The 72,089-nt window shown below is 34.5% G+C and overlaps 4 protein-coding genes across 4 annotated transcripts; 3 read left to right on the top strand and 1 right to left on the bottom strand.

The window, feature by feature from the left end:
* Window positions 1-10,139: 10,139 nt before the first annotated feature.
* Window positions 10,140-11,090, bottom strand: LOC141562511 (olfactory receptor 56A4). Its single transcript, XM_074302532.1, has one exon. The coding sequence runs from the start codon at window positions 11,088-11,090 to the stop codon at window positions 10,140-10,142; it is 951 nt and encodes a 316-aa protein (XP_074158633.1).
* A 12,292-nt stretch (window positions 11,091-23,382) lies between these two features.
* LOC141562510 (olfactory receptor 52P1-like) lies at window positions 23,383-24,357 on the top strand. The gene has a single exon (XM_074302531.1). It carries the CDS (start codon window positions 23,383-23,385, stop codon window positions 24,355-24,357), a length of 975 nt encoding a protein of 324 aa, XP_074158632.1.
* A 16,251-nt stretch (window positions 24,358-40,608) lies between these two features.
* LOC141562508 (olfactory receptor 56A1) lies at window positions 40,609-41,553 on the top strand. Its single transcript, XM_074302530.1, has one exon. It carries the CDS (start codon window positions 40,609-40,611, stop codon window positions 41,551-41,553), a length of 945 nt encoding a protein of 314 aa, XP_074158631.1.
* A 9,809-nt stretch (window positions 41,554-51,362) lies between these two features.
* LOC141559953 (olfactory receptor 56A4-like) lies at window positions 51,363-52,304 on the top strand. The gene has a single exon (XM_074297608.1). It carries the CDS (start codon window positions 51,363-51,365, stop codon window positions 52,302-52,304), a length of 942 nt encoding a protein of 313 aa, XP_074153709.1.
* Window positions 52,305-72,089: the final 19,785 nt, after the last annotated feature.

Here is a 72,089-nt window from a genome sequence, read left to right as displayed (position 1 = left end):
AAACAATGACACCTAGTGTTATAGAAAATAAAAACAAGGCTATCTATGCATATATCTAATTTTAGGATTAGGGAGACATAACTATGTTTATAGATAGGAAGGAGTCATTAGAGAAAGAGAGATTACACATTTTTACATATCTAATGTAAGAGAAGGAATGACCTCTGAAATTAGATTCTAGACAGATTAAGAGGATATGAAATGAAAACTTTAGCCGAGGTATTAGTCTTTGCAAGATGAAGCTATGTATTTTTTGTGACAAAAGGTGAGAAAGAAAAAGTAGGTGATAATTTGAAAATGTGGAAATGTTTTGAGTAATGGGGTAGGGAGTTGAGGTAGCTCTTGGATAAACTAAGTCCTATCAGTAAAAAAAAAATCTAGATTGTTTTTAGATTTGGATAGATTTAGATCTCTTATTCTCTCAGTGGTGTGTGTGTGTGTGTGTGTGTGTGTGTGTGTGTGTGTGTGTGTAAAGAACGTTAATAAGGGAAGAAGTGTAACAATAACAAGGGAGGGAATAAACAAATATTTGGAATAGATTTGGTGGGGAATGATATAAGGAATCTATGCGGGGAAAATAGAAGGATTGTTTTACAGAATTAAAGAAAAATATCATAAACATATTGAATCAATATTCAGTTTGTGCTAAAGAAAATATCATAAACATATTGAATCAAAATTCAGTTTGATTTTGTAAATTGTTTTTCATGATTCTCAGCAGTCTTAGACTAGGGACATGGAAATTGAATAGAGGGAGTACCTTGGGATACCTCTCTTTGATAAAGTGATAACAATGAAAAGTCTTTTTTAGTTTTGATAATGAAATGATCTTGGGCTATACTAGGAATTAAAAAAGAGAAATTATTAATAAAAATCATTACTCTCAGTTCAATACACACAGATTGTTTGTCCTAGTAATCAAACACTAATGTTTTAGATAGAGATTTGAATCTGATATTGTTAATTATGATTACTTTCAGATAATTCCTAAAAATATCTGACTATCTCAAAGGCTCAGCTTCTCAAAGAAGGATATGCCCAGAATGCATCAGTTTATCTTCAAATAGGTGTATTCCTGCAAACTCCTTTTTTTTTTTTGGGGGGGGGTGTCTTTGGTCCTTGATCCTAATACTATTTTATAAGGACTGGGAAGCATTATTCACTACTCTTCTCCCCTCCATCCTACCACTTTTCTTCCTAGACACCATGTCCCCCTAATTATACACCTGCTGCCTTTCATATTTAGATATTTTCCCTAACTTCTATTTCTCCACTTGTTCTCTCTCCTACTCAGAAGTAACATACATATTGAAACAATCATTGTGTCTGACTAAGAGAATGTAAGACCCAATTTATTAGCAAAACCTGGATTTAAACTAAAAAAAAGGGTGAGAGAAAAGAATAAAAATCACATAAATATTCAGTTAAATTAAGATTTTAATCTTGAAAAATGAGAAAAATAAGGAAATCCATAGAATCATCCAATTTGACAGTTGGAAGGGAGCTCAGTGACTGTTTTATCCAATCCACATTTGAAAGGGAATTATCACTAAAACAAATCTAATAAATAGTTAACCAATCTTAACCTGGAAACCTCTCAGATTGTAGAACCCACCTTGAGGCTGCCTTTTCAATTTTTGGACAGCTCTAATTATTGGGAAGTATATTGAGCTTTTTATTTTGCACCAATTATCAAACAACTCATAAATGAAGAAGGTAAGACTTGAACATCACTTCTTAATAATTTTTTGGTAAGTTTAGCTAAATTATGTGTCATGAAATAATCATTTCTTTATAGTATAATAGTATAGTATAGTATATGTTTAGTATATAGTATAATGTTTCTCTTGACATCTGGATAGATATTTAAATCTGTAAAAAAAAAACAAAAACAAAAAACCTTTGGCTGCCCAGATGACTGGGGATCAGCTTGCAAATAACAGCATTTTGGGAACAGCAAGAAGCATATAGAGTTGACAGTTAAGAGGAACATGATGTCAAAGTTAAATGGACCCAAATGGTATTAGCCTTGACCAGTTTGCAAATGGGACAAAGCTAATGCCTATAGAAAGAAGCTCAGTGACAGAACTTGATGGGAGGTGGTAGAAGGAACCTTTGAATCTTTCCTTTATTCAAAATAACTACACTGGGAAAAAATAAGAGAGTCCTGATCTTCTAGTGTCACCTCATGAAGATAAATTTGAATTTTGCCACATTACTACAAATGGGTCATTTTTCATGATGAAATATGTGACTTTAATCCATAGCAAAGGAGGCAAAGTCATGATGAAGTAATTTTTTATGCCTCCCAAAGTAATATTTTAAGTTTACAAGCCTGATTTTCAGTTTCTGCCCAAAACACCTATTGTAGAATCATGTTTGGACTATATTTAGAAATGAATGTTCATTGTATTTCACTGGAAACTCTTGCAATTTTAAGTCAAGTTGATAGTAAAAACATATAAAAATCTTAGGAAAATATGAGTCCTCTATTTATCTGGAGGGAAGGAGAGACTTTAATTTTCCTAATGGAAGGAGAAGATTTAAATTCAAGGCATCTTCTTGTATTATCAGTATTGGGATGTAAGTCTTCATGTCATGCACTTATGGTGTGTTGTTTGCTTTACTGAAAAACAGTAATTTTCTTTCAAAACAACAGTCCTGGTCTTTGAATGATTTGGAATATGATGAGTGATTTCTAATTTTAAGCACCAACTTGTGAAGAAAATTTCTCACTTTTAAACAACAATGAACTTATTTAAAAATATTTCAAATATTGTCTGAAATCAATATTTTTTTCCCTGAGGCAATTGGGGTTAAGTGACCTGCCCAGGGTCACACAGCTGGGAAGAGTTAAATGTCTGAATTCAGGGCTGGTGCTCTATCCACTGTGCCACTTAGCTGCCCCAATAAATGTTTTTTGTTGAGATGTTATAGCACAAAAGGTCAGAATTTTAGATAATTGTTAGCAAGAAAAATATTTTGCATGTTAATAATTTTATTTTGTGCACTGAATTTTATGGCTCATATCATGGCTACTTTGTTACTAAGAATGCACATTAATGTTTTATAAAGAATTTTGTATAGAAAAGTGTATTTTCAGCAATCTCTACTGAAAGGTTAGTTTTTGGTGGTTGTGAGATTCTAACTCTCTGTTTTCTATAATGAATTTCTACTAAAATGGATTTTCCTCCCATAAAAAAATGAATGAATTATAAAATAGAAAGAAAAATTCTTCACTTTATTAAAATTGCAGATGAGATATTTTTTCTATTCAGGAAAATAAAAGAATAATTAGGGGAAATATAAGGCATAATTGATTATATTAAAACAAAAACATACAAAATCCAAAGTTTTATATATATATGTATATATATGTATATACATATATATATAACATCTAAGGAAAAGTAGGCTCAAACGTAGATGGCCCCATTTAGGTTTTTCTCAGAGGAAAAACAGGGCAGACTTGACATTTCCTTCTCTAGCTTATTTTTACAGATGAAGAAACAGGGTTAAGTGACACTTTTAGGGTTACAAAAGTAGTAAGTATCTGAGGTTGGATTTGAACTCTGAAAGAGGAATCTTCCTGACTCTCTATTCTATGCATTCACTTGCAATAGGGTATAATTTTTCTGCTAGGCTTATTATAGACTTAGATATGCCTTTGCTCATTTCAGCCAGTTTGCTTGTATTTGTCACAGAAGTGATGCAAAAATTCTGATGTAGTTGTCAGTGTCCCAAACACTCTTAAATTAAATTATATATTAAATAATTAATCATTCTTCAGTTTTATATTTATAGGCTCAATATATGTGAACACAAATAAGAGTTATCTCATATCTCTCCAAGTTTGCTGATTTATTTTTCCTTCTTCCTGCCTCCAAGAGCAGTTAGTTTTGATATTAACTTCTTTTTATAATATTTAGAAAATTTAGAATTTTAGAAATTTTGAAAATGGACATTTATAAATTTCTTTTTCATCTGATATACCTTTGGATTTTTAACTCATGTTGAAGCTCTGTGTTAATTTTTAATTGACTATATTAATCAAATCCAACCATAGTCATGGTCCTTCAATAATTTATCTATTCCTTTATTTTATTCATTGTTGTTTTAACAATCTAATTTTATAAATTGGTGTGAGTTGGTTTCTGAACATCCCTGTAACACTTTATATATATATATATATGTATATATGTATATATCTATATATATACATATATATGTGTGTGTGTGTGTGTGTGTGTGTAAAATATCTATCTATCTCTAGTTTGTAAATATATCTATATCGAGACCTGATTTAAACATAGGTATATATATATCCATATTTGTATATATCTATTAAAGATATAATTTTTTTCTTCTGCTTACTTCATGTTGTACCAGCATGTGTCTTACTGAAATTCTCTATATTTATCATATTTATGCTTTCTTAAAGCAGAGTAATATAGTTATACCTTCCATATTGTAACTTTTCCCCTTGTAGTTTGGCTAAATTGCAGGTTGGCATAAGAAATTAAATGGGAATTTTTTGGGAGTTTTGTGGAAGCTGCACATCACACGGGAAGGTCAGCAGAAGACATGGAGTCTATGACCAAATACGTAACCCAAATTTTATAATAAAATGCTGTAAATACCTCATAAAAGAAAAAGAGGAAAAATTAGACTTTTTTCTCTGATATGCAGGGAGGCCCAAACATATAAAAGAGGATTTTCCAGATCAAGGAGTTGAAAGGAGAGGGGGCACCATGCCCCTAAGCCCCTGATGTGGAAGGGATAGTTACATTCTATTATAATCATGTACCACAAATTCTTGGATCTTTCCCCAATCAATGGATATCTACTACATTTTTTGTTATAAATATAAAAATGTTTTTATAAATATTCTAACATATATGAGGCTTTTATTTTTTTATTGGCCTCTTCATTGGCCTCTTACACTAAGGTTTTTGGCAAAGGGACTAAGATTATTTTAGAATAATTCAAGATTATTTTCTAGAATGGTTGAATCAGTGAATGGCTCCACCAATAGGGTATCAAAGTGCTGCTCTTTCCATATTTCCCTCCAGTATTAACTATTGTCATTTTTATACTCTGTCAATTTTATTATGCCTTCATAGCACAGACATCTCAGTCATACTCTTTACCATGGAAACTGGGCAAGCCAGGCATCACCCTATGAATCGGGCAGATGACCCAGAGTTCTCTAGAATCTTGTGAGCTTGATCATGTCCTTGAATAGATGGCAGGGACAAACTTAGAGGAACTATGAGAGACTGATAGGATGAAATGCCCCTCGGACTCTTTTCCAGGTCATTTAGGTATGAATAAGAGCATTGGCCAGAAGCAGAGAATGGTGGACACATAGATCAGTTGGTCATAGGTTGAGACCAAATCAGATTATAGGATCATTGATTCAGTAATAGAAGCAAAAAAAAGACATCAAAGAGTACTGGTATTTAATGAATTATAATAGCAATTTCAAGATAACAACTTTATAATAAAGCAAAAATATACATTTTCAAATATTCCTTGATTGTTCTGATGAGATTTTTTTCTTTTTAAAAAGATTTCTGTCTTTTTTTTTATTAAATATGGTAGAAATATGTTAAATCTAACATATGTGTAAATATTTATATAATTATCAAACCACGTAATAAAAATCAAATCAAACCAGTAAAAAAAAAAAAAAAAGAGTGAGAAAAACAAAATAAAATGTAAGCAAACAACAAAAAGAGTGAAAATGCTGGGAATAACAAAAGGCAATCTGGGGAACCTTGTTTCTTATGCTCTTATACCAAGTGAGCTAGATAGGAAAGGATTCTGGAAAGATGATGTAATGGGTCAGAAAATTTCAAGTTCGCCAAATTTCCCCCACAGACAATATTTTGTTTCAGGGTGAATGTAGAGTGGTAAAACATAAATAAGCATTGGGACAGAATAGTGGTTTTCTTGGGACAATAGTAGAAGATCCAAAGAAGTGCAGAAAGTGCATGTGAAGTGCAAATATCTGCAAGCTAGCTCCACAAGTAAACTCAGTGAGCAGCAAGCCCTGGGATTAACTGGTTTGGGAGGTAGCCTCAACCCCAGCCATTGGCATTTTCACCTCCCAGACAGTGTGGGAGTCAGGAGTCTGAGTTGGGAAGTTTGAAAGAATCTCTGCTGATAAGGAATATCAGGCCCATCTGTGCTGCTGAGACCTTGCCCTGGAAGGAATTAGTACATGTAGAAATAGAGACACTGCTGACTGTGAGTAGTAATAGGAAAGTATAATTCTTGGTTGCAGGTTCCAGGCCAAAGGGGAGAACTGAAGGAGAACTTGAGACTAGAAGCTCTCCGAGACAAGAGATGATTACAATAACAAGCTGCTATAAAAAACGAGCAAGCAAAGGAAAAAGAAGCCAACCATAGAAAATTACTATGAAAATGGAGATCTGGATTCATTTTTACAGGAAGATACTGAAGCAAAAAAAGTCTTTCTTTACCCCAAAGAATTATGTCAAATGATCACCTGATCAAAAAGAATTCATAGAACTGAAAAAAAAAACTTTAGAAATGAAATGTGGGATTGAAAAAAAATTAAGCAAAAAGAAATAATCCAGGAAAACAAGAAGATTGTGAAAAAAAGTTAACTAACTGGAAAAGGAGAGCCTGTATCTTGAGGCAAGGGGAAGCCAGAAAAATAATAAAACCAAATATAAAAGAATAAAAAAATTAGGGCAGCTAGGTGGTGCAGTGAATAGAGTACCAGCCCTGAATTCAAAAGGACCTGCCTTCAAATCTGACTTCAGACACTTAACATTTCCTAGTTGTGTGACCTTGGGCAAATTACTTAACAACAATTGCTTCAGCCAAAACAAACAAAAAAACAAAACAAAAAACAAAAAACAAAAAAACAAAACAAACAAACAAAAAAAAGACGGTGAAACATCTCATAAGTAAGCAACTGATTTGGAGAGATGATTGAGAAGAAAAAACATAAGAATAATCAGACTACTTGAAAGCTATGCTCAGAAAAAAAAGTCTTGATACAATAATATAAGAAATAATTAAAGACAATTGCTCTGAAGTGTTAGAATAAAAGGAATAAAGTAAAAATAGAAAAAAAATGCCAATCACTACTTGAAAAATATCCTACAAAGAAAATCTACAGGAATATCACAGTCAAATTCCAAAACTTCCAAGTCAAGGAGAAAATATTATGGGCAACAAGAAAAAAATTTAAATATTTCAAATAGCCATAATTAGATTTATACGAGACCTCGCAGTGGCTACACTAAAAGATCAGAGGTCTTGGAATATTATGTATTGAAGAGTAAAAGAATTGGAATTACATAGCAAAATTAAATATAATCCTGAACTAAAAGAAAATGAATATTCAATGAGTTGCTAGACTTTCAGGATTTTTTTTTTTTTTTTTGGCAAAAAGATCTGAATTTAATAGAAAATTTAACATTAAAATCCAAGAGAAATATAAAGTAAACATCAAAGACTGATTTCAAGGGACTCAATAAAGACAAATTATTTTTTATATGTGGAAATCTAAATCCTATGTCTAAAATTGTCATTAGTAATTAGGGAGTTCAAAAGAAAGATTGGCATAGAGCTGATTATGATGTGATTCTAAAAAATAAAACTGTGTAGGAAAAGGTAAAAAGAGTAATTTTCTTATACAAATGAGAGGTGAGAGGTAAAACTGCTATCAAGGAATTAGATGAGATAGGAGGACTGATAATTATGGAACCCTATTCTTTTTTTTTTTCCTTGCTGAGGCAATTGGGGTTTAAGTGACTTACCCAAGCTAAGAAGTATTAAGTGTCTGAGGCCAGATTTGAACTCAGGTCTTCCTGACTCAGGGCTAGTGCTTTATTTACTGCACCACCTACTTGCCCCTGAAACTCTATTCTTATTGGGAATGGGTTAAAGAAGAAACCCTGCATATATATGCATAAAAATAAATTCAGAAAGAAATAAGAATATAAAGGAATAGGAAGGGGGAGAGGAAAAGGGAGGCATTTTTTAGAGGGAACTCTACTTTATTAGATATGGGTTAAAGAGAGAACAACATATATATTTAGAAGATTATTGTTTTCTAAATTTATAAAGAAGGTGAGGGAATAAGATAAGAGCATGGGTAGGGTATGTAGATTCCTGTGAATGGGGATAAAGTAGGAACAGCATATATATTTGAAAGACCATAAAAGTCTTTTATATTCAGATAGAAACAAGAGGACAAGGGCAAAAGGGAAGGTAAAATAGGGATCCTGGGGGTCATGTAGGTTAAGTAATAAAAGAGCAAGGTGACAGGTAGAATAAAAGCAAAATAATCAGCAAGATTATGAAATATAGACAAACATAAAATAAAGATCAGGAATAGTATTTATTATATAAGAAAAGCAGGGGTAGTTACCATGATCTCAAAAAAGTTAAAAGTATAATAAATGTAATTGAAAGAGAAAAATAGGGAAAGTATACTATATGTCAGCCATATTTATCAATATTATTTTAGACTAAGGTTGAAATATTGCTGTGATGAAGGAAATGATGAGTTGGTGGTGGCAGAAAAATATGGAAAGACTTTGATTTATGAAGAAAAATGTTATTCACTTTTAGAGAAATAGGACAAACAGAATAGTCTTAATAAATGCACATGAATGCATATGTGCAGTGCATAATTATAGATATCTATATGTATCTTTACGTATATGTAAGTACATATGTGTGTGTATATGTATATATGTGTATACATACACACATATCTGTTTAATTGTAGCCTTCTTGAAGAATAGGGTGAGGAAGGGGGAAAAAAAGAATAATGTAAAAAGTGTATAGTAAGGAACAAAAGAAAACCTACAAGGAAACAAAAAAAGGACAACTCTGAATACAATGTGTAGTATTTATAATATAGGTTTTGGAAATGACAAATTATTGCTTTATATTTTGAATCCTCTCTTATGTTTCTGCTGTGCACATGACAATATATCCCCCTTTTGTTTTCAAATTTAAAACAAAAAACAAATAAAATAAATAAAAACAAAGTGAGTTGGATAGAAGTTGGATAGAAGTTGAAAAGTCATAGAGAACCATATTTTTCTTAAGCAGCATAAACATTTTCTCTGTTATTTATTCAATGACACCTATTATTTAACCATTGACCATTTAGTTTAAATTTCCAGGGGATGTCTAAATTAATTATCACAAATTCCAATTAGTGGAATTAAAATAATTCAATTCAATTCAATTTGACAAACATTTGTTAAACTTACTATGTGCCAGGAACTGTGCTAGGCTCAGGGAAGTGAAAGACAAAAAACAGTAGACCATGGGCACAAAGAAACATCATATAAGGAAAACTGAGTTGGGAGAGAAGATTAAAACCAAATGATGACCCCCTCCCCCAAAAAAAATCTTCCTGAAGAAGGTGCTAATTGACTTCAACCTTAAGTGAAGGATTATATGAGATAGGAATAAGAAAGGGAATGTTTTCACCTGGCGGGAGGGATGTACAAATGCAAGGATGTAGTTTTAGATGTGGCTAATAGTCCAATGTGACTAGAATGTCATGATTTATTAAAAGCTGGCATTTATACAGTGCTTTAAAGTTTGCAAAGTTCTTCATAATTATTATCTCATTTAATCCTAGTTGGTAGGTGCTATTATCATCCCCATTTTATAGAAGAAATTGAGGTAGACAAAAATTAAGTGCCCAGAGTCACAAAGTTAATAAGTGCCTAAGGCAGGATTTGAAGTTAAATATTCTTGTCTAGTATTTCATTGTATGATTTAATTTTTGTCTCATCGTCCCACAGAGGGGAGTCTCCCAAACTGACCACTAATTAAATCATGCTGCCTGTCTCAAGTAGGAAGAAACTTCTTCACCCACAATATCTTGGTCAGTGGATCTCACCCTAATGGTCAGAAGGCATTTCAGTCACAGTAATCCTGGCACTCACCCTCCATGAGCACCCACTGGAAATGGGAACTAAAGTCTAAGAAAGAAAAGACTATTTACATGTTCTTATAGGCTCTAAAGAAAAATAAGAATTAAAAGAACAATAATAAAAAAAATTCCAACCCAGAAAATTCGAAGTTGCTTCTCACTTGAAAGTCTGTATGATAAGACAGAAATTAGCACCTTATGCACCTAGCAGCCTCCTCAGTAACTTTTGGATCCCCTGCTTGATTTCCTTGGTTCTCACACCATAGACGATGGGGTTCATGGCTGGGGGGATAAGGTGATGCAAGATATTGAGCAGAATGGGGACATCAGGAGGGATCCTCTTTCTAGCCACATTGGTAATAATCAGGACCAGTAAGATGGTGCTGAAGAAGAGGATGAGGATGAAGTGGGAGCCACATGTACTTAGGGCTTTGGCTGCAGCCCCCTCAGCCTTGATCCTCAGCACAGCCCGAAGGATAAAGGTATAGGAGAAGATGATTAGAATGAGGTCAGAGCCCAGCAGGGTCCAACCAGCTACTAACTGATAGAGCCGGTTGAAAGTGATGTCATCACAAGAAAGAGTGGAAACAGAGAGATTGGTACAAATGCAATTCTTAATGATGTTTCTTGCACAGTATTGTAATCTGGCAGATAGGACTGGGACTGGGAGAGAAAAGAGAACATTACGACCTATGACAAAAACAGCTGCCTTGGCCACAAAGTGGTCAGTGATGATGGATGGATATCTCAGGGGGTGACAGATAGCCACATAACGGTCATAAGCCATGACCATGAAGGTGCAGGATTCCATGGTCAGAAAACTGTTCATTACAAACATCTGGAGGAAACAGGCAGAGAAACTGATAGCCTTGAGATCAAACCAGAAGATGGCCAGGACCTTGGGGATGACAGTGAGGCAGAGCACAATATCCAGGAGGGAGAGAAGACTGAGCAGGTAGTACATGGGCTCATGCAGAGAGGCCTCCAGCCTGATGGTAATTAGGAGGGTGGCATTGGCCCCCATGGCCAGGAGGAAGAGCAGGCTCAGGGGCAGGGAAAGCCAATGTTGCCAGCTCTGGTAGCCAGGAAAGCAGATGAGGAGGAACTCAGAGAATGTGGCAGAAGAGCTATTATATACAGATGCCATGGAATAGATTGTGAGCCGAGCAGCCTTCTGCTGGAGGGCCAGTATAGGAGTCAGTACATCAGAAACTGTGTCTATTGTAGGATTCACCAAGATGAGATAACATTTCTCCTGAACAACCCTGGGGGTCACACCTGACTTTGGTTATAATGACCCATTTCTGGAAGGAGCATCTTGAAAAGGAGGAGAAACATAGGTCCTTTCCATTAATATCATCTGATGATCTCATACATTTCTCCCCATCTGTAAAAGGAAGTTCAATCTAATCATTTTACCACTTTTTAGCTCTATAGCTGTAATATTCTATAAGTTCTAGAAGTGTTAAATACAGTTATATGGGCAAATGTTGTTGGGGATAGATTTAGTTAGTGGCCACATAAATTTTGGTTGAGAATTGTGCTTCTTTGCATATTAACTCATTAAATTGGACACCAAGGTTTATGTAGGATGAGAGTGGATGGTTATTAAAAATATCACTTAGTAGGACTCAGTGTCTTTTACATCTAGGACTCAGACTGGGAATTGAGGAGGGGAGATGGTTTATTCTTTGAAATTTTCCTAGCTTCCTATGTTTTCTTTGGGGATCCCTCGCTCAGCAACAAAATCTGAGTCTTAGTCTCTTACACCAGTACCAAGCATATTTCCAATCTTTCTTATGGAGTCCTAATTCCTAATGTCCCCCTTCTGCTACACAATTAGCTGCTTACATTTTCATCTCAATACAACTATTTTTCTTCTATGATTCTTTTCTCTCTCTACCCTGTCTCTTTATTTCTTTTTCCCCACTGGATAGCATAGTGGATAGGATGCCAGGTCTTCCTGACCTGAATTCACATCCAACCTCAGACACTAACTAGCTGTGTGACCCTAAATAAGTCATTTAACTTCTGTTTGCCTCAGTTTCCTTATCTGTAAAATGGGGATTTATGATAGTACTTAATTTTTAGCGCTTTTGTGAGTATCAGAGGGGTTAGTAACAATACTCCTAACACAGTGCCTGGGATAGTACTATATAAATTGTAGTTATTATTATTATCATCATTTGCTCTGGATTTCTTCCTAGTGCATATTCCCTTTTCTCTTTTCCTTCCACCTAAACTGCATCTATTTATCTTTTCAATCACATTTTTTATTTTAGACTTCCACAAAATTTTTCAGACTCTAGATGGTGGCATGGATCACTGGGTATCATGGAAGAGAATTCAGGTATCAAAAAGCAGTGACTTTTCCTTTGATGACATTGGAGAGTAATAGAGGTCAGTGGAGGTATTAAATACCTATCATGGTAAGTGAATTATTGAAAAAAAAGAGGGCAGAGCAAGGCAGAAACTGGAAATCCATGGAAGGGTTGCTCTGTTTGAATTCTTTTTAATTTCTTATCATTCCATATGCTAGACACCATTGGCTTCCATGTTCACTTAGAGAAGTCTTAGAGTCGCTGTGCAGTCCTATGCTTTCCTTCTTTCTCCACTCAATCAGAGATTAGCTGGAGAAACCAGTAATAGGAAACTTCTAAGCATAACCAGCTAGAGAAATAATTCTAGATTTTTATGAAGGGCATTTCCCCCAATTTCACCTTGATCTTACCCCTGATCACTGAACCAAGATTTATTCTTAATTCTTAAATCCCAACTCTGTGCACTACAATTCCCCAAGACTCACCAGGAACACATCAGCAAGAGATGGGTCAGCAATATCACTAGCATGGAGGTTTTTATGGACTCTAGCTTCTCTTTCTTAGGGTTTATAGGAATATGAGGTAGACTGGGAGGCTAATAGCTTGATTCCCATGCATCCCTATGCTCAGAATGGCTCTGGGGATGGAAGAGAGGTAAGAAAACTCTTGAGATTAAGCTAAAACCTGGGCAAAGGAGAGATGGAGAATGGGGAATTAGGAATAGAGCATTCTATAATCAGAACTGAAGTCCTCAGGGCATGAAAAAGGGATAATTATCTTGGAAAAATGGACAATTACATTCATGGTGTATTTTTCCAATGAGTTTATTGAAGAATTACTCTCCATACATATATGTGTCTACACATTCATAACTCAAATACGAATACAATATGTATAGTTTTTCTCTATCTCTCCAAATCTAGAATTTCATCAAGCTACCATATTGAGTCACTCATTAGTCTATTTAGCACAACTCGGAAAAAAATGTCTCTTAATCCTTTACTTCTTGGTATCATCCAGTTCCAGATCTCTTTTGCTGGTTAACATGATTCTTGAACATGGGTGATTTTCAAATTTTTTCCCTGGTCTTTTCTCTTATCCCTCTATACTCTGGTGATGCTGAGCTTCCATGAATTTAACTATGCTTTCTATGGAGTTGATTGCATATCCTCTTTCCTGACCTTCAATCTCACAGAACTAACTGGTTACCATGAATTGTATGTCCCATACACATCTTATATTAAGCATGTTTAAAACTGACCTCATTATCTTCTTAAATTTTCCTTCTTTTCAAATTTCTTCATTTCTGTTTAAAGCATCACCATACTTTTAATGTCCTGGGCTGGTAATAATGACATTATATTTGATTCCTCTCCTTCATCCCTTATATCCAGTCAGTTGCCAAATCTTACCATTTCTATTTTCACAGTTTCTTTCACACCCAGCTATTCTTTATACACCCAGAGTTAATTCAGCTTCTAATCACCTCTACTTAAACTTAAACTTCTCTGTTTAGCTTTTAAAATTCTTTCTTACGTATCCCAGCCTACCTTTCCTTCTTCATCGAATATTTTCTCACTTCCTGTATTCTTTTTTTATAAGTGTTTTTTTTATAATAATGATTTTTTATTTTTCAAAATACATGCAAAGATAGTCTTCAAAAAACTTGCATTCCAAATTTTCTCCCTTCTCTCCCTCCCCTAGACAGCAAGTAATCCATTGTAAGTTAAATATATACAATTTTTCTAAACATATTTCCACGTATGTGCAAGACAAATCAGAACAAAAGGGAAAAAATAGAAAGAAAAAATCCAAGCAAACTAACAACAAAAAAGGTAAAAATATTATGCTGTGGTATTCACAATGTGATTCACATTTGATCTCCTTAGTACTCTCTCCAGATGCAGATAATGCTTTTCATTACAAATCCATTGAAATTATTAGCCTGAACCACTTCATTGTTGAAAAGAGCTAAGTCCATCACATTTGATCATCACAGTCACATTATTGGTGTATACAATGTTCTCTTGGTTCTACTCACTTAGCATCAGTTCAGGTAATTTTTTTCAGGTTTTTCTGAAATCAGCCTGCTCATCTACTTGCTGTATTTGTTGATCTATCCCAACTATTCTTTTCTATTCTTTACTCCCATATCATCTTTCATCTCTAACCCTATGCACCACTTGTCTCACAAATGTAGAATAAACTCTTTTCTTATTTTTACCTCCCAAAGTTTTTCTCTTCCTTTAAGATGCAATTCAGATGCCAAAACTATAGGGAGTGACCAGGAGAGACTAGCACCTCTTCTGTGAGGGTCTTTTCAGGACTCCTTCCTACCCTTGATATCCCACTGATTTACCAATTCTCCTCTATGACTCCAAGAAGCAAGCATTTACAGCAGCCACACTATGGTAACCATTTTAGCATATGGGCTAAATCAGGGTGAGAGTGACTGAAGGGTCTCATACTCTCTGGTGAGTTAGAGAGGTATTTGCTCCAAATAAGTGAATGGGTGGATGAAAATGATTTGTTTCAATGGTCATGCATGTAGCTGAATCAGGAACTTAGAGCTTAGATATCAAAGAAGCCAATGTTATCCCTTCCAAGACACTGACCAGTCATCTTTACTTTGTTTTGTACTAGACTTTGATGACTCTGGAAGAGAGAATGAAGCAGATGCCTTTGTTTAAAAGACTCCAAAGAAAAGTGTGCCCGAAAAGAGACTTTAGACTCCCAAGCAAACTGAATGTTTAGAGAGCTGCTGTGCTGACTTCATTGTATATTATGAAAACTAGACAGCCTACCAAAGCCGTGCCAGAAAATGGAATCGCTTCCATTCAGCTTGTCCTAACACAGTGCCTGGGATAGTACTATATAAATTGTTATTATTATTATTATTATCATCATTTGCTCTGCATTTCTTCCTAGTGCATATTCCCTTTTCTTCTTTCTTTCCACCTAAACTGCATCTATTCATCTTTTCAATCAGATTCTTTATTTTAGACATCCATAACATTTTTCAGACTCTGGATAGTGGCATGGATCACTGGGTATCATGGAAGAAAATTCAGACAATAAGGTCCTTTCTAGAACTAAACTGTTAAGCACTCAAACTCTACTGCAGAGAGTGCAACTCTGTTGGGCAAAGTCACATTTGAATGCCAAAAGTACATTTGTCTAAAAGACTATTTTACAGGTAATTTACGCAAGGCAAATACTCCTAAGAGATCAGAGGAAGCAATACAAGGACAGTTCTCTCTGAGAAATTTTGGAATGGATTTCATGACATAAGAGAAATTAATATAGGACCATCCAGCATAGCATCAAACAAAGTGCTGTGTTATATGAGCAAAACAGAACTACAATGCTCAAAAGAAATGTGAGATGCTCAAATTAGGGATGTCTCCATTTCAAATGTTCATGAGGACTCTTTTTGTCTGACCTGTGGTAACGCCTTCTAAGCTTGCATTGCTCTGATCAGTCACCTTAAGAGGATTAGATCTTTTTACAGGTGAGCACCTGAGACTTTGCCCAAGGTCACACAGTTAATAAGGACCACAGGCCAGATCTGAACTTAGAAAGGTGAATCTTTCTGACTCCATACCCAATATTCTATTTATTATGCCAACTAGCCAATATACTTGAGGGTACAACTTGCTAAAAAATAGACACTTTTTCTCCTTCCCATCCCTCATGGTTTCTTTAATCAGGACAGCAATTTGTGATTCTGCCTAAACTTAGTCACAAAAATAACAATGATAATAGCTGGCTTTATATAGTACTTTAATATATGCAAAACACCTAACATATGTTAACTCATTTGATTTTCTTAATGAGACTGAGATGGATATTATCATTATACTCATTTTATAATTGAGGAAATTGAGGCACTGAGAAGTTAAGTGATTTGCCAAATATCAAACAGCTAGTAGTTTTCTGAGGCAAATAAGAATTCATTATTTTTCCTGACTTCCAAGCCCAGTGTTCTAGCCACAGCACTATCAAGCTGCCTATTACTAATTTACAGAGACTGGGCCTTTTATGTCTCAGATGAAAAGAAAGCCATAATATCCACTTAAGCTCCAGAACTCTAGATCTACCAAATTCTAAGGACTAACTTACTTCTTTTGCTCTTAAACAAAAACCAGCCCACTCTACATTAAATATTATTCCTCTCATATTGTTCCTGAATATTTGTGATCTAATCAAGAATAGATTTGCAGGGTGTTGTAAGTCCTAGAATGAGAGAGCATATAAAATCATTGTGATTTAGTGTGAACTAGTAAGGATATTTCTGGACTTGAACTCTATTGGTGTGAATTAAAAGCCCCACATTTTGTGAATGACTATTCCTTTGTTAGAGAAAGAAAGGATTGGGTCCTAAGGGAGTAAGATTTCATCTGTAGATGGTAGAAAACCTAAGATTGTTTGTGGTTCTGATTCTCGGTCTGTCCCTTTCTCCTACAGCATCACAGTATCTATGGGACAATGAAGAATGTTAGATTGTTGTATACTTGAATATTCAGAATGTAAACCTGGAGCTTAGAGAGTGGTTAAATTCAATTAGTGCATGTGAATAGAACTATATCATATAAACATTTTTAAATATTTGATTTGTGTCAAGCATTATGCTAAGACAACGATATGGTCCCTTCTCTCAAGAAGGGACATTCTAATGGAAGAGAAAACATGAAAATAACCATACATATTCAGCATATATAAATGAATATGGAGCTATTCTCAGAAGGAAGGGACTACCAACAGTAGGTGAATGAGAAAGACTTTTGACAGAAGATTGAATTTAAGTTGAGCATGGAAAGAATCTTTGGATTCCAGGAGGCAGATATGAAGTAGGAAAACATTATAGGTATGGGAGACAGCCAGTAGAAAGACAGTATGAAAAATATGGAAAAGGTCAAAGCCACTGTATTATAGATGACAAAGTGCAGAATAGAATGGAAGAAGTCTGAAAAAGTAGGAAAGGTCCATATGAAAAGAATTTTAAAAGCCAAAGAAATGATTTGAAATTTGATCCTAGAGGTAATACAGAACCACTGAAGTTTGCAGAATGAGAGTAGGAATGCATGACATGTTAGATCTGTATGTTAGGAGGATCAATTTGACAGCTGAATGTCAGATGGATTGGAGTAGAAAAATACACAAAGCAAGAGAGCTTGATTAGAAATCTACTGTAACAGTCCAGAAATTAGGTGATAAGAGTCTGTGCTAGAATAGTGGATATATGAGTAAAGTGAAGGGGATATCTATAAATGTAGATGTAGAAATGATAAGACTTGAAAACAGAATTGAATTGGATGACTGCAATATCATTGTTCTGAGTCTGTGTGACTGGGGAAATGATGGTAGCCTTGAAGTAACAAGGAAGTAACAAAGAAGAGATGGGGGGTGATGAATGAAGAAAGATAATGAATTGTTTTGGACATATTGAATTAGAGATATTTATGGAAACATCAACTGAAGATATTCACTTGATACTGGGTAATATGTAACTAGAATGTCAGGAGAGAAGTTAGAGATGGATAAATAGATTTGAAGATTATAAGCACAGGGATTATAATTGAACCCATGGGAGTTGATGATATTACTAAGCAAAATAGTATAGAGGGATAAGAGAAAGAGGCCCAGGACAGAGCCTTAGGGAACAAGTGATTATGAGCTGCATAAAAGTCAAGCAAAGGAGACTGGAAAAGACTGATTGAGTTCAAAATCTCTGTCTCTATTCCAACCTCTGTCTCTTCTTTTCTTCACCTTAAGGAGGTGATATTCTATAATATGCCTAAAATTCTGGGATTTTCCTCTGATGAATTCAACTCATTTTAACATTTATTATTTAATATGTTTGAGGCACTGTGTTAAGCGTGGAGCATGTAGAATCAAGCAAAGATCTCTATCCAGAGACATGGGTTCCTGAAGACTTTTCAGAATGGAAAGGGATGGCTCCATTTGCATGAGTCAGAAGAACAGAAGAGTCATCCTTAGTTGAAGGACCAGAATAGGGGAGGGACTTTTCCTGCCAGAAATCTGGGTAGTGAAGAAAGAGGAAGCCCCTCTAGAAAGTCTAGTCCTGGAATACCTGCCTACCACTCTCCATTATTTTGCTTTTTACTGAAATTGTACATGCCAATGGAAGTCCTTGGATGGGGAGGAAACCAATGCCCCGAGATTTCAGAACTTTCCTGCTACTCTGGAAACTATATCTTGAAGGAATAGACCTTATTATAAAGAAAACATCTCAGCCAACTCAAGTGGAAAGTCCCTTTTGTTTGTTCAAGAATTAGTTCTTATTATATTTGGTGAGTAACTTAAGAAGTGAACATCAAAGTTATTTGGATCTACATATTCCTACATGAGAATATAGTGAAAGCAACAGCAGAAAAAAGCACAGATTATGTGTCCAGTGATTGGTCTGGAGAAATAATCTAATGCCTGAGTTAAGGATTAGAATGGGACAGATTAGATAGGATTTTAAATCTAGAAAGGAACATTAGAAATTACCTTATTCAACCATTTCTTTTTGTAATTGATTAAGCTGAGATCCAGGAGAGAGTCATGTCTTGCCTGGTCTTACATAGTAAAAAAATAGGGAAGCATTGCAATAGAACTCATGTTTCTGGACTCTAGTTCAGAGCTCTTTCTCTTGTATTTACATTATTTTCCTCAAGTGAGGCTGAGGAATGCTCTGAGTGTAGGGATTTAGGTAGGGCCAGAGCAAAAGCTGGGTCAAAGGTTTGTCTTCATGAATTCAGCATTTATTTAGAGATGTGTTTATGGTGTACCATTGATCATCCTGTAGGAAGATCCAGCAGATGGGTTTTTGAGCTGGAGAGACAGTTAAGCACAATGAAACTTGTGTCTGGCTTCTGTACTTCAGCAGAGACTCTGAGAGAAGGTGTTCATAGGAAATCAACCATCAGAGACAGACACAGCTCATTATTTATATTATAATATAAATCATTATTATTACTGTTGTTGATATTATTATTAATAAATAGCATTTATATAGTACCATAAGATTTGCAAAGTGCAAATCTCATTTTATCCTCACAATAACCTTGTGGGATAAGTGCTATAACTATTCCCATTTTTTATATTGGAAACTGATGTAGACAGAGATTAAATGATTTGCCAGGTATACATTGCTTGTAAACACAAGAGGCTAGATTTGATGTGTGGTTTTCCTTTCTCTGAGTCCTGCACTGTACCCCTAGCTGCACAAAATACATTTTCTCTAAAAGATAGTATATAGAGATAGTATAATATTTCTGTCCTGTCTAATATGTATATACATATGTGTGCCTGTGTGTCTGTGTTTTGGGAAAAGAATATAAGTAGGAACCACAGATAAATGATATTTAAGAGGACAGTTATAGGGAAGGATTGTAGCCAATTTCATGCGCTAATTAGAAAACGTCTGGGATAGCCATCATATCTTATTCTGCTAACAAACATTTATTGAGCATCACTGCTGCAAAAGGCAGAGTATTGGGTACTCTATGATCTCCTGAGATGAATGCATTATGAATGAATTACCCTTAAGGAGTAAAATTCTGGTAGGGGAAATAAAACATAAAAATGCAATCAGCTATATAATCCATTATTTTTATAGAATCCCAAACAAGAGGAGAGATGTTCCTTGGTAACATGAGAATGCTTGTCAAGTAAATTGTCCAGATTATATAAAATGCATGAGAATTTCAAAACAAGGAGAGAGTTCACTTATGGATATAGGAGTGGTCAAGGAAGGCTTTATAGACTAGGTAGAAATTTAGCTTGACTTTGAAGTATGAGGGGATAAGAGAGGAAAAATGCTTATTTTCCTATTTTGAGACTGGCATGTGCAAAAACACAGAGGAAATTACATGATAGAGAAGTTCAGAATTTGAAGAACTCTGCGATATCAAAAATCTAACAATTTGCTTTGATAATTTATTTGAAAACAATAATTGCAAATATAAATGCAGTTTTAAATGTAAAAGAGACCAAGTAGAGTATAGCCATATTTCAAAGATATTGCAGGTTAGGTTCAAGACCATCACAATAAAGCAAGTCATATGAACTTTTTGTTTCCCAGTTTATGTGTATCTATTTGGATATGCTATACTATATTGTCATATATAAGTGAAATATATATATACATATCTATCTATCTATCTATCTATCTATATGAACACACATTAAAATATATATGTCAGATATATATTTTATGTTGTTATATAATATGATATATAACATAATTTGAGATATGTGTTTTGTATATATATATGTATATATATATGTGTATGTATTTAATTTAAAGGACTTTGTTCCTAAAAAAGCTATCACCTAAACTTTCAGCAAGTTGTAATTTTTTTTTGACAGTGGAGGGTTTTTCTTAGTGATGGTTGCTAACTGATCAGGGTGGTGGCTACTGAAGGCTGAGGTATCTGTGGCAATTTTAAAAAATAAGACAACAATGAAGTATGCCACATGGATTGATTCTTCCTTTCACTTGAACACTTAAAGGAAATTGTAGGGTAATTTATTGGCGTAATTTCTTTGTTGTTATTTCTCAGGGAATAGAGAAGTCTGGAGAGAGGGATAAAGAAGAAAATGACCATATAACATGTATTAATTCAGTTCTCTGTCTCATATGGGTGCTGTGTGTGACATCCCCAAAGCAACTGCAATTGTAACTTTAAAGATCAAAGATCATTATAACAGATACAAGCATGAAAATTTTGAAATATTGTGAGAATGACCAAAATGTTACACAGAGACACAATGTGAGCACATACTTTTGAAAAGATGGAACTTGGTTGATGTTGGGTTGCCACAAAGCTTCAACTGGTAAAGTACACAATGCTACGATGCTCAATAATGTGAAATGCAATAAAAGAAGGCATGCCTGTAATGGATAAAAATTGTTCAAAAATCAGGAAGACCTGGGTTTAAGCATGATTTCTGACACATACTAACTGTGTATAAGTCTAGGGAAGTCAATTAAAATCTTGGTGCTCCTGGTATTTATCCAAGACTGGTGAATAATTTGTGTTGGTGGAGGGTGTAATTTCACCAGCTTCCTTCATTAAAAAAATCAGGATCCAGTCTAAGAAAAATTACAAGATTGTATTTATCTGGCTTGAAAGAAATTCGCAAAAAAAGAACTCAGGTTTTAGTTTCACATAAAGTCTATAAGCAACATGGTCCCATTTTTAATGGTCCAGCTAGGTGATAAACAGGATAGAGTGCCTGGTCTGAAGGCAGAAAGATTCATCTCCCTGAATTCAAATTTGACCTTGGATACTTGTCTGTCACCCAGGACTTGTTTGCCTCAGTTTCTTCATCTGTAAAATGAACTAGAGAAGGAAATGGCAAACCATTATGGTATTTCCATCAAGAAAGCCCCAAATGGGGTCATGAAGAGTTGAATGTGACTGAAAAATGACAACAACAAATCACTTCTAAAGGGTTGCAGTAATTATATTATGTCCAAAGAGAGGAATATATAGTTCTGCTTTTCTCTTTCTCAGTCAGCTTTATCTGGAATTCTGGGTACAGTTCCAGTTGTCAAACTTTATGAGAGAGAGCTTGATAAACTAGGTAACACCCAGATAAGTAAATTCAAGAGAGTTAGCTGTCCATATGACTGCTTTACCATATGGAGAATGGTTGATGCAATTTAGGATGATTAATTTGGAGAAGAATAGGGACACAATTCAGTCATTTATTCATTAATATTTCCTGAGTGTCAGAATCACAGGGGAAACAGTGGGGCAAAAGATATAGTTCCTGCTTTCAAAGAATATTCCCTCAGGTAGAGACACTGTGTCCTCAGATAGACAAGGTAAATAGGATTTCAAAGGAAGGGGGACTCTTCCATTTGGCAGTTGGTTAAGGATTGAAGAGTAATCCTGGAAGACTTGGCTGAGAATATGGAATTTTAGTTGAGTATTAAACAATAGGTCTTATTTTTCTTTTGTTCTTGAAGATATCATGAGAAGCAAGTCAATTGGATTTCAGTGAGGAAGGGCTGTGCAAAGTCACCAGCTTCACTTTCTTCTCCAGAGCTATCTGGATTCAGTGACAACATAGAGGTCCCAGTTAAAAACTCACTTGGTCATTATTTAGCCTCTCATTGTGTTTTGGCCAGAAACCTGAGGATTCCAGGCTTGAGTGGGAGAAAGGAGATTGTTAGTCTTGGACAGAGAAGCGTCTAGGGCTATAGAAGTTAAGGCTATTAGTAATTGTTTTATTGAGAAGACAAGTCATATTCCTTATTCTATATGGAAGGGAAGAATTAGAAAAGATGACTAAGAGAAAAAACATGATTTTGTAAATAAGGAAACTATACCTTAAGGATTTTTCATTAGAGAGAGACAAACTAACATGAACATACATGGAACTATACATCAGGATAGATCAAAAACATGATAGAACTGATAGTTCAGGATTTGAGATTTCTTATTTTTATAGTGGAGAAAAATGCCAAAAGGAAAAGTGACTTAGTTAAAGCTACTCATTGAGGTCAGATTAGGATCAGGACTTTATACTTCTACAAAATACTTCATAATTTCTCAGCATCAAAATGTGAATGCATCATGGGTACACTTATAGATTCAGAGGCCATGAGTATGATGTAGTAGAATAGTAAACTCAAAGTCAAGAGAGATCTCAATTTTAATCTCATATCCAAAATTTACTGGGTGTTTCAATATGTTCCTTTAACATTTCTGAGTTTTTGTTTTCTCAATGACTACAATATTTACCTCATTGTGTGTGTTGGTGAAGATCAAATGAAATAATTCACTTTAATGTAAGTTATTGTTATAATTTTCATCGTTTTATTATTTTAACATTTAAGAGAGAACATATTTGGGATCAAGGTATGATGAATGCAAAAAGAACTCTGCTTTAGAAATCAGATGCTCCTTTTTTATTTTATTTTATCATGTTCTCATTTAAAAGAGGACATATTTGGGATCAAGTTATGGTGAATGGAAAAATAACTCTGCTCTAGAAGTCAGATGCTCCTAATCATACATTGTCATTTGACATTTCTGTTCCTATTTTTCAGGATGGGTTTACTGTGAGTCATAGCTCAGTCTTAAGGGTACCACCATGGTGGTAAATGCCTCTATCTCCAGCTTCTCATCCTTTTTCTTGGTTGGTATTCCTGGTCTAGAAGTTTTCCACTGTTGGTTGAGCATCCCTGTTTGCCTTCTGTATGTGCTGACCCTGATGGGGAATGGTCTCATTGTCCTTGTGATAAGAGAAGAATCCAGCCTTCATCAGCCCATGTTCTTTTTCCTTTGTATGCTGGCCTTTGATGATGTAGCCATTGCCTCAACCACAGCCCCCAGGATGCTTGACATATTTTGGCTGGATGCTCATGTCATTGGATTTGATGTCTGTCTGGCCCAAATGTACTTAATCCACACCTTTTCCATCATTGAATCAGCTCTTTTGGTAGCCATGGCCTTTGACCGTTATGTTGCCATCTGCCATCCCCTGCATTATGCTACTATCCTGACCACTCCTTTGGTCATCAGGCTATGGCTGGTAAGTGTGGCCCGAGGGGCCATTATGGTTTTGCCATGCCCATTACTCATTAAACGGCTGAAGTATTGTACTCAGAATGTTATAAGACATGCCTATTGTGAACACATGGCTGTGGTGAAGCTTGCCTGTACCAACACTTACATAAACCGTAGCTATGGTATCTTTGTGGCCCTCTCAGTCATAATTCTGGACATTGGACTTATTTCTGTGTCCTATGTCAAGATCCTTCAGGCTGTCTTCCGACTTTCCTCCAAGGATGCCCGCTCTAAGGCACTAGGCACTTGTGCTGCCCACATCTGCACTATTCTCATCACCTACTTACCTGCATTGTTTAGTTTTCTCACTCACCGCATTGGTAAGAGAGTACCCCCATCCCTTCATATCATCATTGCCAGTATATATCTTCTAGTGCCTCCTGCAGTCAATCCACTAGTCTATGGTGTCAAGACAAAGCAGATTCGTGACCGAGTGGTCATCCTGCTCCTCAAAAAAAGGAGAAAGTCTCCAAGCCCAAGTAGAGACTTAGATATGTAATTTCTTGGGAATCACCAGGTTTGAGCTGAGAGGACAATATAATTGATCTTCTCCCTACAGTTGACCTATTTGCAAACCCTGACATATTTTGTCTACACTTATCTTGCCCACAATTTTGAGTAGAACATAATGAGATAGTTCTTAAAGTGACTTTTTATTTTTATTTTTAGGAGGTAATTGGAGTTAAATGACTTGTCCAGTCATACAACTAGTAAATGTCTGAGATTAGACTTAAATTTGTGATGTGCCACTTAGCTGCCCCATAATGAGATAGTTCTAATATAACTGACTAATTTCAGTCTATCTTGAAGCTGTTTTTATATTTACTTTGACCTGATTTCATTACCTCCATAGTAGTGACCAGATTTTGAGGCCCAGACCAAACTCTTGTCTCTGATCTGGGAGAAATAAGGACCATATAGTTTAAACTTCCTGATGAAGAGCACAAAGAACCAATCCCAAACTTATCTGCACATCCCTAGGAATTTTGAATCAGTCATGATTATTTGATCCTCATTCAGCTTAAGCTCTGAAACTCCTTGGGAAAGAGGAGTATGATTTGACCTCAGAATGAAAAAGCTAGAATATATTGAATCTTTCAACCAGATCTTAGACTTTCTCAAATTTTCTCCAGATAAAACTAAACTATTTTAGGTATAGGATATTTTCAGCATGAGCCATCACTGAATTGTGTCTTTCAGAGGTACTACTGAGATGGTACCATGTTGTTTTTGAATAATGTGCTGGAAATTATTAGCTGAAGATTAGCTAGAAATACTAAGACTCCAGTGCCATACACTTCCCAGTCTAAAGCTATTAGTGTTAAAGACATGTTCCTCAACCAGCCAGAATGGCTTGATAGGCTCAAGGGTCTTCAAAAAACATCAAACACTTACCCACAAATCAGGCTTCTGAACTGGTCACTTTGAAATCTATAGTCATAATTAATGTAGGGAATATATTGGGAATTATTTTCCCTGATGTAACCTATCCTCCTTTCATTTTTATGGTCTGTAGCATTTGGTTCTTGTTGGTTTCCCAGAAGTCAATCCTAGATGAGAATCTCCCAGAAGTCCATGAGCAGGCTTTTCCTTTAGACTTGTGAATCTGCTGGACTTGCGAATCCACCGAATCCTAGATCTGAATCTCCTTGAGCTTCCCTGAAGTTTTCCCTTTGACTCCCTCCAGACTCCTTCCAGACTCAATGTTGGCTCCTTATATCCTCCCAGAGAATGGGCTTGTGGGAACTCCTTACAGAACCAATGAGAGAGCTCCTTTAAAGGTGTGAACTCCCTTTTAAAAGGTGTGAACTATGCACATTACCTTGTCTCAAGTTCTGGCCCATAACATCTGCAAGAATCCTAATCAGTCTAATCCATATATCATGGAGAAAGAAATCTCAAATGATTGTCTTTTGCTCTAGATAGTCCCTCAAACTATCTGTCATGATAGTAGAAGTCAGTTTTACAGATAAGTGACCATCTGGCTGGTTGAGAAATATTTTCAAGAACTTCTTGGATGGATTATAGGGTGGCAAGGATTGTTACATTATTCAGAGACACTTCCATATGGTTTGAGATGTTCTAGCAGAGCAATGTGTTTCATAGAATGGTAGAAAATTATTGTCATCATAATTCTTCACAGATTTTATTTTTTATAGATGAAGTAAGTGAAGCCATTAAATTCAGAAGATTGATTTGAATGGGTCTTCTTGATTCCAAGATCAGCATTATTTTCATCATGTCACATTGCCTCAATTTCCAGGAACTGTCATGTGATCCAACATTAATTTTAATTACATTTACTTCCTTCTTCAGTTCTTTATAGTAGCTGCTGATATTCAGAATTATGGCATTAAGTTCTTGCATCTACCTAAATAATCCAAGAGAGATTTAAAAATGCTTTAAATTATATTCTGTCTTCCAAAATAGTCTGTGAATCAATCAATTCAATCCAATTCGTAAGCACTTATTAAATAATTCCTTATGTGCCAGGCACTGTACTTGGTGATAGAGATGTAAAAACAAAAATGAAACAATACCTAAACTCATAAAGCTTATCTTCTTTCATAAAAGGATAGGATGATTCAATTGAAAATAGCTTTAGAAGATTATTCATTTTTTACATATAAATATATAGTCAAAATCAGGAGACTGCATACAAAATGGTTTGATGACATTGCCAATTTTGTGAGTAGAAAGATGTTAAAAATTGATAGCTAAAAAAAGTGCATAACTTCTTAGTTAGAAAATTCCTTAATCATTAAAATTAATTAAAGGGAGGGAAGGATGGAGAGGGAGGAAGAAAGAGGGAAAAATAAAGAGAGGGAGACAGGGGAGGGAGGGAAGAGAGAGAGAAGAATATTGGTTGTTAAAAGGGTTTTTATTTGTAAGATCTGTCAAAACAACATGTACAACAGAGAAGTCTTCCAGGACAAAATTTAGGGTTGTGATGGAGAGCATCCCAAAGGAAGCTAATGAATATTACCAACGGTTATGGAATATAGAAAGAACTGATGATCTTAGGGGCATAGAATAATACTGCTACCTATTGAACATACATCATCAAAAGAGAAAGGTAAAAGTGAATAGGACATAAGAGTACCATCTAAAATATTGCTTGGTAAGTGGACTACACTTAATTAGGATTATTAATAAGATTTGTAAGACTTTAGGCAAATATATTATGAAGATGGCTTTAAACTAAAAAGGAAGAAGGGATATCAGCATAAATCTTCTGAAACAATAAATTTGTGGTTTCCAACATTTTACATTGCATTGTTCTCATTTAAAAAAAAATTGTGCACTTATCTCTTATTTCACTCTTGATATGTGCATATTCACTTTTTCTGTCCTTTTATTTATTTATGTGCTCATTCATTCATTCATTCATTCATATTTGATTGTTTGTTTGATTCCTTTCCTGTTTCTACTCCTGACTCAACAGATTTCTCTACCATGTCCCAGAAGCCTTCACACTCTGGAAGATCCCTCCATTTCTGTAACCTCCTCTTCTGATTGGTGCTCTCCATTTTAGGAAATACATAAGCCAACCCATGCTTATTACTTCATTCCTCTTTTGGATCCACTTAACTTTCCAGACATCTTTCTTTAAACAGAATTTGATTTAAATTCTTTCTGTCTCTCTATCGCTGTCTCCATCTCTGTCTCTGTTTTTCTCTGTCTCTCTCTGCCTCTATCACTTTGTCTCTGTTTCTGGTCGACTCCTTTTTTTTTCTCTTTCCTTTATGCAAGCACTTCCTGCCATAATTCTAATTTCCCTTTATTTTGATATTTGGTTTTTAATGACTCTCATGAGTGAAAATTATATTTTATAAATATGCAAAAATTTAAATGAAAAAGTATATCATTGGATACTCATTTTTTCACACATATCCACTATTATGAATAGGTTTTAATTGAAAATAGAGAATATCACAGTTTTTCTTGTATGACAAAGCAGTTTTGCATTTAAAAATTTTTCAGAAAATAGATTAAAAATAGACTGAAACTCTTCATTTCAAAGATTTTTAATCAGGTTAGAAAATATAGTTTGGGGGTTCAAAGAAGTTTGTGTCTGTGAGTTATTGTGGGTGACTTTTTTTAAAATATGGAATTGTTTTTATTTATTTTGTTAAACGTTTCCCAATCATACATGTTTTTTAAAAATATTATTTTTAATATTCCTAAACTTTTTGAGTTCCAAATTATTTCCTTCTTTTAAGATCATTCTCTACCCACTTAAAAGGCAAGCAATGAAATATATATTATAAATCTTTGAAATCATTCAAAATGTATTTCATGATAACCATGTTGTAAAAAAGCAAGAAAAAGTGAAAAATTATGTTTCCATTTGAGCTCAATTTATCAGTTTTCTCTTTCTGGAGGAGGATACTTTGGAATTGTCTTGGATTATTGTATTAATCAAAGTAGCTAAGTTTTTCTAACTTGATCATTGTTATAATATTGCTGTTAACATACCATGCTGTCCTTGTTCTGCTCACTTTATTTTACATAAGTCCTTCCCAGGTTTTTCTGAAACCATCTGTCTTGTTAGTTCTTAAAGAACAGTAGTCTTTGATCATAATTATATACCACAAAATTGTTTAGATATTCTCTAATTGATGACCATTCCTTCACTTTCCAATTTTTTTGTCATTACAAAAAAATCCTTTAAAAACTTTTGTACTTTGGTATTTTTGTACTTCCTTTTCCTCTGATTTCTCTAGTTTATCAACATAGTAAGATTATTACTGGGTCAAATGGTATGTACAAGTTTCTTTTTTCAATTCACATCTATCTTTTTTTTCCAGTATGGATTTTCTTTTTTTCCTTTTAAAAAAATAATTGTTTTTTATTTTCAAAACACATGCAAAGATAATTCTTCTTCTGATTGGCTGTGCATATGACCTCATAGACACTATTTAAGCTGTGGGAAAAGGAAGTAGGTCCTTTTTGACCTGGTGCTCATTTGGGAGTCAGCAGGAGGTCAATCAGGCAGGATGTGAACATGTGAATAAAAGATCTTGGGCTTGCACATGGCTGTCCTCAAACACTATTGTGCATTTAAACCATCGTTCTTATGAAATGATGGCCAGAGATCTCTGAAGATCTCAGACAGAAGTAAGCTTGGTAAAATTGGTTTAAGCATTGCAAAAGACAGTGACCAGAGATTTCTTTGAGGGCCCGGGAATTAGGAGAGACTGGCAATAGTGAATGCAGAGTGGGTATTAACAAGGGTATTCACAAAAGTAGTGAATGTTGAGTTGGCATTCATAGGTAATACTTAACAAAATAAACACAATATAATAAAACAGAAAATATTAATATGTGGTTTTAAAATCAATATGTACACCTTTTAAAATGTTTCATATTTATTTGTTAATACATTAGAACAGCAAAGGGTAAGAAAAATATTCTGATTCAAACCAATTACAAATAATAAAGTACTTAATAGAAAGCAAAGTTTAAAAAATCTAAAATTATAGATAATGACTACAGGTAAACATACAATGATTATATGATGTATATGTCATCTAAAATAATTCAGCATGATAAATGTCTTCTTTTTCTTCAAATCTTCATGTTCATAGGATCAATGTATTTTATTCAGATCTTTTCCTTTTGTTAAAATTTCACATTATGTTACATTTATACTTTTCTCTTTTTTGAGTTATTATTTACATATTTATGCTGTTAAGTTTTATCAAATTTTTGTTCTAGGGTAACAAGCAGCTTCTTTTTTGTATGCTATGATGTCACTTGAAGTATTCTTCCTTTTCTCAATTTTCTTTTTTTTCCTCAATAGTATTTTATTTTCCCAAATACATGTAAAAACTATTTTCAACCTATATATTTGTAAGACATTGTGTTCCAGGTTTTTCTCCCTCCCTCTCTCCCTTTCTTCTTCCATCCCCAAGACAACAAACAATCTGAGAGAGGTTTAACAACCCTTTAAACATATTTCCATATTTATCATGTTGCACAAGAAAAATCTGACCAAAAGGGAACAAACCATGAGAAAGAAAAAGCAATCAAAGAAACAAACAAAAAAGTAAAACTACTCTGGTTTAATCCACACTCAGTCTCCAAAATTCTCTCTTTGGATGCCAATGGCATTTTCCACCCTAAGTTTATTGGAATTGTCTTGAGTCACTGTATTGCTGAGAAGAGCCAAGCCCATCATGGTTAATCATCATATGATCTTGCTTGTTTGCAATGTTCTTCTGGCTCTGTTCACTTCACAGCATCATTTCTAATAAGTCTTTCCAGGTTTTTTTCAAATTGATCTGCTTATCACTTCTTATACAAAACTATGATTCCTTTTTAAATATCCTTCTCAGGAAGCTGGCTTTCTATTTTTTATGCTAAACATGTCAAAATGTATGTTAAATCAAATATATATAAACTTATTTATACAATTCTCTTGCTGCACAAGAAAAATCAGATAAAAAAGAAAGTAAATAACAAAATAAGAAAATGATTTTTAAAATCATTTAGTTTATTATTTCTTATGGCTCAGTAGTATTTCATCACATCAATATACCACAATTTGTTTAGCCAATCCCTAATTGATGGGCATCCCTGCAATTTCTAATTCTTTGCTACCACAAGGAGAATGATTATAAACATTTTAGAACATATATTCTTTTCCTTTTCCTTTTCCTCTACTTATCTTCAGAAATAGACCAAGTGGTATTTTTGGGTAAAAGGCATAAGTAATGACTCTTTGGGAACCATTCCAAATTGCTCTCCAGAATAGTTGATCATTTAATAATTCCAAGGATATTTTCCCTTATCCTGTTAGTTTCCCCTTTTTTCCACATCTTCTTCAACATTTGTCACTTTTCCATTTTGTCCTTTTAGTCACTCTGAAAGGTAGAAAATGGTAGCTCAAAGATGTTTTAATTTTTATCTTTCTAATAATAATAATTTAGCCATTTTTCATATGACTACAAATTATTTTGATTTTTTCAGAAAAAAATATCTGTTGATGTTCTTTGATTATTAATCAGTTGGGGAATGGTTCATATTCTTATGGATTTAACAAAAATATTTTAAATAGTTTAAATGAGACCTTAATGTGATAAACTCTTTATAATTTTTTCCTTTAATTTTCTACTTTCCTTGTAATCTTGGCTACATGGTTTTATTAAAAAATAAATTAATAAATAAAATAAATTTTAAAATTAATGTAGTCAAAATGTCCCTTTTTATACCTTACTTTGATTTCTATCTCTTATTTATTCATAAATTGTTCACCTGTCCATTAGTCTGATATATAATACATTCAATAGTCTTTTAATTTTCTTGTAAAATTGCTCTTTATACCTATAGCTAGTATCCATTTTGACCTCACCTTGTAAATGGTGTAAGATATTGAACTATGACTAATTTCTACTACACTGCTTTCCAGTTTTACTAGTTTACCAACCATTTCCCCCAAATTATGAATCTTTATCTCAAAAACTTTTTTTTATATTTGTCAAATAAAAGGTTATTATATTTATTTGTTGCTGTAAATTGTATGTCTATTCTACTACATTGAGCTATCTTTCTGTTTCTTAGTGCCAGATGATTTTGGTAATTGCTACTTTATCATATCATTTAAGATCTGTTATCACCAGCTCTCCTTCTTTTACATTTCTTACTAGATATTCTTGATTTTTTTGTTTTTTAAAAGGAATTTGTTAGTATTTTTTCTAAATCAATAAAATTTTGATAATTGAATTGGAATTTTATTGAATATATAAATTAGGACAAAATTGTCATTTTTATCATATTTATTCATAAATAATTTATATTTTCCAGTTTCTTAAATCTGATTTTATTTGTATAAAAACTAATTTTTACAATTAATTTGGCTTATATAATTCCTGGGTTTGTTTGGGCAGGTGTACTCCCAGGTATTTTATATTTTTAGATTTGTTTACTTTAATTTTTTCTTTTTTTTTTTTTTTTTTTTTTTGTGTGAGGCTATTAGTATTATATGATTTGTTTAGGGTCACACAGGTAGGGTCAAGTATTTTAAAGATGGATTTGAACTCAGTTCCTACTAACTTCAAGGTCTATGTTTTGTCCAATGTACCGCTTAGTTGCCCCTAGAGTTATTTTAAATGGGATACACACACACACACACACACACACACACAAAATATCTCTCCTTGCAGAATTTTATTTTGATATATGGGAATGTTGTTGATTTTTGATATTTTCTTAAAACTTCATATTCTTTGACCATTTATCAATGAGAAATGATTCTTATTTTTTATTTATTTAATTTATTTTTCTTGAATTTATGAAATGAAAGCTTTATTAAAGAAGTTTCCTAAAAATTTCCTTCAGTTTCCTACTTTTCTTCTAATTTTAGATGCATTGGTTTTATTTGTGCAAACCCTTTTAGCTTTTTGCTAATCAAAATTATCTATTATATTTCCTGTTATCCTCTCTTGTTTGGTCATAAACTTTTTCCTTATTAATAACACTTCTGTAAAATATTATGTGTGCCCTGTTTTGTTTATAATATTACCTTTTATGTACAAATTATATGTATATTTTGAGCTTATCTTGGTTTGTGGTATGGTCTATGCTTAGTTTTTGCCAAAGTACTTTCTAGTTTCCCTGGAAATTTTGGTCAAATAGTATTTTCTTGTCTGTTCCCTCCAGCCTCTGCAAAAAACAGACAAAAAAACAAAACAAATAACAACAATGATAACAAAACCCTGGATCTTTGGGTATATGAAATTGTAGCGAGCTGTTGTCTCCAGAAGCTGCCGGATCGCTCTCTGGGAAGAGATCTGCTGTGTCTACTCAAATCTCTCAGACAGATTCTTCTTCCTGTAATGAACCGTTGTCTCCAGGCAGTTGCTGTTAACTCTTGTCCTTAGAAGTGACTTCCCTTCCTGCAGAGAGCCCCGTCAAGCCAGATGTAGTGCAGAGTCTTCTCCTATCTATGGAGGGGTGTCCTCTTTTATCCTCCCAGAGAATGGGCGTGGGATAATGCAAGAGCTTCTGGGAAGAACCACTTCAGCCAATGAGCTTGCGCCTTCTAGGATTCCTAAGGTGTAAACTCCCTTTACAGGTCTGAGCCAGAGAACTGTCAAGTCAACCTGAGTTCTCACCTTGTAATTGCCCAGACAACCTGAGTTCTCACCTAGTAATCCTAACATGAAACATTAGATTACTATGATAATTTATTTCTATTTGTTGTGTACCTAATCTTTTTTATATATTACTCTTTTAATTTTAATTTTTAATTTTAATCAGTTACTGATTTGTTTATGTTTTGTAATATAGTTTGAAATCTGACACCTCCAAAGCTGCCTTTACTTTTTTCATTTATTCATTGATATTCTTTATTTTTTGTACTTCCAGATGAATAGTTATCATTTTTTTCTATCTTGATATAATAACTCCTTGGTAGTTTAATAAAAATGGCCCTGAATAAGTAAATTAATTTAGGTAGAATTGTCCTTTTTATTTTTATTTTTTACTTGCTACTTTTCTACTATTGATTTGGTGTATATATAAGATCTGTAGAAACTGACATAACTGAGTCTGAGGAAATGCATCCAGAAAAAATTTAATAGGAAATTCAGCACATAAAACACTCAAAATTTATTACCATCATAAATTGGAAAATCATATTAAAATGATATAGCCTTACTCAGTTCAAGTCACAAATTTAGTTCCTTTTATGGTTCAAGGCAACAAATATTAAGACCAAAAGGAAGAACTGTCTTTACAATGCAATAAACACCTGCATAGGGAGAAACAGAAAGACTGAGATATTATTTTTTCTACTCTTTTCACTGTAAGTGGCCAAATTGGAATGCAAAAAGAAGACAAATGACTCCAGTGTCACATAATTTCTGACAGATTAGAGGCTTTCTGCCCTAATTCTCACTGTTTTTCATGTTTCACAGGATGAATGTTACAATATCATCTCAGCATGAGAAGTACAAGAGAAAAAGGAGATGTTCTTTGGTAAACACACACAGAATACAAAGAGACATCATTCTCTTTTGTACCACAAAGAACAGATAAAACAATAATCTGATAATCTGATGCTGAGAACTTTCTTAGGATAGAGAACAAGGGCAGCTCCTTTAGCTTTTTTCTATTACACAAAGGAGAATAGTTTTGGAAGGAAGGATTGGGAGGTTTTATTGCCTAAAAACTGCCTTTTGGTGGCAGTATTCCCCTTTCTTGTTCCCAGGCTTCTGAGGCCATTTGAAATTCTTTGCTGCTCAACTCAGATGTTTAACAAATTATTGTAGCTGGCTGTTTGTAACTTTTGCTAGAGCAGACTTTCAATTATAGGAGTCCAGAAAATAATATTTATTTCCAGCTACTAACTGTGTCACTCTTTGAGGATTTCTGGTACCAGCTTTAAATATTCTATTAATGAAGCTATTCATGTAGATTAAAAAAAATAGTGCTATGCAGCAAGCATTTAAAATTGAGATGATTTTTCAAATTCAGGAATGTATATATATATATATATAAGTATATGTATAACTTACATACATATATACACATATGTGTAGCTATACATGAATGGATATGTGAATGTATTATACAGATATACAATATATTGCCTATATATTTGTATATATTTATGTTTAGAAAAAAAAAGGTAAATGGCCTTTTTTCAGGTGTAGGATCAGCCTATTAAGGGGAACTTTGACAAGAATATTGCCAACAATGACTAACAGGACACCCCCTGACCTCCCCCACCCATGACTGTCACCAAAAACTATTTCCTTAAAAGTTATAAAGACTGACAATGGAGGCATCCTTGAATTCCTGGGGCATAACCTCCCCTTGGTAAATAATATGGAAAATTTTAGTCAATTTTTGTATGAACAAAGGACTGCCCATTTTATAAATCTCAGCTGAAATAGAATCAGCACCAATAGCTTTGCCACAGGAAAGTAGTCTAATAGTATTTAAAACTTCTTTTTTAGTTGAAACTTCTGCTAAGGTGTGAATGGATTTCAACTTAAGATATACAGTCAATAGCTTCAGCACTACTTGATGGCAGTCTTTTGGGAACACTATGCCCATCTCTCTAGGATCATGTCCTTATCAGTAATCATTGGGGCACTATCAGCCCTGAGCAGTTGAAATGAACAATAGGTGTGACTTCAGAAGTGGCTGAGGAACTATCAATATGGTATTTGCTGCCTGACAGCTCAAGGAAAAGCAAGGAACAGAACAGAGGTCTATACTACATTTGCAGAACTAAGGAAGGCCTTTGATACTGTCAGTCCTGAGGTATTATGGAAAATTATGTCAGAATTTGATTGTCCTGCCTGAGAAGTTCAACGGTATAATATGTCAATTTTATGATACCTTGCTCTGTGTTCTGGACAAAGGGCAAGGCTCTTGAGCTTCCCCAGTCACCTATGGCGTGACACAAGTTTTCATCAATGTTGTCAAATGTCTTCAGTGAGCACAAATATGGAATCAAAGTCAGCTACTGCAATAATAGTAAATTCTTCAACTTGAAAAGGCTACAAACCAAAACTAAAGTGGAGGGAGTGTTGGTGAATGACTTAACTTGTATGCAGTTGATTGTTCATTCAATGAAGCCTCCAAAGCTGAGATGCAACAAAGTATGGCTCAATTCTCTACTGTTTGTGTTCATTTTGGCCTAAGAACAAACATTAAGAAAACACAGATTCCCCCATCAGCCTGCAACAGCCCTTCCAACTGTGGAACTATCAGTTATAGCAAATGTTGAAGTTTTTAATCCTGTGGATAAGTTCACTTACTTTGCCAGTATACTTTGCCAAGGATGTCCACATTGGTAATGAGATTGACATGCATTTCCAGAGCCAAAGGAAAGTCTGGGAGAAGAGAGGTATTAGACTGACTATCCAATTGAAAGTCTACAGAATTGTTGTGCTGACTTTATTGTTATATGGTCATAAAACCTGAACAGGCTACTAGTGCCACGCCAGGAAACTGAATTATTTCCATTTGATTTGTTTTAGGAAGATTCTGCAGATCATCTGTCAGGGTAAAGTACCAGACATTGAAGTCCTTTCTTAAAGTAAACTGCAAAGCATTCCATCTCCATTGCAGAGAGCGCAACTCTTTTGGTCTGGTCATATTGTTTGAATGCCAAATATAGCTTTGCCAAAAAGATTATTTTATAGAGAACTTACACAGGGCAAAGGCTCACAAGGTAGTCAGAAAAAGAGGTATAAGGTCACTCTCAAGGCCTTAATAACTTTAGACATAAATATATCAATATATTTGTAGTACTTATGCATTCATAAGCACCACAAATGTATATATCTATATTTATGCAAGTATTTACTCCTTGTTTCTGGTCACTGTGGTCACTTCTGTTTTCCTCCTTTATTTTTACTTTGAACAATACATCATCAGAGTCAGGGAGGTACTCATGAGTCTATGCCTGATGCCAAAAGCTGACCAAAGATGATCTAAGATCACAAATCATGGATTGCTACAGTAAACCAAATAAAGAACTATATTAGAACCACAGAAAAAGATAACCCAGGGGAAAGGTTATAATTCTCCTAACTACATGGAAAACTTTGATAGCTAGCATTCTTGCAGAACAGGTAAACTATCAGGAGATTTCTAGTATTATTGGTTGGATACAAAATGAAGGTCTTATCAAGTTAGATTAGAGAGTAACCTTTCACATGAACTTGAATTTTTGTTTAGATACCAGATTAGCAGTATATTGTTTGCAACAGTCATTTAATATTTGGATGTTGTCCAAAACATATGGACAAAAACCTTAACTGCAATACCAGGATTCATACAGAGGTCAGATTATTGTCTTTATAAATAACTTCCTACAAATTCATCTTTATTGCAAGATTCCATATTTTGGGAAGGATCTGAAAGGGATTTCAGAAATTGTAGCCAGTATGGTGAGAGGACCTGAAATCACACTATACAAAGATCATTTGAAAGAAACTGATGATATTCTGGCAAAGGAAAGAATTGAGAGTGGAGCATGATGTCTGTCTTCAAATATATGAAAGGTGATCACACCAAAGATAACAAGGATTTTTCTACCTCATAACAATCAAGATAACCCAGGCCAATGGATATAAGTGAGAGAAAGGAAGATTTTGTTTTAATGTTGGGATGAGGGGAATCCTAATAATTAGATATGTCCAACAATAGAATAAGCCTCTTAGCATATGTAAGTGGCCAAATTGGAATACAAAGAGAAGACAAATGATTCTAATGTCACATAACTTCTGACAGATTAGAAGCTTTCTGCCCTAATTCTCACTATTTTCTATGCTTCATAGGATGAATGTTGCAATATCATTTAAATTTGTGACTTAAATTGAGTAAGGATATTAATCCCCTGCCATTGGAGGTCTTCAAAAAGAGGCTGGATGACACATATAACAGGCACATATAATAACCAGATAAGGAAAGCAGTCTCGGCAGTGACAATATTTTTCCACCACCACCATTCCTGTTTCCAGACTAGCCTTTTAAGCCATAATTGGGGAAACAATAATATGGAGAAAGGGCTGGCTAACCCCAATTATTAAGTAAATGCCACATATGGGCAGGGCTCCCTGGGGGAGAGAGAGAAGACAGTATGTGTCAGTCAAGTCATTCTACCACCTTGACCAAAATCTTTCCCAAGTCTCTGAACTTTCTACAATCTTAGCGTCCACATCCCAATGATCTTGATTTTCATCTAGTCTGAATGGGACAGACCAGGAGTATGAACTGAAGAGCCTTGGCAATGCCTACAGTCCAATGCCCTCAGATATTGTCTTTTGAAATAGTCCCCATAGAGATACTTCCTGGCAATTGCTCTGTAGATGGTAGAGCCACAATTGCAGAGCAAAAATGTTTTTATCTTTAAAGTCATTGGCATTGCCAAATAGTTCATCTAAAATTGATTAGCTTCTTATCATTGGGAATGACATTAAAGGAATTGAAATTTATTGACCCTAACTCTAAAGAAGAATAACTAATATCTATATTGCTGTTGCACCCTAAGGAGCATGGAACTTTTCTATCTGACTTGAAGCTGACGAAACTTTCCATTTGTGTTGTCTCCTTCCTGAGCTCCTTAAGAACAGGGGCTGTCTTACTTTTCTATTTGTGCACCCAGAACTTAAAACAATAATTTCATACAAAAATGCCTAATCAATATTTTATGCACAGTATAAAGGAAGTTCTGATCTCCCTGTCTCCACACTCACCTATCCCCCAGGGTTCCATCTTTGACTCATTGCTCTAAATGTGCCCTCCATTCCCTTTATAACCTGTTTTTTGAATGTAAATAATAAATGTAGATTTAGTCCCCTCAAAATATAGTGAAACAGCACAATATTAGAGTAATGGCTGTTTTTCCAGGAGAATAATCCCTTGACTTTATTCTTTTATGGCAATTGTCAGAGAAAAAGAGAAAGAAGCAAGGAGTGCAAAAGAGTGAATAAGTTAAATTAAGAGGTTACTATCTTTCTTTCCATTCCTAACATCAACCTCTTGAGCAATACTTGGCTCAAATACAAATGCTTTTGGGAAAAAGATAGGAAGGTGTGATTCCTCATGGAGCTATTCTCCAACAACCAAAACATTTTCCTTGCTGGTCCCAAAGGGTGGGTCTTGAATCCATAAAACCTACCACAGAAATGCTACTATTTACACAGAAGGATTTCATTTGAGCACTGTAAGTTTTAGGAATAATGAAGGCAGGGAGTTAATATCTAAGTGTATAGACTTAGAAGAGTCAGAATCTAGGCCTCCATCTAGAAGTAGGACACACAAAAGACTTAAGCCAGGTTTGGGATTGGAAAAATGAGCCCTACAAAATTATTTCCTTATTTTAGAATAACAATGACTCAGATTGAAGTGTTTCTGCTAATGACTTTTCCTTTTCCTTTGTTTTGAGTGGATAGTAGAAGACAGGTCAAATTGATCTCATTTTAAATAGACATATAGAGACATTAGAATCTTGGGAAGTCTTGGTGGCTAGTGGCTTCCAGGATAGTGAATAGTGCTGTCTGAAGAAGGACCTTGTCACTCAGCATTCCTGGATTCCTTGTTGCTTCCTTTATTTTCTTTCTTTGGGAGGTACCTATATATTTCCTTTTGCTTGGTAGGAATTGTCACAAATTAGTAATATGGGTACAGAACCAGGAGAGGAAAACAAACCTTGAGTGAGAAAGAGAGAATATAGAGAGAATTTTAATGGATGAAGGAAAGGATACAAAGATTTTTTCTTCACAAATGGAGAAACTTCAGGGAATTCTTTTTACTGGAGCATGGACAATCTCAGAAGGAGAATGCATGAGTGAGTTGTGATCTGAATCATAGACACTCAGTTGTCTCAATTTTTTTCTTCTCCATTTCCCTTGGTAGCACTACTGTGTCAGTTACTCAGGTTCATAGACTTGGAGTAATCTCTAAATTCTGCCTCTCTGTCACCCCACATACCTGATCATTTGTCCAATTATTTCATGTGTACTTCTAGATTTATCTAGTCTATATTTATTCTTTTCTCTACTCACACAAAAACATTTTTGTTAAAGTTTTAAACATGTTTCATCTGGATAGTCACAACTCACTTAAAAGGTTTTCCTGTATCAGGTCTTTCTGTCCTCCAAACATTTTACAAGGAATTTCCCTAATGTCCAGCTCTGACTCCACATATCCCTTCTCGACAAATGCCATTTGTCACTTATTGATTCCAAAAATAAATCATTATTTAATCTTTACCTTGAGGTCTTATAATTTCTAGGATTGGATTATTTCAAAATGTCCATAATTATTAGTATGGGAATAACATCCTTAGTATAGGAGTACAATCTTAGATAAGTAAAATATATTTGTTCCTTTAAAATTACACCATCACATGTAATTATAAATGAGTAAATATACATATACTGAAAATTCATGCTAAAAACTTTTACTTATAGGGCATATAAGAAAAATGATTAAAGACAACATGCCTAGTTCAATGAAAGTTTAAGTAACTTTTTTTTGACACTATATACTGCAAACTCACAAAAAATTGATGGGTTTGATTAAAAAATTGAAATCTGGAATAACAGATCTGGAAATTATCTATTCTTCCTTCCATCTGACTGAGTCAATTTCTAGCCGCATTTATTTTGTGAATATGTCCCCAAATCATTATAATTCCTGTAATGAAAACAATGAGATATTTATAGTGTATTTAATGTTCACAAAATGACTTAAACATATTATCTTCTTTGATGCTCTCTATATAACTCTGTACGGCACTTTTTTTCTCATTTTGTGATCAAAGAAACCAAATCTCAGGTTAAGTGACTTATCTAGTATGACATAGAAAGTGTGAGGATGAGGGATTTGAACCCACGTCTTGTGAGCTTTATTTGACATTCTGTCCAGTGAAATATTTATTCTCAAATATCCCCTTTGCAAGACCAAAATTTATAGGATAATACATATAGTATATGCTGTAAATCATCCAATTCTATGTCTTCATTTTACAGATGGATAGAGATTCAGAGAGAGGAAGTGATGACAAAAAGAAAGATCAATAATTATATTTTATTTCTATATATACCTTGCTGAAGGAGTAGCTATGTTCTTAAAGAGTGAATTGTAATGTCAGCTTTGCTCAGAAGACATTCTGACCTAGCCTGATGACTGCTGGTCCAGCCATATTGCTGATGAATTGACTCCTACATCTGCATTTGCTGGTCTCCAGATGAACTTTCACCAAGCCATACCCTACCTCATGGCTCCTGTCAACAACAGCTTACCTGTTGCACTCTCTGAGTTCCTCCTCATCTGCTTTCCTGGTTACCAGAGCTGGCAGCATTGGCTCTCCCTGCCCCTGAGCCTGCTCTTCCTCCTGGCTATGGCTGCCAATGCCACCCTTCTGCTCACCATCCGATTAGAGACCTCTCTACATGAGCCCATGTACTACCTGCTCAGCCTTCTCTCTTTACTGGATATTGTGCTCTGTCTCACTGTCATCCCCAAAGTCCTGGCTATCTTCTGGTTTGATCTCAAAGCTATCAGTTTCTCTGCCTGTTTCCTCCAGATGTTTATCATGAACAGCTTCCTTCCCATGGAGTCCTGCACCTTCATGGTCATGGCATATGATCGCTATGTGGCCATTTGTCACCCTTTGCGCTACCCTTCCATCATCACTGATCAATTTGTGGTCAAAGCTACTGTATTCATCATTGCTAGAAATGCTCTTCTTACTGCACCCATTCCAATCCTTTCTTCCAAACTTCATTATTGTGGAAGAAATATAATTGAGAACTGCATCTGTGCCAACTTATCTGTGTCCCGACTTTCTTGTGACAATTTTACTTTCAACCGACTTTACCAGTTTGTGGCTGGCTGGACACTGCTTGGCTCTGACCTCATCCTCATCTTCATTTCTTATACCTTTATTCTTCAGGCTGTGTTGAGGATCAAGGCTGAGGGGGCTGCAGCCAAGGCTCTAAGCACATGTGGTTCCCACTTTATCCTCATCCTCTTCTTCAGTACCATCTTACTGGTTGTTGTTTTAACCAATGTGGCCAGAAAGAGAGTGCCCATGGACATCCTGATACTTCTCAATGTCCTTCACCATCTCATCCCCCCAGCCCTGAACCCTATTGTCTATGGCGTGAGGACCAAGGAGATCAAACAAGGGATCCAGAAGTTACTGAAAAAGAGGGCTTGAGGTCACTTCCAACACAATGCTGTGACTGAAGATTGAGCAACAGGGTAGGGATGGTCATGCTATACTCTCCATTGTGGTATCACAACCTAAAACATGCATCTGTGTGTACTGGATTTCTGTCCTTTATTCCTTCCTTAAGCTCTATATCAGTATCAGGGGAACATAAAGTATATATTATATTTAAAGAAAAAGAATCTGCGTGCAATTTTAGACAACAGAAGTCAGAATTCCTATAATCCATCTTCTTCAGAATCTCCTTTTCCAAAAGTCTTTTTTTCCTCCAAGACTCTTAATGAAGTCTTTTCTAGCTTTTGTTCAATGTTGAATGCAAGGAATCCCATCTCTATCTGGACTCCAGAACAGCTGTGCTATTGTTCTCAGGGGCCATCTTCAATCTTTCCTCTTTTGCCTCTATTTGATTTTATGTGTCCCTGGATGCCTGTGTGTTTAATAGTTCTCTTTATATGAATATATGCATTTTTCTGATTAAATAATTCTGGATTATTGTCTCCAATCACATTTTCACTGTTGGCACTAAAGTCTGCCTTTGAAAGTCTTCTCCTCTTTTTTCCCTTAACTTGCCTGTATTATGTCCTCATATGTCTTCAAACCTTCTGTTTCTCTCAAACTATCTTCTTTGCTAGTTCTTTTATGAATTGTATTCTCTTATTAGAATGTATACTGGTTCATTTCTACAGGACTCTCTTCATCATATCAGAAGTCTTGGAAGCTCACTCTATGTCTGGAATACTTCTCAAATTGGGAGTATCCTCCGCCCTCAGGACTTCTCCATAACCACTGCTTGGTTATTCCAAGAGAGCATGTCTGTGATAACAAATGTATCCATTTTATTTCAGGTTACATTGTTAACTCATCTCTACAACACCATTCTTCCAAGCACTCTGCCTGGGATCTCTTTCCTCTTTGTAGCCCTTTTTCAGCTCCCTTTTATGTATTAAGTTCCTCCATTAGAATGTAAACACCTTAACATAGTTGTCAAAACTGTCTTTAATTTTTTTATTTTGTTAAATATTTTCAAATTACTTTTTAAACAATTTTTTTTGACATTTGCTTTTGAAAATTTCATATTTGAAATTCCCTCCCTCCTGCCCTTTCTTTATCCCTTGAGAAGGGAAGCAATGTATCAATATATTAGTTAATTCAAAATTTATTTCTGTATTTGTCATCAAAATGATTTTCTTAAAGCACAGTTTTGGTTATGCTATTCATCTTCTCAAAATTTATTGCCTTTAGATAAAAATGCACAATACCCTTGTTGGATTTTAATTTTAGTTTGGCTATAGCCTATCTTTTTATATCAACTTTATCCTTTACAATCTGCATTTTATCCAAACTGGCTTCCTAATTATCCCTACAATTTAGTATTCCTTCTCTTGCCTCTGGGATTTTTCAAAAACTCTCTATTTTCCCACATACATACATATACATATATGTGTGTGTGTTTATGTTAATGTATGACTTGGGGTGGTTTCTTACTCAAACTGTAGAATTTCACATTTCTCTTTTATTACAGCTTTTTATTTACAAGATATATGCATGAGTAATTTTTCAGCATCGACAATTACAAAATTGTTTGTTCCTACTTTTCCCCTCCTTTCCCCTACCTTTTCTTTCCCCCAGATGGAAGGTCGACCAATACATGTTAAAGTATAAGTTAAATACAATATATGTATACATGTCCAAATTGTTGTTTTGCTGTACAAAAAGAATCAGACTTTGAAATAGTGTACAATTAGCCTGTGAAGGACAAAAATAGAGAGATTGGGAATTCTATGTAGTGAACCTCACATTTCTCACATAGAGTTTGTGGATTCATACTACATAGTCACTTCCACCTGGCCCCAAAATGGTGGGTCCAAGTTTTTAATTAAAGATCATTACCAGTCAGTTGCAATTAAATTCTTTCAACATTCTAGATTTTCCTTATTGTGGGTCAAGACTGTTCTCCCACTCACTTTTTGAGCCTCCTTTGATGTGCTTCCAATTATACAAACTGGTCACTCAATTAATGATGCTTTTTAAATCAAAACTTCAACTATTCACTAATCAGTAAGGCAATAAAAATATGATGGCATCATAAGCACTCAAACGATTTTCCAGTGAGTTTCTGGATTTAGTCAGTCAATCAGAAATTAGTATCTTAAGACTTCTTGCCGGCCTAATGCTTTTACTTTTTTTTTTTTTTTTTTTTTTTTTTTGCTGAGGCAATTGGGGTTAAGTGACTTGGTCAGGGTCATAAATCTAGGAAGTATTAAGTGTTTGAGATCAGATTTGAACTCAGGTCCTCCTGGCTTCAGGGCTGATGGTACTCTATTCACTGCACAATCTAGCTTCCGCCCAGCAGTGCTTTTTTAAAACAGCTCTGCCTAGCTGCTCTTCATGCTGCATCTTCCCTCTTTTATTAAGTTCTTTGAGCTATTCTCTCAACCTCCATTCCCAACCTGTGATGTAGAGATCAGAAATTCCAAGGAACACTAGTGTTTCATGTCCCAAGAGAACAAGGATCCTGAAGAGTTGTATTGATTGCAATTTCAGGGCAATTCCTAGGTCAAAGACCAGAGTGCAGATCAGGAAAGCTGTGAATATACCTCTCTCCAGGTCACATTAACTTGAATGCACTGAAAACTTCCAAACCATTAGAACTAGGTCTGAAGACATCAGTGTGAAAAAACCTGAAGCTGAAGACAGTGCTCTTGCCCATTTGAATCCCTCCACTCCAGGAATAGAGTTTAATTTTATCATAAATTTACAAATCAAGAAATAGGGTAGAAAAATGTGCAAACAACGCAAAAACACCCTGACCACAAAACTAGTATGGTGACAAGGAAGATCAAGACACACATTCAAAACAATAAAGTCACAGAAGCTCAAGCAAAATCTCAAAGAAAAGAATGTGAATTAAAGTTGTGGAGAAAAAATTCAACAAAGAAATGAAGGCACAGGAAAAAATTATGAAAGGATAATTAATAACTTAGCAAAAGAAGCCAAAAAATAAACTAAAGAAATACCATGTTAAAAAAATAAAATTGACCAAATGGAAAAGAATTCATTGATGAAAATAACTCCTCACAAAGTAGAACTGGGCTAGGGTGGAATGGATGAGAGAATTCTGGGAAAATGGTGGGATAAAACAGAAAATTACCTAAGTCTCCTAAATATACCCCAAAATAATATAACATAATGCCTTAAAGAGAAACAACAAATGATAAAAATAATTAAAAGTTGGAGGAAATAAGTTTTCACTTAAGACAACTTAGGAGACTTCCCAGGGTGATGGTTGTTGCTACTGTTTGTCCTTTGTTCTCCAAGAGGACCATGTTATAGGGAATGCCTTGACATGCAAGTGAATTAGATTTAAGTGAGAGAGGCCTGGATAAAGGCATCTGCCTCATTTTCCCCTGCAGAGCCTTCTGAGTCTAGAGGCCAGAAGGCTTGAAATAGATATGTTTAGATAAATTTTAGAAATAGATAAAATTAGCTAATTTGGTTTAAAAAGAAGAAAAAAAAATCAAAGTATAAAAAATTAGAAAGGTGAATTGACCATGAATGTTGAGGGATTTAAAGCAATTCATATGTTATTTTGTCTAATTACATGACAATAAAATTGACAATCTTAGTAAAATGGATGAATATTTATAAAATATAAATTTTCCATATTAATAGAAGATGAAATACAATACTTAAATAAACCCATCTTAGAAAAGGAAATTCAACAAGTCTTTAATGTCCTACCAAAGGAAAAAAAAATCCCCTTGATCAGAGGCATTTATAAATGAATTCTGGCAAATATTTAAATAACAATCTTAATACTATATAAACTATTTGAAAAAAATTAATGAAGTAGGAATATCAAATTCTTTGATGTCATCTATATTACTAATATCTAAACCAGGAAAAATAAAAACAGAAAACTACAGAGCAATCCCCAATGATAATTCTATTATATTCAGTGCTATGTCAATTAAACCATCAAGTAATGTTCTTGTAGAGCTAGAAAAAATGATAATAAAGAAGAGCAAAAGATCAAGAATATAAAGGTAATCAATGAAAAAAAATGTGAAGGGAGGAGATCTAGTAGTTCCAAATTTAAAATTTTGTTTTGTTTTGTTTTTTGTTTATTTATATCAGTCATATATGACTCTATGACCCCATTTTGGAATTTTCTTGACAAAGATCCTGGAGTGGTTTGCTATTTCCTTCTTTAACTAATTTTACAGATGAGATTTCAGGCAAACAGGGTTAAGTGATTTTCCTAGGATTATACAGTTACTAGGTATCTGAGGACAGAGTTGAACTCAAAAGAGTTTTTCCTGGTTCCAAGCCCAGTACTCTACCCATTGTGTCATCTAAATGACTAGTTTAATATAGTGCAAAGTGATCATAAGAAAAATTCTGGTAATGGCTAAGAAGCAATGTGGTTGATCTGTGGAAATAATTAGATATATAATATAGAGTGGTAAATAGCCATAGTGATCTAGTTTTTGATAAACCTAAAGATCCAAGCTTTGGAAGAAGAATTCAACTCCAATTTTTAGAAGTAAGAATTCAACTTTTAACAATTTTTTTTCTGGGAAAATCACAATACAGTTTAGATGAAGCTAAGCATAGACCAATGTCTCACACTATTTTACTAAGATAACATTTAAAATGGTTAAGTAATTTAGACATAAGGGAAGATATTAGCAAATTAGATCAGTATAGGAAATTTTACATGACAGATCTATGGCTAAGGGAAGAATTTGTTACCAAATAAGATATATAGAACATCACTAGATGTAGAATAGATAATTTTGATTATATGAAATGAAAAAGCTTTTGCACAAATAAAGCTTTAGTCCAAATTAGAAGGAAACCAGAAAATTGGGAAATATTTTTAGAAGTTTCTTTAATAAACTCCATATTTTTCAAATATGTAAAAATAAGAGCCTTTCTACAGTTGATGAATTATCAAAGGATATTGGCAGTTTCTAGAAGACATTAAAGCTATCAATAATTGCATGAAAATATGTTAATCAATAGTTATTAGAAAAATGCAAATTAAAACAATTCTGATATACCACCTCATATCTATTAGATTGGTTAATATGACAGAAAAAGGAAATTTAAAATGGAGGTGATATGGAAAATTTGGGGTGCTATTACACTGTTGGAGTTGTGATTTTATCCTAACATTTTGGAGATCAATTTGTAATTATGCCCAATGGGCTATGGAACTATGCATACCCATTGATACAGTAAAAAAAAATACCATTGGTAAATCTATATCCCAAAGAGATCAAAGGAAAGGGAAAATGACCTATTTGTACAAAATATTTATAGCAGATCTTTTTATGAGGGCAAAGAATTGGAAATCAAAGGTAAGCCCATAGATTGCTAAATGGTTGAACAGGTTATAATATATGATTATGACAGAATATTTTTGTTTTATAAGAAATGATGGGCAGAACGGTTTCAGGAAAACCTGAGAAGACTTAGATGAATTGATGCTAAGTAAAGTGAGCAGAACCAGGAGAACATTGGTACATGGTAGCAGCAACATTATAAAGATAATCAACTGATAAAGCTTTGGCCATTACAATCAAGACAATGACCCAAGACAATTTCAAAGGACTCATGATGAAAAATGCTCTTCACCTCCAGAGAGAAAACTGATGAACTCTGAATCCAATTGAAACTTCCTTTCCTCCCTCTCTTTATCTTTTTCTATTTTGTTTGTGCTTTCATTTACATATGGTTAATATAGAAATATGTTTTCCATGACTTCACATATATTGTATTGCTTGCTTTTTCAAGAAGAGGAGAAGTATCAGAGGGAGGGTGAGAATTTAAAACTCAAAATTTATAAGAAAAAATGATTGTTATATGTTTTTACATGTGATTAAAAATATTTCACAAAATAAATAAAATATTTTTAAAAGATGACTTAAGCATTTATATTTATTCACTGTTCATCCCCCTGCCCACTCAACTGCTAACACATGTACAAGCAGTTTTGATTAACTCAAAAGTCTTTTCCTACTTCTTTCAGGTATCAAATAGCTCAATGTGAGTCATATCCAAGAGGTCAGGCCAAGCTTTGCCATGGGGACAATTGACCTTTTCTCTGCTGCAAGGACTATAAGAGTTAACATTGTCCTTAAGGCCATTCCCTGAAATTAAGTCTTCTCCTTTGATTATTAAAGACAAGAATGAATCTATAGATGGTTCTTCATGTAAATAATTTTGTGCAATGTAATTAAACAAACATTTATTAAATGCTTACTTTGCACAAAACATTATGCTTGATACTAGGAAGTGCAAAGACTAATGAAAAATAGTCATGACTGGTCTCATTGCTTTCTATAGTTCAGGCTTTCTTGCTCTTAGACTTATTTTAAAACTATTTGTCTCTTCCCATATATCTTTCCAGGGAAGTTTTCTTCTTGTGAATTTTCACCTTTCTTTAATTTTGAATTAATCACAAGCATTTATATGGATGTAGATAGCATTGTGATTATTGTGCTAGAGTTGCTGTCAATAAGAACTGAGGGGAAACTGAGCTTCAGATAATTAATATCTCTGCAACCTTGCATATGTCGCTTACTCTCTTTCAGCCTCAGTTTCCTCATCTGCCAAATGGAGATGATAGTAGGACTTCACAAAATTATTGTTGAGTTACCTGAATGATGTGAGATAGCATATATAAAGTACTTTGCAGAATTAAATTACTAGATATTGTTTTTTAAGTACTTACTACATACTAGATATTGTTCTAGGCATTGGAGAGATAAATTTTAAAAAACGCCACATAAAAAACCGGTAACTAAACCAGCCCCCTTTCCTCTAAAGTCTTTTCCTTATACATTCGCTGATTTTATTTTTATGATCATTTTTTAGTTCCCAGAGTCTCCCAGGCATTTATTTCCCTCCTTCAGGTGACATTTTCTATGAATCCCCATGAAACCCAATGGATTTTAAGTCCCACTTGTCCAAATTCATATCCTTTTAACACTGGGGAACACAACGAGCTGAAGATATAAACACTGGTCTGTGATATTTGCTACAATCCAAACTGGTCTATGGCATTTACTACAATCCAGAACTTGGCAAGTAGCCCCAGATCTTGCTTGAAGGTGTATGATTTGTGTGGCAAGACTCTAGCTCATATCTTTTTCTCTGGGTCAAAGGAGAGAAGTGAAGATGAAGAGACAATAGAATCTTTTCTCTTCATAGGAGCAAGTATTAGGGCAAGATAAAGAGAATTATCAAGTGGAATAAGAGATTCTTTGTGTCCTGGTCCATAGCAGCTGCAGTAAGATTCCCAGAATTGACTACAAAGCTATGAATTATGGGCTATTCTGAGTCATCAGCATCACAGCAAACTTGGTAACAACCATCTTAAATGTCTATTATATATTACCTTGTTAGGAACGCTTTAGAAGAGATTTTACTTTGTATTAAGTGATTAGACAAATTAACTTGTAAGTTCCCTATTAAATATCAGATTTTCACACAAGAACTTTGAAAATTTAATAGCATCATAGAATCAAAAGATTGAATTAAATTACTTTGGAGATCATTTAATCTAATTTCTTTCTTTTTTTTTCCTATGAGAGAACTGAGGCCCAGAGAGGTTTAAAGACTTTAAAAAGTATTTTAAGCTTTAAGTAGCATCACTGGCATTTAGTTTGAATCCAAGTCTGCTTCCAAACCCAGAACTGCTTTTCCTTGGGACACTTTACCTGAAGAAGAGAAGATGTAAGCTAGACATCACAGGTTCATATATATGTTTAAAGGGTTATTAAGTTAAAAGAAGACTGTTCTATATAGCTCCAGAAGTCAAAATTAGATCCAAGGAATTGAAACCACAGGCAGATTTTTGGTTCAATAAAAGGATGCTCTTTGAAAACAACAGAGTTATATAGCAACAGACCATGAAAATTCTGAAGGAGATGCCACATGGACACTTGTCTGAAATGTTGTCGAGGGAATGCATTCTGCAGATAAGATAGGGAGTGAAATAGGTGATTTCTAAAGTCTCTCTTATGTTAAAGATTCTTGGGAAGGTCATGATTAGATGAGGAACGGCTAGCAACAATACTGAGCATCACTTCTATTGTGGCCATCTTGGGTGAGGTTTACTAGACCATCACTTAGGAGTACCCTGGCATATATGTGGCCAAAGGAAGAATCTTAGCTGCTGTGAACAAAAATCAGTTATCTAGTTTTGATTTAGTAACCTCTTCTTATGCTCTTAGTATGGTACTAAATAGTATCAGATTTTAAATCCTATCACACACAAGGTCTCATAAAAACAAAACATTTATGTGTGTATGACCCAAGCAACAGAAGTAATTTGTCTAGCTCTGGTAAATATACTTATGTATTTACCTCAGATAGTACTTTTTTTAAAATTTAGCTTCATTTTTCAAGGTTTAGTGCAAATGAATAACTCTCATGGCTTTCTAATGGATTTTTTTTATTTCTTTATTTTTAAAAATATTGATAGCTTTTTTTCATCACTTATGTTTCCTACTGTATCCCTCCTCCTTCCAATTTTTAAAATCCGACTTTATCTCTTTAACATTATGTGAAGTGAAGAAGAGATGTTCATCTTTAATTTTGAGATTTTTAAAAACAAAAATTTTCTAATGATTTCTTATTGCTTTTATCACATAGGTCATTCAATTTCTTCCTCTTTCCTTCTCTTAATAACCTCTGAATAGAGTAGTTAATTTCCTTACTTATTATTTACTTGGCAATTTTACTTATTTAATTTTCTTATATTTCTTTTATTTGGTAGTATTTGCAAAATATTCTTCTTGATTCTGATGACAAATCTTCCCCTTCTCTCCTTTGATCTCAATTGACTTAACAGAATCAGTGTTTGCTGCTAGTAGGCAGGGAGGGACACATGCTGAAAAGTCTCAAAAAACAAGATAGAATTACAATATAAGATCTAGGCAAAGGATCTTAAGTTAGTTTGTACATTTCTACCAGAAGAAGTAGAGGCTACTGTGGGAGAAGGATGAATACTTTAAGAATAAGACATTAGTGTTTTCTGCTATTAATAAAGATTTTACTTTTGTAGGGTTCTACTTGTGAATTCAGGCATAATTATTCTAAGTCAAAACATAATTTTGCTTTTAGTATGGGAATAGAGTAGGGAAAATGTGTTTAGTTTGCCATCTTTTTGGTCCTTGATCAACATTTATATTCTAGTTTATGGTATTTTTATCTTGGTACCTCTGTTATTTCCATAGAGAGCAGCATCTTCTTTTAGTATCATTCTATCCCGTTTCAATGTGAGGATATGAGATGAGGTGATCCTTGTTACTCTTAGCAGGTTTTCAGTTCTTAAGCAAGTAATTTTCTCCAAAAAGAGCTCCACTGTTTTTTTCTCAATTGAATCTGGTTTTTGAGGCCTCAGTGACAGACACTAAATGGAGACTTTCATCACTGAATCTCTTTTCACCTGATTATCCATAGAAGGCATTTCTTGTCTAGTCCCATCTTGATTTAGATGCTTATCCCTATTATATACTCAGAGTTTAGGCTTTTATGATGGGGGAAGATTTTACTGGGAAAGGGGATGAGATAATACCCTACTAGACCCAGTATGAAATGGGGAGTGCTCAAACCATTTCTCTTTAAAATAGAAAAGCTATTGTATAAAGACTTTTCCCTGCTTAATGAGATGTCATATCCTTCCAGAATCTAAGATGAACATATTACCTAGAAAACCAACTGCTGGCCCTGTTTGTGAAAAACATTCATAGAGGAAAGCTGCCTAACTCAGGATCTGCTTTATGGCATTCATTGGCAACAGCTCCTCTCCTTTGCCTTCTGAATTCCTCCTTATCTGTTTTCCTGGCTACCAGAGCTGGCAGCACTGGCTCTCCCTGCCCCTGAGCCTGCTGTTCTTATTGGCCATGGGGGCCAATGCAACATTGCTCCTCACTATAAGACTAGAAGCATCCTTGCATGAACCCATGTACTACTTACTTAGCATACTATCTCTGCTGGATATTGTTCTCTGTATTACTGTCATCCCTAAAGTCTTGGCCATTTTCTGGTTTGATCTCAGACCCATCAGTTTTCCTGCCTGCTTCCTCCAGATGTACATCATGAATAGCTTTCTCACTATGGAGTCCTGTACCTTCACTGTCATGGCCTATGATCGATATGTGGCTATCTGCAAACCGCTACGTTATCCAGCTATCATCACTAATCAATTTGTGGTCAAGGCCACTATTTTCATTGTGGCTAGGAATGCTCTCCTTACTGCACCTATTCCAATCCTCTCTGCCCAGCTCCATTACTGTGGAGATAACATCATCAAGAATTGCATTTGCACTAACTTGTCTGTCTCTTTACTTTCCTGTGATGACATCACTTTCAATCAGATCTACCAATTTGTGATTGGCTGGACTCTATTGGGTTCTGACCTCATCTTCATCATTCTCTCTTACTCTTTTATCCTTCGGGCTGTACTAAGGATCAAGGCAGAAGGGGCTGCAGCCAAGGCTCTGAGCACATGTGGCTCCCATTTCATCCTTATTCTTTTTTTCAGCACCATCTTACTGGTATTGGTCATCACCAATGTAGCCAGAAAAAGGATTCCTCATGATGTCCCAATTCTGCTCAACATCCTGCATCATCTTATCCCTCCAGCAATGAACCCCATTGTCTATGGAGTCCGAACAAAGGAAATCAAGCAGGGGATCAATAAGTTGTTGAGGAGATTGTAAGGAATGGGGCAAGTTCTACCTCTTATTTGGATGGGCCAACTTTTTGAATGGAAGGCATTATGATGTGGATTAAAGACTTCATTTTTACTTTGTAGCTGAATTTCATTTGTATTTCTCCAGAATGCTCCAAAAATACTGGATGATTCTCTCTGTCTTTCTCTCTCTCATTGAAAGTCTCAATTTCCTTTTTTTAAAAAATAGGTTTCCTATCTGAAGAGGTTTGAAAATTAGGCAAAAGTCTAGCATGAATGTAATTGTAAACGAACTGACCAAGATATGTGGTCCAAGATTTGTCATGTGTTAAGCTGCCTTATTTCTGAGAAAAACAAAAAGATAATTAGAGATCAGTCTGGAAGACTAATATTTTTAATAAGATGTAAACTGTAGCAATGCAAGATGAACACTCATAGCTTGCATTTCAATGGTATGATAAGATTGAGAAGCCCTTTTCTACTTAGCAATTCCATTAGGTAGGCCATAGATATAGTGTTGGAAGAAGCCTCAAAGGCTAACTAGTCCAAACCACCATTTTACTGAGGAGGAAACCAAGGCCCAGGGAAGTTAAGTGATCTGACAAAGGCAACTGAAGAAAATATGCATCTGAGGGGGGATTTGAACCCAGATACCATGACTCTGCAATCATTCTTTATCACTCTTCTAGGGTCAGCCCACTCAAATCTATTTCATAAGAACAACTATTGAGGCTTGCATTGTACTTTAGGTTTTAATAAATGCCTTTCAGTCCTCTCCTTTCACAAGAGATGAGAGATTCTGAATTTCTCCAATGAAGGAAAGGAAATGGAGGGTATTTGGAAGTGGAGATGGTAGTGAATGATATTTTATAGCCACAACATACACAGGAAGAATATAACTGGAATAAAAAGAGTGGCATAAACTTGGCTAGGATCAGTTCTTTTTTTTTAATTTATTCAAGGCAAGGGCCTGGACTGAACTTAGCTCCATATGCTCAATGGGAGAAGATAGAAGGCACTAAACAGTTCAACTCTGGAGCATCTGTGCAGTAGTGGAAAGCAAAGGGATCAAAGGGTGAGGGATTTACTCAAAAGAAAATTATAAGGAATAAAATGGAAGACTGAAACCCATTATCTGAAAGACAAAGTTTAGAAAAGAAAACACTTTACCAAACTCATTTTATGAAATAGTCCTGACACCTATACTAAGTATGGATAGAGAAAGTAAAGAAAACTATAAATCAATATCATTATAGAATATTGATGCAAAATTTAAAAAAGAAAATCATAAAGATTGGAATTACATTAGAATATATCAAAATATGACCAATTATGACAGTTTTGGATTCATGTCAGGTATAAAAGTATTTTTAAATTTAGAAAACAATTACCATAATCATAATTTTAGGAATTAGTGACTATATCAATGTATGCAAAGAGAAACTTGGACAAATTAAAAAAAATAATCTATCATATGTTCAAACTGAAGCCTTTATTTGGAAGATTTTACTTAGATTAGAAATTAAGTTTTAGTGTTTTAAAGAGTTTGTAGCTATGAGTTTTTACAGATGATTGTTTAAATATATTTTGTGGTATGTTTTTATTTATTTTGTTAAATGTTTTTCAATTATGTATATATTTTAAATTTATTATTTTTATTTTTAATATTCATTTAAAAATTGAGTTACAAATTCTTTCTCCCTCCAAATTCCCCCCAACACACTGAGAAGAAAAAGAATATATCAATAATACATGTCAAATCATGTAACATGTATCGATTGAAGTAGTTAATTCTTTCTGACTTTATTATAATATTGCTATTTTAGCATTAATATAATGCATACACAACTATTTTCTATTTCTGCTCACTTCATTTTACATCAATTCATATATTCTTTCCAAATTTTTCTGATTATCTCTCCTTGTCATTTCTTATAGCATAATGGTATTTGATGGTAATCATATACCACTGCTTGCTTAGCCATTCACCAGTTGATTAGCATATATTCAGTTTCCAATTCTTTGTTATTATTTAAAGAATTTCAATAAATATTTTTGTACACATGGTCCTTTTCCTTTTCTTTGATTTCTCTCTTTGTTATATAGACATTAGTGGTGTTGCTGAGACTAAGGGTATGTGTAATTTTATAGCTTTTTGGACATAGTTCCTAATTGATTTCAAGACTCCTTAAACCATTTTACAATGATCACAAACAGTATAGTAGTGTTCCTATTTTTCTACCTTTTTTTGTCATCTTTTAAAAATTTTTTTATCTTTGTCATCTTTCTTTTTTTCATGTTAGCCATATCATAGACCTCAAGTGGTGCCTCATAGGCATTTAAATCAGCATTTCTCTAATTAATAGTGATTTAGGTAATTTTTTCATAAGTCTGTATACATAGTTTTGGTTTCTTCTTTTAAAAGCTGCTTATTCATCCTTTGACCATTTATCAATTGGGTAATGATTCTTATATTCATAAATCTGACTCAATTTTCTAGATGTTTGAGAATTGAAACCTTTATTAGAGTAATAGCTGAAAAAGTCTTTTTCTATTTTACTTTCTTGCATTCCTTCTAATTTTGGCTGCATTAATTTTGTTTGTGCAAAACCATGTAATTAAAATTATTTATTTTATATCCCATGATTCTTCCTTTCTCTTGTTTGGTCATAAATTCATTCCTTAGTAATAGATTTGATAGATAATTTTTTCATGCTCCTTTTATTTGCTTATCTCTCTCTCTCTCTCTCTCTCTCTCTCTCTCTCTCTATATATATATATATATATATATATATATATATATATATATATGAAATGTACAATTTTAAGCTTATCTTGGTAAATTTTGTGGAGAACTATTTTTACAATGCAATAAATATTTGCATATGGAGAGAAAGAGAGATTGAGATGTTCTTTTCTCCTGTTCTCTTCACTGAGTGACCAAATTGGAATGCAAAGAGAAGACTATATGAAACCAATTTCAGATAATCTTTTACAATTTGGAAACTTTCTGTGAAGAGAACAGATTTTATTAGTTTCATTTTGCTATGCTGTAAAAGACAAGGCCTTGTATTAATATTTTTGGAATAAATTGATTTCTTGGATGATGAAAATCCTGTTGTGCCAATGTTATTTATATAGTCAGAGTGATTTTTGCTACAGGATTGCAAAAGGTTAGTACTGAAAAGATTATTAGAGATCATCTAGTCCTACTTACTCCTTACTTCATAGAAGAAAGAATTGAGACAGTGATCAACAAAGTGATTTACCTAAGGTCCCACAGCCAAAAAGTGGAAATACAATATTCAATTCTAGATCTCTTGACTCTGAGCTTAGTGATTTTTCCACTATATCAAACACCTTTAACCTTAAAAAACTCCCAGTATGATGAGGAAGTTAAGCTTGTAGTGAGATACACTATGCCATTTTAGGTCTTTGATCTTGAGGGAAAATTTGAAATAAAAAAAAATACAGTAGAAAGGAAAGATATGAGCCTTTTATTGAATGGCAGATACAGAGGTGGAAGGAATCTTAGAAGTCGTCTAGTCTTCCAGAGGATTTCTTAGCACATAGTAGGTGTTTAATAAATCTATGTTGTATTGGATCAGTCAGCTCCATTTTTTATAGTTTGAAGAAAATGAGGTGTAGAAATATAATGTGATTTGTCCACACTGAACACATTCCAGAGCTGGGATGCAATTTTCCTTTTGACTCTAGAGACATTCTTTTTCTATTTTACCATGCTGCTTCTTAATTTAGGGAGCTAACAGTATAATTGGAAACTTGAGTAACATTCATATGTAATCAATAGAAATAATTCCAAAATGGCTTATTTTAATGGGATGGTTAATGGTTCTGCCTGCCATCTAGGGGAGGGGGTGGAGGAAAGGAGGGAAAATTTGGAACAGAAGTGAGTGCAAGAGATAATGTTGTAAAAAATTACCCCTGCATATGTACTGTCCAAAAAAAATGTTATAATTATAAAATTAATTTAAAAAACAGTGTTGGACAAGGAGGTTCTGAAGAAGATGGCTTATGAGAATTCTGAGTTCTGTTGTCTAAAACTGAGTCTAAATTCTTTTTCTTTAGACATAATAGATATTTTATCTTCCACTGATACTGACACATTTAAGGAAGGAAGGAAGGGCAGGAATCTAGTAAACACAGACAGATGCATATTTTAGGTTGTGATACATGGTAGAGAGGATACAATGACCATCCCTATTCAGTTGCTCAGTCCTCAGTCACAGCATTGGGTTAGAAGTGATTTCCATGACCTCAAAACCTTTTCAATAACTTCTGAATCCCTTGTTTGATTTCCTTGGTCCTCACACCATAGACAATAGGATTCAGAACTGGGGGGATGAGGTGGTGAAGGACATTAAGAAGGATCAGAATGTCCATGGGAACTCTTTTCTTGGCCACATTGGTCAGAATAGCAACCGGTAAGTTGCATGTTAAATATGTTATAGTATATCCTAGATACAATATATGTGTGCAGAACAGAATTTTTGTTGCACCAGAAGAATTGGATTCAGAAGGTAAAAATAACCTGGGAAGAAAAACAAAAATGCAAACAGTTTACACTCATTTCCCAGTGTTCCTTCTCTGGGTGTAACTGATTCTGTCCATCATTGATCAATTGGAACGGAATTAGATCTTCTTTGTTGATGATATCCACTTCCATCAGAATACATCCTCATATAGTGTTATTGTTGAAGTGTATAATGATTTCCTGGTTCTGCTCATTTCACTCAGCATCAGTTCATGTAAGTCTTTCCAAGCCTCTCTGTATTCATCCTGCTGGTAATTTCTTACAGAGTAATAATATTCCGTAACATTCATATACCATAATTTACCCAACCATTCTCCAATTGATGGGCATTGATTCATTTTACAGTTTCTAGCCCCTACAAACATTTTGGCACATACAGTTCCCTTTCCCTTCTTTAGTATTTCTTTGGGATATAATCCTAGTAGTAGCACTGCTGGATCAAATGGTATGCACAGTTTGATAACTTTTTTGGGCATAATTCCAAATTGCTCTTCAGAATAGTTAGATTCTTTCACAACTCCACCACAATGCACCAGTGTCCCAGTTTTCTTACATGCCCTCCAACATTCATCATTATTTTTTCCTGTCATCTTAGCCAATGTGATAGCTGTGTAGTGGTATCTCAGAGTTGTCTTAATTTGCATTTCTCTGATCAGTAGTGATTTGGAACACTCTTTCATATGAGTGGAAATAGTTTCAATTTCATCATCTGAAAATTGTTTATTCATATCCTTTGACCATTTATCAATTGGAGAATGGCTTGATTTCTTATAAATTAGAGTCAGTTCTCTGTATATTTTGTAGATGAGGTCTTTATCAGAACCTTTAACTGTAAAAATGTTTTCCCAGTTTGTTACTTCCCTTCTAATCTTGTTTGTATTGGTTTTATTTGTACAAAAGCTTTTAAATTTGATGTAATCAAAAATTTCTAATTTGTGATCAATAATGATCTCTAGTTCTCCTTTGATCACAAATTCTTTCTTCCTCCACAAATCTGAGAGGTAGACTATCCTCTGTTCCTCTAATATATTTATGATCTCATTCTTTATATCTAAATCATGGATCCATTTTGATCTTATCTTAGTATGTGGTGTTAAGTGTGGGTCCTGTCCAACACTCTTGATGAAGTCATCTAATCTTTGCTCAGCGTTGAGTGCAAGGAATCCAGCCTCTATCTGGAGTCCAGAATAACTGCTATTGTTCTCAGGGGACCCTTCCAACGTTCTCTCTTTATTTTATATCTGACTTTACTTCTCCCTGAAAGTCTGTGTGTTTAGTGGTTCTGTGTGTGTGTCTGATGTGGTGATTCTGGATAATTATTTCAAGTTAGATTTCCACTGCTGGCACTTAGAAAGTTTGCCATTGAAAGTCCTCGATCTTCTTTTCCCCCTTACTTTTTCTATCTTATTTTTTTATTATGCGCCCAAATCCTCTGTTTCTCTCAAATTGGCCTCAATGCTTTTCTTTTTATAGGTTATTTTCCCGTATTAAAATGTGTACTGGTTCATCTCCATGGGACTCTTTCTACCATGTCATAGGAACTTCTTAACCTTCACTTCACTCCTCTAATTACTTTTCACATTGGAAGTATCCTCTGCCCTCAAGGATCTCTCCATCTGGTTGCTGTTTCCTCCCAGAATCTCCTACCAAAGCTGAGGTCCAGAATAATCATTTCATTTCATTTCAGACTTTATTGGTGATTCATATTTACAAGAGTATTTTACCATGTCCCCTGACATGGTTTTTTTTTTTTTTTTCGTTCACTGCATACCCCTTTCAGCTCCCTTTTATGTATTGTCTTCCTCCATTAGAATGTAAACTTTTAGGTCAAAATTATCTTTGATTTGCTTATAATTGTATTTTCATTGCTCTGGTAAGTACTCAATAAATGATGTTGATGGACTGGCATACCATCTCCTTTCTTCATGTTTTTGTAAAGACTCTACATCTTCTATTAATGTCCTTCCCATCAATGCCATGTAGAATCTTAAGATCTTTCAGTACATAGTTTAGATGCTACTCCATGAAGTCTTTCTTCATCCTACAAGTTATTAGTAATTTCTCCTTCTTGCAATAATTTTGTATTATATATAATCCTATGATGTGCTTTTCATAACTCTCATTGTTCTGAAGAGTCAGATAACCTAAACTCAATTATGAGTTTACCCCTGAAATCTGTGTGTCTCTCTCAAGGGTCATAGTGATTCTTGTCTAATGTCATTAGTTCCGCTCCCTATATTGGTACTTTCCATTCAATATTAATCATCAGTGATTAGCTTCTCAATATCATTTAACCAACTAATATCAATCAGCTTTTATATATGGCTATTTACTAAAATAGCAATAAGTATAAATATTCCTTATCCTTTCTCATCCTTTCATTCCTGGGACATACTCTATTATATCACATCAATCCCTGGGGAAATTAAATTAAAAATCAGTGTATATTTTCTACAAAACATATACTTTGTGAAATTGACTTTCTAATTGGGCATATCCTATAGACAAATTGATCCCTTACCTATTGGTGAGCCTAGTGTATAGTAGGCACCAAATTCATTGTTGGTAAATTTTTTTGGATTTAATAATTTACTGTGCCTGTGGTCTCTATTTGTTTCTTATGGTCTCTCTGGGAGCAGAGACCCTAAAGAATTTGGCAAGGGGATATTACCAACTCACAGAGGTGTAGACTTTATCAAAGTCAAACAATTCATTCTATCTCTTATTAGTTCATTAATTTCCTAATTGAAATAAATAATAGGTTTCCATTATTCTAGTCCTTAGCCTACAGGTAGGCAGCTAATAGTATGGTTAAGAGAGGTGTGTGATTTATAATTTTCCAAAAGAGATAGAGGGTAAAGGGAAAAATTAATATCCTGTACTTTGTTTCCTGGAATCAACACCCATCAAAACTCCATTGTTTGACAAGAGCTTTATTTACCCTCTTTCTAATAATCCTACCTTTCCTATGCTATTCTTTCCTTAAATTGTCTTTTAAAATAATTCATAATTTTTAGTAATTACATATCATTTTTTAACATTTGCTTTAAAAATTTTTGAATTTCAAATGCTCTTCTTCACTCTATCTATTCCTTCACTGAGAAAGAAAGCCATTTGATAGAGGATATATGTAAAGGGCTGAATCTCCAAAAAGGTAGGCTTGAATCAGACAACTGAGCACTTTAAGGCTAATTACCTATTCGATGTGAGACAATGATTCTAACAGCATATGTTTGGATAAATGGCTCTTCTCACTGTTGGTGCTTGCTTATGTTTGGAGTTAAGATAATCATAGGCAAGAATTGAAGGGCAGAGAGAGAGAGAGTGGGGCAAGAGAGTCACGTGGCAGCAGGATGAGGAGGAGAGAGGCTGGAGATTCTGGACTCCAGAATCCAGGAGAGATGTTTGGCAAGCCTCGTGGCAGCTTTCCTACATCCTTCACTTATCTCCCTAAAGACCAAGGACTTTAATTCATTCTGACTCTGGCTGACCCTGAAAGCCCTTCAGGGAGCTAGCCCATACTCTACAGATATAGATGTGCAGTTATGCAAAAGATTTTTCCATTTAAGACACACTGTGAAAGAAAACCAAAAAAAAGTTTTAAAAGTATGCTTTAATCTTTATGCAGTTTCTATCAACTCTATCAACTCTTTCTCTGGATATGGTTAACATTTTTATTATTCTTCCTTCAAATTTTTTTATAGATCATTTTGTTACTGAAAATAGACCTTTGATAACTATATAATACTGCTGATAGGGTTCTGTTCTTTTCACTTTGCTTCAATTCATGAAACTCTTTCCAGGTTTTGTAAGAGCATACTGCTCATCATTTCTTATATTACAGCAGTGTTTCATCCGAGTCACAAATAAAAGTTTGTTCAGTCATTCTCCAATTGGTGATCATCTCCTCAATTTCCAATTCGTTGATACCACTAAAAAAGACGCTCTCAACATTTTGTGTGTGTGTGTGTGTGTGTGTGTGTGTGTGTGTGTGTGTGTGTGTGTGTGTGTGTGTGTTTGGGGATGTGTGTGTGAATACACATATATAGATAGATACAGGTCCTTTTCCTTTAAAAAATAGCTTTTTGAATACAGACCTAGTGGTGGAATTGCTATGTCAAAGGTAGCTCTTTGTTCTAAATACAGTTCCAAATTGTTCTCCAGAATGGTTAAATCAATTCACTGTCTCCAGTATCTCAGTTTGCCCATATCCTCTCCAACATTTGTCATTTTCATCTTCTCTTACATTAGCCAATCTGACAGATGTTAGATGGTACCTGAGAGTCGTTCTAATTTATATTTCTCTAACCAATAGCAATTTAGAGATTTTTCCCTATATGATTATAAATAGCTTTGATTAATTTTTTGAAGAATATTTGCTCATATCATTTGAACATTTTTCAACTTGGTAATTGGTCCTCATTTCTAGAAATTTGACTCAGTTCTCTGGACCTTTGAGAAATGAGACCTTTATCAAGGAAACTTGCTAAAATTTTTTTTCACAATTTTTAGTAACTATTTTTCTTCATAATATTTTGTCCTTGTTTATTCTATTCTCACTGTCCTTTTATCCAGTCTATCTTCAAAAGTGTTTTGCTTTTAAAAACTACCTCTCTCAATCTTCCCTCCCTTTTATTAGTCTTTGTTTCTTTTATTCTATTCCCTTTTCTGTTTTCCTATAGGCTAAGATAGATTTTTGTACCCAACTGGGTTTAAAACTGGTGTACTCAACTGAGTGTGTATATATGTTAGTCCCTATTTTAGCCAATTCTGATGAGAATAAGGGTCACATGCTCTCCTCACTCCATCTTTCCATCCATTGTAAAAGCTCTTTCATCTCTCCTTTATGTTAGATAATTTAACCCATCCTATCTCTCTTTCCCCAGTGCATTCCTCTTCTCTCACCTTAATTTTATTTTTTTTTTCAAGAAAATTATTTCATCATATTCAATTCACACCTGTGCCCTTTATATATATATATATATATATATATATATATATATATATTTATATATTTATTCTAAATATCCTAATAATGGGAAAATTTTTAGGAGTTACAAATATCATTTTACCATATGAGAATATGATAATTTAACCTCATTAAATCCCTTATGATTTCTCTTATGCTTCTCTTGAGTCTTATATTCACTTTTGACTTTTCACCAGGTATATTTGAAATGGCTTTATTTCAGTGAATATCTAGTTTTTCCCTTAAGGTATATATAAATTTTTTTTAGATAGGTAATTCTTAGTTGTAATCCTAGTTCTTTTGCCATCCCAGAATATCATAGACCAAGCTCTCCAGTCATTTAGTGTGGAAATTGCTAAATTTTGTGTTATCCTGACTATGGTTATACTATTTCTGGAAGTTTGTGTTTTCTGGAGGTGATTAGTGAATTCTGTCATTTTCTATTTTCCCCTATCATACTAGAATATGATGGCAGTTTTTCTTGATAATTTCTTGAAGTATGATGTTCAGAATCTTTTTTTTTTGATCATGTTCTTAAATTATCTCTTTTTGATAGCTCTTAAATTATCTCTTTTCAATCTATTTTCTAGGAGAGTTGTTTTTACGATGAGATATTACACATTTTCATCAATTAAAAAACTTCATTTTATTTTATTACTTCTTGATGTCTCATGATGTTATTAGCTTTCACTTACCCAATTCTGATTTTTAAGGAATTATTTTTTCAATGGGTTTTTAATACCTCCTTTATAATTTGATTAATTCTATTTTAAGAGTTCTTTTTTCAATCAATTTATGTATATCTTTTTCTATTTTTCAAATTCTGTTTTTTTAATAAAGCTTTTGATTTTCAAAACATATGTATGGATAATTTGACAACATTAAGCCTTGCATAGCCTTGTATTTCAGATTTTCTCCTCCTTTCCCCTACCCCTTCTCCTAGATGGCAAGCAATTCAATATATATTAAACATGTTAAAATATATGTTAAATCCAATATGTGTAAATATTTATACAATTCTCTTGCTGTACAAGAGAAATCAGATAAAAAAAGTAAATGAGTAAGAAAACAAAACGCAAATAAACAACAACAAAAAGAGTGAAAATGCTATGTTGTGGTCCATACTCAATTCCCACGGTTCTCTTTGTGGTTGTAGATGGCTCTCTTCATCACTGAACAGTTGGAACTAGTCTGAATCATCTCATTGTTGAAAAAAGCCATGTCCATCAGAATTGATCATCATATAATTCTTGTTGTTGCCATGTAACATGTTGTTCCTGGTTCTGTTCATTTCACTTAGCATCAATTCATATAAGTCTCTCCAGGTATCTCTCAAATCATCCTTCTGGTCGTTTCTTATAGAACAATAATATTCCATAACATTCATGTACCATAATTTATTCAGCCATTGTCCAACTGATGGGCTTCCACTCATTTTCCAGTTTCTAGCCACTACAAATTCAGAGGTCATAAGATCATAGGAACAGACGTAGAAGATATTTTGGAGACCATCTGGTCTGCTATTTTATAAATGAGGAAACCAAGGCCCTTGGTAATCAGGTGATTTGCACTCAGGTTGTGGGCATCAGGGAAGGGATTCACATTCAGATCCTCTCCTTCCAGAGCCAGAGCTCATTCCATTAAATCTCCTCTCCAGAATACAACCTGACTTATTCTGCTTAGCATCTGAGGGCAAGTATATGGGATTTGCAAAGAGATAAGAAACCTAGGGTTAGGGTTGATATAAGGAAAAAAAAAAACTTTCTAAAAATCTTTCTAAAAATCATTTATGTTCAAGTCTTCATGACCCAATTTGTTTTTTGTTTGTTTGTTTTTTGGCAAAGATATTGTAGTGGCTTGCTTTTTTCTACTCCAGCTCATTTTACAGATGAAGAAACTGAAGTAAACAAGGCTAAGTAATTTGCCCAGGATCACACAACTAGTAAATATTGGAGGCTAGATTTGAAACAGATCATTTTGACTCCAAAATTGTCACTCTATCCATTGAGCCACCTTTCTGCCCTTCTAAAAATTGGTGTTATCTAAAAGTAGAATGAATGGGCTGCCTTGGGAAGTAATGACTATGTAATCAATTGAAGTCTTCAAGCAAAGGTTGGATACCATGGTCTGATATCCCTTCCAATTCTAGGGTTCTGTGACACTGTGGTTCCTCACAAATAGTCATCTAATCTGTGAATGCCTTCAATAAAGAGGAACTAAGAGATCTCTGAGACATCTTTTCCCACTTTTGGGCAGTTATGATAGTTAGAAGGATTTTCCTCATTTAGACTGCAAATCTGTCATTTAAACTTCCTTTATACTTTGAACTGTTCTTTGAAATCAAGGAGACTAATTGAAACCTTCTTCCAACATAATAGTTCTTTAAATATTTGTAAACAGTGATCACATCTCTTTAAGACATTTTCCATTTCTAGTTTTTATATCCACTTCAACAAAATATTTTTATGATTCAGATTTGGGCCAAGTGGGAAAAAATCAGGAGACATTTAAAGAGCTATTCCTTCTCTTTCTTGTCCCTTTCTCATCATTTATCTTCTTTCCCCTCAACTTTTTTTTCCAGAGGATCCCATTAAATAAAAGCTAATAGCACTTATATAGAATTTTAGGATCCCATTAAATAAAAGCTAATAGTTAGCACTTAAATAGAATTTTAAGGTTTGCAAAGTACTTCACAAGTATTATCACATTTGATTTTCACACCCTGGTATGTAGATGCTGTTATTATTCTTAATTTACAAATGAGGAACCTGAAACAGAAGTTAAGTATCTTGTCCAGCTGCACAGCTAGTAAATGCCTGACACTGGATTTGAACTCATTTTGATTCTGTCCACTATTCTCTCTCTTCTTAAAAATTATATCAGAAGGGATTGGAGATATGAAAAGAAAGAGAAAAAGAAGAAGACGGGGTCTGGAGAGAGACTTCATGCAGGGTGATGAAGGAGGAAGAAAGAATAGAAGAATTAAGAACTTACCTCAAAGCAGCAGTGGCAGAAGCAGTGATAGGAGAAGTATTTTTGAGGCAAGAATGGTTTGGGAAAGGGAGTAGAGACGGGGGAGGGGACTGGTAGAGAATAGAGAAGCAAAACTATGGTAGAGATGGGGAAGAAGACAGGCTTAAGACTGGAGAAGTTAGACTAAAATAGAGACTGGCCATAGGACCATGAAGGTGATGCAGGGTTATGTGTTAGCAAGAGGCCCAGAGGCAGAGGCTGGGTTCCAGGAAAAAGAAGCCAGGTGTCTTTAGAACCAGTGGTTATTAAGTTGTTCTGTCCCCTGAGATTTCTTTTTCCCAGATAGGGTTCTCTGGGTAATCTTTCCCTGACTACCTCTGTATATATGTAGGCAGATCCTTAGTTCTAGGAAGCTGGCAAAAATAGAGAAATATCATAACACTGATTGTAATTTTAAAATTAGTTACACAAGCCTAATATATAACTATTATAATTGCAATTTATTAAATATGTAATAATTAAACATAAACAATTAATTATAATCTATCATTAATTATTGTAGTAATATCAATTAGTTATATCATTATTAATTAAATAAATATATTTTGATAATAATCACTGAAAATAATGAGGTAGCACTTACATGGTGCTTTTAAATTTTGCAAAATACTTTATACACATTTCATTTAATCTTCACAACTTTGTGAAATAGATGCTGTTTTTGCTCCCATTTATACTTGAGAAAACTGAGGCAGACAGAAATTTGTAATATGATTATAAGTGTCTGAGAAAGAATTTGAATTTAGTTTATTTTAGTTCTTTATTGTGCATGGCACTACCTAGTGTGTCCAAGTCATATTGCACTTTGCAGCTTCTAAAACATTGTTTCATTTGACAATTAAAATTCCACTAAGTAAGCGAATAGTTGAATTATTAAATCAAAATCTCTGAGTTGTAAAAGAATTTAGAGCTTATCAATCATAGCCCTATTTGCAGTATGAATTCTTTCTATCACTAACTAGTAGTAACTTTTGCCTTTGTAGAATAACGATGTTTAATTTCATGAATGGCCATGATCAAAGAATTCATCAACATGTGTTCAACCAGTTGGTAATAAATCTCTCTGTATTTTTCTGGATTTACCTCAGAAAATAGATATACATAGTATGTCACTCAGAGCATATTCTACACCTGTTTAGGTTCCCCTCTGGACTTTATCATGTCATAGAAGCTTCCTCACTTTGGATGTTCATTTTAGTATTGAACTTATCCCACCAGAAGTATTGCCAGGCCCTGTGATCCCTTCTTCTGATTGATTTGCCCCTCCTATAATCTCTAATTTAAGATTGGTCATGTCTTCATTTCTCCCCAATCTCTACTTCTAACTCTGTCTTTGGAATGTTTATTTTTCTTTTTTGAATGCCTCCTGTATGCTACCTTACTTTATATTCATAAGGGATGTCATTTGTCATGCCTGTATTGTCTGATAGTTTTTGCTTTTTTTTTTCAACTTAAGTCTGAATTTTGTTCTAAGAAGTTCATAATCTGAGCCACATTTGGGTTCAGATCTTTATTATGTGACTATGTAGAGCTTCTCCACATTTGTCTTCAAAATAGATTATCAATCTAATTTCTTTATTGGCCAGCAGGTGATGTTTATATGTAGAGTTGCCTTTTGAGTTGTTGAAAAAGGATGTTTTCTATGACCAGATAGTTATCTCAATAACCCTCTGTTAATCTCTGCCCTGCTTCATTTTGAACTCCAGGGTCAAACTTGTCTGTTAATTCCAATTATCTTTTGATTTTCTACTTTATTACATCAGTTCCCTATGAAGAATGTGACAACTTTTGGTGTTATTTCTTAAAGATGTTCTAAGTCTTCATTATCAACTTCGATCTCTTTGGTTGTACACCAGAATTACTGTGATATTGAAGTGTTTGCCTTGGATTGGGACAGAAAGCATTATGTCATTTTTCAGATTATATGCTAGTATTGATTTTCTCATATTTTTATTTACTATGAAGGCAACTTCATTTTTTTCTAAGGAATTCTTTCCTAAAATGCTATATATAATGATCACCTGAATTAAATTCACCCAAGATATAAGATTCTAAAGATCACCTAGCAGAAGAAGATGCCAGATACTGAGGTCCTTTCTCAAACTAACTACCAAACATTCCAACTGTACTGCAGAGAGCACAATTCAATTGGACTGACCATATTGTTTGTATGCTTGCCAAAAAAATATTTTATGAAAAACTCACAAAGGCCAAGCACTTACAAAGTGGCCAGAAAAAACAATACAAGGACACTTTCAATATAATGCTTAAGAATTTTGGAATCAATTGTATGACATGGGAGACGCCAGCACAGGACCACACAGCATGGTATATCCTCATCAGAGAAGGTGGTATGCACTATGAACAAAGTAGAATTCACTTAGTCCAGAAGAAATTAAGATGCACAAAGTTAGAAAAACCACCTTAACTGTTCATAGGGACTATTTATGTCTAACCTGTGGCAGAGTATTTCAAGCTCATATCAGCTTGATCAGTCATAGTTAGACACACTGAAGTTTGACTCTAACCTGTTGATGTCATTTTGGTCCTCTTTGAGAACAAAGGACAACAACCACTCAACCACCCAAGATGTCAATGTTTATTCTTACCATCCTTTGTTTGACCAACTTTGGGTTCCCTTGGTTCATAACATTGATCTGTCCAGATTTGGATCTTCCTTTAGTTTCCAGATAATTTCACAGCTAAGCTTCCTTTCTGCTTTGGCCCAGCTGCCACATAAGTATAGCTACTTATAGGTGTTCTCTACTCTTCCTGAGTAGCATATTGAACATCTTCTGATCCAATAGTTTTTATCTTACAATGTCATCTCTTTCATTATTTTACTACTGTCCATAAGGTTTTCTTGGCAGGAGTGCTATGCTGTTTCCTTCTTCAGTTTCACTGAACTATGCAAGTCCCTTCACAAAACTGCAGTGGTTTTGAATTGAACTGATTAGATGAAGTTTTCTCAAGTTTATGAGACTAGGCCCTATATTCAATTGAGCCTTGGCTTTCAAGAAGCCAAATGATCCCTGTTCTTAGAACTGGGAGATTGGGCTTTAAACTTTGGGTCTTGGAGGGACCTTGGGGGGGTCATAATGATCTCTAAAGGGATGAACCTTAAACCCTGGGATGCAAGAAGTTAGTGAAGTTGCAGGAAGTGATGTGACATGTGGGAGGCAGACAACATTGGTGACCATTGGTCAAGGATGATCACATTCTTTTAGTCTATCCAATGAAAAATCTTGGGTCTTTTGTCTTTTAAACCTTGGACAACACAGAAGCTGGACAGGTTCCAGGGGCACATGGGATGGTTCCCATGTGTGTGTCTGAGCCTCTCCCTGTAAGAATTAAATAAATGCTTTCTCTTTGTACCTGAAGATATCTCTGATTAGTTAATTTGGGAAAGGAAGTCCAGCCCTATCCCACACAGTTTATGGTGGCTCGGTCTGGATCTGTGGCTTCTCAGAGAGATGCTTGAGATCCTAATTCAAGGCAGGCACCAGGTTAGGTTTACTCTGACCAATCTTAAGATCAGACTCTCAGCCTCCCTCTCTCAGATACAAACAGAAAGCAAACACAAGTCTTTGAAGATGAAGCTTGGGTAAGAGAGAGCCAGGTAACTTATACATGTGTAATCCATGGAGGCACTGTCTGTTAATGTGTCCTTGAATTGTCCTTAAGTGGCCCTGGGATCATCAAGCCTTGGATGATCTGTATCAAGGAGTGAGGACCAAGAAAGGGGTTCTGTTAGTGGCACAGGATGGGGGCATTCTGCAATTGGCTAGGAAGGCAGGCAACTCTTTCCTACTATGGTCTGCCAAGTCACCCTTTGGGGGGGTCAACTGTGCATTTTGCTGGAGACCAGGTGATGAGATTGGATGCTCTGAGAGGGGCAGTCCAATTCAAATCTTGGAACAAAAAGAAAAAAAGAGTGTCCTTGTTGAATGTGAGAAAGTAGGGGAAGAGATGGTTTCTTCCATGTAATTTTTGTATGTGTTTATGTCTTTGTGCAGAATGTCTATTCATTTTTCCAAATTATCCCCTTCCTCCCTCTACTCCCTCCCCTTGATGACAGGCAATCCCATACATTTTACATGTGTTACAATATAACCTAGATACAATATATGTGTGTAAATACCATTTTCTTGTTGCACATTAAGTATTAGATTCCAAAGGTATAAGTAACCTGGGTAGATAGACAGTAGTGCTAACAATTTACATTCACTTCCCAGTGTTCCTTCTCTGGGTGTAGTTGTTTCTGTCCATCATTGATCAACTGGAAGTGAGTTGGATCTTCTTTATGTTGAAGATATCCGGAAGTGGATATCTTCAACAAAGAAAAGATCTAACTCAGATCCAATTGATCAATGATGGACAGAATCAGCTACACTCAGAGAAGGAACACTTGGAAAATGATTGTAAACTGTTTGCATTTTTTGTTTTTCTTCCCAGGTTATTTTTACCTTCCAAATCTAATTCTTCCTTTGCAACAACAACAACAACAAAAAATTCGGTATTGCACACATATATTGTATCTAGGATATACTATAACATATTTAATATGTATGGGAATGCCTGCCATCTATGTGAGGGGATGGAGGGAAGGAGGGGAAAATTCAGAACAGAAGGGAGTATAAGGGATAATGTTGTAAAAAAATTACCTATGCATATGTACTGTCAAAAAATGTTATAATTAAAAAATTAATTTTAAAAATTTAAAAAAAGAAACAGGTATATATAAATCCATTATTATGGGAGATATTACACATAATTACATAAATTACATAAACACATAGCATCATAACACATGCTAGAAGTGATGTAACATGATATGATCAAATAATCATAAATTGAGAATTTATACATGTCCTAGAAATAGTCCAAACGGAATCCATTCTCTATTAGTTCATGTGCCAATAATCCAATAATTCCTGTAAGTTTTAAAATCCTGCAATAGTCTCATCAACAGTTTTTCATCTCAAGGAATCCAATGATCTCTGCTGGTTTTCAAGTCCTTTAACAGTCTTATCTTGTTAAGGAATCCAATGATTCCTGCCTGTTTTAAAGTTCTTTAACAGTCTCTTTATCAGCCATGCTCTTTCAGTGTCAGATGTTTCTTAGATCTTCTTCTTTGTTTTAAGGTTTTTCTCCTTTTCTGTCCCTCTCCAGGTGCTTGTTGCCATTCATCTGTTTCCTTCTCCATCTGTTTCCTTATGTGTGCTAAAATACAAGCAAACCCTTTCTCCCAGGCAGTTAACCTACCTAATTTCCCCTTCTATTTACCACTTTCTAAATCTCTTCTATCATCTGGCAATTACATTGGAGCTGTTTGCACTGGACCCTGCCCTGTTGGTTTAAAAGGCCTTGTATTCTCCCCAAGTGTAATCCATTTCTGCTATCTGATTGCTTTTTGGCTGACTGATCAGGTAATCTTTTTCTTCCATGTGATTACTTTTCAGCTGATAGATCACATCAGAGTCCTTGACCTTCTAAAGACTCTTTGGGTATAATCTCAGTTGCCATCATGCCCCACCTATCTTTTGATTGAGTTCTTGGAGCTGGGCCCCACCTCTCATTTCTCTGGGTCAGTCTACATTCTGAGGCACAGTGGAAGCCCTTGTGACATTTTGGACATGGGGCTTTAAGTCTTCTTTCATCCTGTCTTCTCACCCTATCTCCATATGTACACTGAGCTCTTAGATGATCAACTTTTACACATTGAAAACATCGATGAGCTTCCCTAGAAGTCCTTTGCCAGGAAGGACCCTGTCTTTCCATGTTCATCATAGTCTGAGCATAATGAGTATTGGTGCCCACTATAGCACAGCATCTTATGATCTCCTCTAAAGAAGCATCTTTGTCTAGTCTCCATATAATTCTTTTGCAAATCTCATTGGCATTTTCCATAGCCAAATGTCTAGTCATTATTTCTGTAACTGCATTTTCTCCAATAGTTCTTTTGACAGCAGTTAGCAGATGTCCCACAAAATCCGCAAAAGTTCATTGGGACCTTGCTCTATTTTTGTGAAAGCCTCCCCTTGATCTTTCTGTCTGGGGAGGGAACCCCAAACTTTTATTGCAGCCTTAGAAATTTTCTCATACACTCTCATGGGATAATAAATCTGTTCTGAATTCTCTCCATACTGACCTTCACCTGCTAGTTGGTCAAAAGTGAATTGTGTGTTAACCCCTTTTTCCTTATTGCCTCTGACTTGAATCCTACATAATTCATGAAACTCTGAAAGCTACAACAAGTTTTGTCCAGGTTCTAAACATGTCCTTGCTATGGATTTCCAATCATTCAGGGTTAGGATTTCATAAGACAAATTATCTATTAACATCTTAACATAAGATGATGTGGCTCCATAAAGAGTGCAACCTTTTTTCAAATCCTTAATTTTATCCAAATTAAAAGGGGTGTAACTTCTCTTTTTTTGACCTGAAGAATCAATATCTTCAATCACAGGATATGCATCTATAAAATCACTTACACCCTGTCCTTCTCTCTTAGCCTTAATCAATGCTTTTTCTAATCTTGTCATAGATTGCTTAACAGGCGATTCTGTTTGTGTTTCTGCCTCTTCCCCTCCTCCTTCTTCTTCCACACCTGAAGGGTTAATTGAGAGAGAAGATGGGAAATGCTCCTGTTGCTCAGAATTGTACTTAACTCCATTGTTATCTGATTCATTCTTCTTACCTAGATTAGTTGACCCCTCCCCCTTTTGCTCCTTCTTTTTCCTTATTTTATAACTTCCTAAATATTTCTTCTATATATTATATATATATATATATATACATATATATATATATATATATTTCTAAATATAGCTTCCTGTAATTTCCTAAATCCAGTTGAATTATATTGTATGTTTTAAGTGTGTCTTTCTTTTTATTAATTTTATAATCATAACTTTTTTTTGACAGTACATATGCATAGGTAATTTTTTACATTATCCCTTACACTTTTCCGAATTTTCCCCTCCTTCCCTCCACCCCCTCCTTTAGATTGCAGGCATTCCCATACATATTAAATATGTTACAGTATATCCTAGATACAATATATGTGTGCAGAACCAAATTTTTTATTTTTATTGTTGTTCTTGTTGTTGGAAAAGAAGAATTGGATTCAGAAGGTAAAAATAGCCTGGGAAGAAAAACAAAAAATGCAAACAGTCATTTCCCAGTGTTTCCTCTCTGAGTGTAGCTGATTCTGTCCATCATTGTATCTGGTGACATTGCCTTCCTATCTATTC

Source organism: Sminthopsis crassicaudata, chromosome 3, assembly GCF_048593235.1.
Source record: "Sminthopsis crassicaudata isolate SCR6 chromosome 3, ASM4859323v1, whole genome shotgun sequence".
Classification (NCBI taxonomy): Eukaryota; Metazoa; Chordata; class Mammalia; order Dasyuromorphia; family Dasyuridae; genus Sminthopsis; species Sminthopsis crassicaudata.
The sequence above is the reverse complement of the archived record's forward strand: the minus strand, read 5'-3'. Positions and strand labels throughout refer to the sequence as shown.

Coding starts and splice junctions, on each gene's coding strand:
- LOC141562511 (XM_074302532.1), bottom strand. CDS start 11,090: ATGGCATCTGTATATAATAGCTCTTCTGCCACATTCTCTGAGTTCCTC.
- LOC141562510 (XM_074302531.1), top strand. CDS start 23,383: ATGGTGGTAAATGCCTCTATCTCCAGCTTCTCATCCTTTTTCTTGGTT.
- LOC141562508 (XM_074302530.1), top strand. CDS start 40,609: ATGGCTCCTGTCAACAACAGCTTACCTGTTGCACTCTCTGAGTTCCTC.
- LOC141559953 (XM_074297608.1), top strand. CDS start 51,363: ATGGCATTCATTGGCAACAGCTCCTCTCCTTTGCCTTCTGAATTCCTC.